This window comes from Alligator mississippiensis, chromosome 8, assembly GCF_030867095.1.
Source record: "Alligator mississippiensis isolate rAllMis1 chromosome 8, rAllMis1, whole genome shotgun sequence".
NCBI classification, from domain to species: Eukaryota; Metazoa; Chordata; order Crocodylia; family Alligatoridae; genus Alligator; species Alligator mississippiensis.
The window spans coordinates 58856219-58928307 of NC_081831.1; the positions used below are offsets into that span (position 1 = coordinate 58856219).

General features: G+C 42.2%; 1 protein-coding gene across 1 annotated transcript; it reads left to right on the plus strand.

Moving 5' to 3' along the window:
• The first annotated feature begins 30147 nt into the window (after positions 1-30147).
• CHMP1B (charged multivesicular body protein 1B) lies at positions 30148-46699 on the plus strand. Its single transcript, XM_006271478.4, has 8 exons — positions 30148-30301; positions 38631-38728; positions 39741-39887; positions 41551-41619; positions 41703-41810; positions 43469-43512; positions 44217-44289; positions 44790-46699. The coding sequence occupies exons 1-8, from the start codon at positions 30286-30288 to the stop codon at positions 44832-44834; spliced, it is 600 nt and encodes a 199-aa protein (XP_006271540.2). The 5' UTR covers positions 30148-30285; the 3' UTR covers positions 44835-46699.
• Positions 46700-72089: the final 25390 nt, after the last annotated feature.

Genomic DNA, 72089 nt, shown 5'->3' on the forward strand with positions numbered 1-72089 from the left:
CTTGGGTAACCCAACATGAGTTGCAATCATTGCAGGTTTCTCCTCCGTGCCTCCTCCTCCCCACAACCTTTTCCCACGGGATTCAGTTTTAAGATCCAATTTAGGAATTCCCTCACTGGAGTTTTTGACATGTTGCCCATGTGGCACAGAACCATGGCAATGGGCCTCTATCTTCATAGTTCCTTGTTAGCCATATGCCATTCTTCTTTGTGTTAAGTCCACAGATGCATTTAAGTGGAGATATCAGGCTATTTGGTTCATGAGGGTGGAACCAGGATGGTTGGTCAGAGGCAGCATCTGGTCTCTTTTTTTTCTGTCCAGTTTTTTTTCCTCCATAGCAGCTAACAGATATAATTGCTATTCCACTCTTGCTTTTCTGAGGAAAACTCCAACCATTTCAAATTGGACTAAAAATGGTTTCATTATTTGGTCCTCTGCAATGTCCCAGGATTGGATTAGTCCTCTGGGAAGCTTTTCTCCTTTAATTCCTTCCTCTCTGGTGTTTCTGTACTAGTTGGTATCCCCTGAAGGCTTCAGAGAGAATGCTAGTCTGAGGAAGCCAAAGACACAAGGAAAGGAGTCTATGTTTTTCTTCATCTCCCTTCTCAAGTATCCCATGGGCAACCTCAGCTAACTGCATGGGCAACACACAGCTTCTCCATTGCAGCTGGTCCAGGGTGAGTAGCAGAACTGGAGAGTTTGGCTCTTATAGGCTGTTCCTAATTATAATTGTCCATCATCCCATGCTGGTGGGGAGTGAATCCATAGAAATTTTTTCACTAACGATTTTAAAAACTCATCATGAAGAAATTAACTTGGAAGAACAGGCCATTTAGACCAAGGGTTTAGGCAGTAATGTGTAAATAGTCTTCAAATATGGCATTTTGTATGCATGAGTACAGAAGGTGGACAGTCCAGTGAACTGCTGTCACCTCTCTGGCTGCCTATGCACATGCTTGGAGGAGGGGGAGTGTGTGTTAATTTGAGTGTTCCTGGACAGCTCTAATTAGAATGGCTCACCATCACATCTATTAAGCCTCCATTCATTTCAAGATGGCTGTGGGACGCTTCATTTAAAGCTCAGTCAATGAGGTTTAGTTAAAGCTCCCCTGTGGCCATTTTGAAACATGGTGGGGCTTAATACACATGGTGGTAAGGTGAGGCTGGAGCCTTCTGATTAGAACATGGAACAGACTCATCGAGTCTGCTCTGACATGTTCGAATTGGAACACGAACGAGCACATCTATAGGCAGCCAAGTCTAGAGGCCACTTTTAAACAAGACTAACTGCAGGTAGTTCAGCTCAAGAAGTTTACAGCTAATTGTGGCCTCTAGCCATTTTCTGTATAAATCTATTGCATCTTCATTGCTTTCTACTATTAGCAATTTTCAGATATAACTGCATCTGTTTCAGAGGCCATCTGCTATTATGAATATTGCAACAACTAGTAGAGCAAAGTAAGTAGTGGGCAAAGATTGAAATCTTTTGCGCCAGAGTTCCCTATTAGAATAGACTGAGGAAGCTAAACTGGCTTGGATAATTCAAATGCCCAACATAATTCAGTTTTATGTAGCCAACTGTTTTTGCCTATGAGAGACTAAAAATGTGATGATACACAGATACCCAGTATTCCCTGATGTTTGTGTCATTTAAATTTCTTTCTGTTGTTTATTGACATCCAGCACAACTTGAGGCCTCATTGCTTTTATTCAGCAGCTGGCAGGGAAACTGTGCTTCTTAATCATCATAATGCTTTCCATACTTTCCCCCTTTAGTCTTCAGTGTACATAATCTTATTTCATCAAGTCCACAGTTTTGAATCTATTCACTGTTTTTTTTTTCTCAGTCATTTTCCTCAATGCATCATGCATGGCTGATGTTAAGAATGACTAATTGTATTGATTTATTATTGTGATTTAAAACTGATCCTCTTTGCCAATGTCTATTAAATGCACATGTCATGAACTAGTATGTGTCCTCCTGTCTTGATCATGCAATTCTTATGTGCTTAGGGACCACCACTGAATACAGTGGAATTGCTCTTGGAGCCAATATAGGTCCCATCAGTAGGAAATAGTGCATATGTCTGAATTGTTTGTTGTGCACCTGGCAATGAATTAGGTATTTGCTTTTTAAGCTTATTTTAGACATGTACCATTTTATAGCTAGAGTCAGTATCTTAGGGTTTTACTTTTAATTCTTCCCCCGACTCAGTGTGTGGCCTTTGACACCTCATTTAACTGAACAGTAACTTTTAGGTATCTCTTATAGAAATAAGGATAATAACCCCTTTGAGTGCTTTAAAATGTCTAGATGAAGGTACCATATGAGCCCTAATGCTTTGCAATGCTCTGTTTTTCAGTAATCATTTTTCCATAAATAAAAAATCAATTAATATTATATGAACATTATATCAGGTGAGAGCTAGTGAGTGGGGTAAACAGGAAATGGAAGGAAGAGAACAGAGAAAAGGGGATGAGGAATGGGAATGGGAGACTGAAGCATACAGGGAAAGAAAAGAAAGAAAATGACATCAAAAGAGAGCAAGCATAGGCAGGTTGGGGATGGCAGACAAATTGGAGAAAGGAGGGGAGAACATGCCCTCAACAAGATGGAAAACCCCCATCCTGCCAGAAATGATGGTTTCCATTAGTCACTCTGAGAAGGTGCTGCCAAGAACAAAAGGCTAATGTGATAGCCAAGGTCTAGATCAGCTGATCTGAACAATGAATGGCTTTCTTTTCATACCACTTATTTTATGTAAAGAATGGAAAAGGAAGGTGTTTGACATCATTTGCTTTTCAGATCTCTTTAAAGCATGGATCACTAGACTTCCTGCTAGGTATGTGATTCATATCCAGTGCTTTACTTTCCCATCTTTATATTCAGGGCATTTCTAAACACTGATTGATAGCTTAAAGGTGAGGTGATCACTTCCTTAGAACAGAATAAGGACATGTCCAGCAAGTGGCTAATTAGTTGTGCACTGAAGTTGTCACAAAGTTATTACTTGTGCAGCTGAATGAAAGGTGGAGCTCTCATACCATAACATTTAGTATTTTGTTATTTTATTTTCACATCTCAGTGCTTTACATAAAATTGGGCTTGTTTAATCCATTAACGTTTTCAATTTCACTACCTTATTTCATTTCCTGAAAACCATCAACCTCTGAAAGCACATGGGTTAAAATGGCAGATCTGGATAAGCCTCTTCATTTTTAGGAAACTGAATTGTTCTAATATAATTTTTCAGAGTTACACTATAAAAATTTCTTCACTCTCTCTTTTGTGTTCATTCTCATAGATGACCTTGACTGTCAGTTTTGTTTCACAGAACTCAGTGGATCACAACCTGTTACTCCCAATTCAATAAAATGTGAAGCAAAATAAATTGCTGTTGCTGCAGACATGAGAAGGGGTTACTGTGGAAAGAAAAAAGGGGACATTTTAGAGAAAAATAAATTGCATATTTTGAGAGGTGGACCATATAATCTTTGTAAAAGAGCAAAGCAAAGGTTGAGGGTAAACCACAGAAGTAGAAAGTGGTGGAGAAGTTGATGCTGTAAAATGTGTTATGAGCATATTGAGAATCAGGAAACAAGATTAGTAGCATCTTGGAGATAGGGATATGTGTAAAAGTGACTGTACAGCTGCTGGGAAGAAAGAGGATGTTGCAAATTCATAGATTCATAGATTCATAGATGTTAGGGTCAGAAGGGACCTCAATAGATCATCGAGTCCGACCCCCTGCATAAGCAGGAAAGAGTGCTGGGTCTAGATGACCCCAGCTAGATACTCATCTAACCTCCTCTTGAAGACCCCCAGGGTAGGGGAGAGCACCACCTCCCTTGGGAGCCCGTTCCAGACCTTGGCCACTCGAACTGTGAAGAAGTTCTTCCTAATGTCCAGTCTAAATCTGCTCTCTGCTAGCTTGTGGCCATTATTTCTTGTAACCCCTGGGGGCGCCTTGGTGAATAAATCCTCACCAATTCCCTTCTGTGCCCCCGTGATGAACTTATAGGCAGCCACAAGGTCGCCTCTCAACCTTCTCTTGCGGAGGCTGCAAAGGTCCAGTTTCTCTAGTCTCTCCTCGGAGGGCTCGGTCTGCAGGCCCTTAACCATACGAGTGGCCCTTCTCTGGACCCTCTCCAGGTTATCCGCAACCCTCTTGAATTGCGGCGCCCAGAATTTCACGCAGTACTCCAACTGCGTGTCTCTAGTGGGTTATGGAATAGAGAAAATCCCACACAATTTACTGATTCGTTTTGATGCACTGGCTGGGGGAGTAGTTAACTGATTGCACGATTTCACAATGATTACATACTTAATTTATACAACACAATTTTATTTTAAAACTCTTTGCTAAGTATATAACACTGCTTAGCTTTAAGAAACACCACAAACATTAAAAACACAATAATTACATATATCAGAAACAATGCTCCGAATGCACTTCCTTCCCAAACAATACTATAAGAATTAGTGTTACAAAAACAACTACAATTACAACTAAAAGTTAAATTTGAATCAATACTATTATTTTCATAATATACTTACAATCCTAGAATTCCAAGAAGCCAAATACCAAAATATGGTTTCATTCCTCAGTAGTACGATTTAATGGGTTGGCCTCAGTAGTACGGTTCAATGAAATGGGCTCAGCAATACAATTCAATAGGCTGGCCTCAGCAGTGATAGGACTAAGTCCCCTTCCTTCAGTCCCTTTCAGGTGCTTCGCGGCTTCAGCGTGAACTAAGAGATTCGTGTTCACGGAGAGGGTAGTTTCAGGTGATCAGTTTGAACCGGGCTATACTTGCGATTTTTCCTTCGTTCTACAAGTATAGTCACCTCCAAATTGGGACAGCAAGTTACCGTTTTTATTGAGCGAGTTGCCATCAGCGGGCTCCTCCTACTCAATATATCATTGCTCCCAAATTTGGGCTCGGATCTTACTCAACAGATTCTTTTACCTTTGTTGAGCATTTTAAATTACCTTTGGGAAACTTCCATATCACTGCAGATGCCCTTTTCTTACCAACCTGGTCAAAAGGCCTCAGGGTTTGATCTCTTGGAATTCAGGATATTTGCTCTCTTTGTAAAAGATTTCTAAAAGATGAAATTTAAATTAAGACTTTAAGCGAAGTCAGGAACTTTTGCACGTAGTCCCAAAACAATGAACGAGATAAGGAGATAAATCTTATCTTCTTCCTGAAACTGGCTAATGGGCAACCTTTACAAACATTCAAACTATTTCATTCAATATGACACTGCGGTCTGACCAGCGCCCGATAGAGGGGAAGTATCACCTCCTTGGACCTATTCGTCATGCATCTACTGATGCACGATAAAGTGCCATTGGCTTTTTTGATGGCTTCATCACACTGCCGGCTCATGTTCATCTTGGAGTCCACTAGGACTCCAAGATCCCTTTCCACTTCCATGCCACCCAGCAGGTCATTCCCTAGGCTGTAGGTGTGCTGGACATTTCTCCTCCCTAGGTGCAGCACTTTGCATTTCTCCTTGTTGAACTGCATTCTGTTGTTTTCTGCCCACTTGTCCAACCTGTCCAGGTCTGCTAGCAGCTGTTCCCTGCCCTCCAGCATGTCCACCTCTCCCCATAGCTTTGTGTCATCTGCAAACTTGGACAGAGTACATTTCACTCCCTTGTCCAAGTCACTGATGAAGACATTAAAGAGTATCAGTCCAAGGACCGAGCCCTGCGGGACCCCACTGCCCACACCCTTCCAGGTCGAAACCGACCCATCCACCACGACTCTCTGGGTGCAACCCTCTAGCCAATTCGCCACCCACCGGACTGTGTAGTCATCCAAGTCACAGTCTCTTAACTTGTTCACCAGTATGGGGTGGGATACCGTATCGAAGGCCTTCCTGAAGTCTAAGTATACGACATCCACCCCTCCTCCTGTGTCCAGGTGTTTCGTAACCTGGTCATAAAAAGAAACTAGATTGGTCAGGCATGATCTGCCTGCCACGAACCCGTGCTGATTTCCCCTCAGCATAATTTGCCCTGCCGGGCTCTCACAAATGTGAGCCTTGATAATTTTTTCAAAGACTTTGCCAAGAATGGAGGTGAGACTGACAGGTCTATAGTTGCCCGGGTCCTCCTTCCTCCCCTTTTTGAAAATGGGGACCACGCTGGCCCTTTTCCAGTCCTCCGGGACTTGGCCCGTGTGCCACGAGCTTTCAAATATTCCCACCAGTGGCTCTGCAATGATGTCGGCCAGTGCCTTCAGCACCCTCAGATGGAGCTCATCCGGGCCTGCCGACTTAAAGGCATCCAGTTCTTCCAAATGACTCTGCACCATCTCAGGGTCTACGCATGGAAGTCTGGCGCCTTGCTGCTGCCTCTACAACCCCAGTGAGAGACTTGTCGTGCCCCTCGCTTAGGAACACTGAGGCAAAGAACTCGTTGAGGAGTTCAGCTTTGTCCCCCCTGTCCGTCACCAATTGTTTCTGCCCATTTAGCAGGGGTCCTATTCCTCCCTGCATGCTTATTTGCTGGTTATAATCTATGGCAGGCGTTTTCAACCTTTTTTAGTAAATGTACTCCTGATGGCCAGAAGTTTTTAGTAAGTGTACCCCTGGAAGCTGGGGGTGGGGGAGGGGGGAGTGCACAGCCAGACATGGAGCCAGGCCTGGTACACTTACTAAAAAAGGAGCAGAGTGTCAGCAGCGTGGGGTGGTGAGAAGCGGCATCGCTCCATGTCTGGCTGGCCAAACGGTGCCTGTGTGGCCCACAGAGGGGCACCACTGCCCTCACTCGGCCCTGCTTCTGGGAGGTGGCAGCGCTCCATCCCCAGCCACCCACACATACCCCCTAGGGCCTCCCAGGTACCGCCAGGGGTACACGAACCCCCAGTTTTCAACTCCTGCTCTATGGCGTGTTACTCAAAGTAAATAGGGCACTGGTATTTTTTTTTTTATATATTATTTTGGAAAAAAGAATAACACACTTCCAAGAAGTTAGGGCATTCCAAATGCCTTCTCAGAAGGAGAATGCAAAGCCTGCAGGAAGCATGGAACAGTGCCTGAGAGGAATGAATTGCCCCATTCATCTTGGTGAAGGATTTACTCATTTGCCACATAATGATGATTTCAGGATCAATGCTGTATGTATTTGACCCCTCACATAAGAGAGATGGAGGGTCACAGATCCGCACAATTTATTCATTTTGATCAGTGGTGGCATGTAGCAGGTGCACGTGCACCCCCTAAGAGCGCTGGTGCACCCCCTGTCAGCCAGCATTCCTGGGTGGGGGGGGCAGGTGAGAGTGCTGGTGCCCCCCTGAGAGCACCAGCTGGGGAGTGGGGGCTCTCCCAGAAGTGTCAGCAGTGTGCCCAAAAGTGCCAGCAGTGTGCTGCTGCCATTTGCGGGTCAGCAGGATTGGCCATGGGAACGCCCCCCCCCCTCCCCCGGTCGGTGGGATTGGCCATGAGGGACCATCCCCTGGACAATGACTGGCCACTGAGGGGGCAAGTGCCCACCCCTGACTCAGTCGCCTATGATTTTGATACTACAAGTGAACAGCATTTAGGAGACAGCTCTGATGAAAAGGGAATATAACAGAGTAAATGGGTTTGCTAAAGCCCCACTGAGGTGAAGCCAAACTCAAAAAGTCCAGAAGAGTCAAGGGCAGCCACATTTATGTCTTGAATATGTAATGTAAGGTGCATCATGTGTTACATTTCAGATATATTTGGTGGGTGAAAGAGCAACACCTCCCTCTCACCCCCAGTTCCAAAAGCTCATTTCGTCAATACTGGATTTATCCAGATTTGTGAAGAGGGAAGAGATACTACCCATATCGGTCTCTTCAAGGACTCAGGACCACATGGAGAGACCATGTAAAGAGCCTTCCATCACATGCAACATACCCAAGAACCCATCACAACTGCATTCCTTGGCACTCGGGATACCTCAAAGAAAAAGTAGACTTGACAGGAAGGAGGAAAAGTTGTGAGTCATCTTTGCATCATTTTGCAGAGAAGGTTGGCTGCACCAAAAGAGCAGGTTACACCTGGGCTAGGGACAGAAGTTGCACATAAACCAGTTTAAGTGATCAGAACCTGGTTAAACCTGTAACAGAACATAAATTCAGTGCACATAAACCAGTTTCAATATGGCTGACACTTGTTTAAGATAAACCTGGTTGAATGTAGTATCAGACTTAACTGATTTGGGTCAAGCCAGTTTATGAAACTTCTGTGCCAGACCCCTTGCTGGTTCAAGTTAAATCAGAGCCCCCCCAACACTCCAGTATGCTTTCCAGCTGTGGACTGGGCTGGGCTCTGCTGTCTGCTCCAAAGAGCAGAGGAATGGCTCCTCCCTTATGCTCTCTAGCTGAAGCAAAGAGGGCTGGCTGACAAGGGGGTGGGGGGCAAGCCCAGCTGGGAATACAGCCTAGTCTATGGCGGGGAGGGGTTGCCCTGCCCCCAGGGAGAGGGGCTAAACACCCCTTCCCCTGCTCAAACTTACTGCTGGCTGCAACTGTGAACTACAAATCCCAGAAGCACCTGGAAGCAGGAAAAGGAAGTGATGAGCAACCCTGCAGTGTCCTGCTGCTGTAATTCTGGTCTGCAAATCCCAGAGACCTCAGGGGCAGAAGGAAGAGGAAGTGAACACAGCCAGAAAACCATGCTCTAGCACCCCCCAGCTTCTGGCATGAGCCACTGCAGGCATATGACTGCATTTCCTGAATCAAAGGTAAATGTCTGTTCACTTCTGTTTCAATTTAATATGTGTATCTTAGACTAACCTGCAAAGACTGAATCGATTCAGCCTCGGGCTTTTTGACTGTCTGTACCTAGCCCTACAGGACGGTTCTGCTGCATAATCATTGTATGCCCTGCATCTCTTGGTCCTCCCATAGTCTCTTCAAGCTCCCCCTTAGGTAAGGCAATTTCATGCTGTTTAGCAGCTACTGTAGTAGCGCATGTAGATTTATGGGTTCCAGATCTTTTATTAAATCTCTAATCTAACTGAAAGATGAACAAATTATACCCATTACAGAATCTAAGGGGAAGATTCTAATCTTGGTTACAGTGTGGTGTTACTTCAGTGATATCAATGGTTACATGATTGGAATGACTTAATGTTTTTCACATATGACTACATACATGTCAGGAGGCTTGTAGATCAAAATCCATCCCACTCTACTGTTAAGTATACATAAGATCATGTAACTGTGGATTTTCAGAGTTGTGGAGCCAATATCTGAAGAGGTGTAAACTGGTATAACGTGACTTGAAAAGTTTATTCTTATAATCATAAAATAGTTTATTACACCTTGGCTAGGGACAGAAGTTACACACAAACTGGGTTAAGTGATCAGAAACTGGTTTAAACCTATAACAGAACATAAATTCAGTGTACATAAACCAGTTTCAAAATGGCCGAAACTGGTCTGAGATAAACTTGGTTGAATATAGTATCAGACTTAACTGATTGAGGTCAAACTGGTTTATGGAACTTCTGTCCCAGACTCTTTCCTGGTTTAAGTTAAATCAGAGCCCCGCAGCATGCTCTGCAGCCCTGGGCTGGGCTAGGCTGTCTGTTCCAGCCAAGCAGGGTTGGCCCCATCCTTCTCCCTAGCCGGAGCGCTATCACTGCTCTGGCTGGCTGAGAAGCGGGTGCATGTGCAAAACCCTGCTCTGGAGTGCAGCCAGGTCTGCCTGGCAGGGAGGCAGCAGCCCTTGCCAGGAATCCCCAGCTCCCCCCCCCCCACCCCCTTGTTGTTCCAGTGGCAGTAGCGGGAGCATGGCCAGACCTCAGTAGCCTGAGAGAAAGGTGGGGTTTAACCCCCCTATTGCAGGGGAGGGGGGGCAGTGCATGCACCAACAGGCTCTGCTTGTGCACCCAGGGCCACAGTACCCAGATGCCAGTAGCTTGAGGGGGGGGGGGGTCTTAATCCCCCACTGCAGGCAGAAGTGGCACCCTCAAGCAGGGCCTACACCACAGCACCTGGGCCAAGTCACTTGGAGGGGTGGTGAGTGGTGTCCAATGCTGAGGTGGCGGGGAAGGGGCGTGCGGGGGGGAGATGTAACCTGGCTGCAGCTGCGGAGGGGGATGGGGGGGGAGACAGGAATCAATCATGGAGCCCAACTCATCACTTCCTTTTGCTGCAGCAGTGTAGCCGAGGCTGGGACAGCCCTAGGGGGCAGTGGTCACCGCCTGCTGCCTCCCACCTCCAGCCCTGTGTGGGTTCTGCAGTTTGCAGGGAGACTGCACCTGGAGCACAGCTCCCAGACCCCCTCCCTCTCCCAGTGGTGGCAGCAAAATGAACCATTGTGGTGGGTGGAGATGAGGCACCTGTCACCTACCACCTGCTTGTGGCAGCGCTGAGCACTCGGGACAAGCTACTGGGGGCCAGTTGCTGCACATGTCCCGGGTCATGGGGCCGGGCTGAACCAGGCTGCAGCAGTCCATCACCTCCCACTGCTGCTGCTCATGCCCCTGGCCCATGGCAGCTTGCCCTGAGCACTTAGTGCTGCCACAAGCAGGCAGTAGGTGATAGGTGTCTCACCTCTGCCCATTGCAATGATTTGCTCCACCGCCTCCACCAGGAGAGGAAGGGGGATAGGGAGCCATGCTCCAGAAGCAGTCTACCTGCAAACCGCAGCCCCCATGTGGGGCTGGATGTGGGATGCAGCAGGCACTGCCTGCTGCCCCAGCCTGGGCTGTACTGCTACAGTAGGAAGCAGTGCTAAGTCGGGCTCTGTGATTATCCCCGGCTCTCCCCTTCCCCCTCCATCTGCACCTGCAGCTAGGTCACATCCCCCCTTCCCTGCCCCCTCCCAGGGGCCAGACCCACCCTCAGGATCGGGCACCACTTGCTGCTCCTCCAAGGGACTTAGCCCAGGTACTGCAGACCAGGCCCTGCCTGAGGGGATCTTCAGCGTGGGATAGAGCCAGTGCCATGTCAGTGCCTGCACCACTCCCCGCTTTCCCTCAGGCTACCGGCATCTAGCCGCCACGGCCCTGGGTACATGAGCAGAGCCCATCAGTGCTTGTGCCGCCTCCCTGCAATGAGGGGATTAAACTTCACTCCTTCCCCTCAGGCTACTGGGGTCCGACTATGCTCCTGCTCTTGCCACTGGAGCAGCAAGCAAGTGAGCAGGGAGGAGGGGGATGAGGATCCCTGGAAGGGACTGCTTCCCCCTTCCCCCTCCAGGCATATCCAGGCTGGGGTCCCTGCAGGCCAGGATGGGGATTTAAACCCATCCCCAGTCATACTTAGACCTTCCAGGGCCTGGCTACACCCCCACCCCCCAACCTCAGCACAGCTTCCCTGCAGCTCAGGGCTCGCTCTAGCACCCCCTGGCTTCTAGCCTGAGCCAGTGTAGGCATTTGCCTGCATTTCAGGAATCAAAAATGAATGTCTATTCACTTGCAAATCAGTTCAATCTAGACGGGTTAAACTAACCTGCAAAGATTACATCAACTCCGATTCAGGCTTTTTGAATGTCTGTCCCTAGCCATACAGACATGTAAAAAGATGTAAGTATATATTAAAAGAGCTTCAATTTTATTATCCTAATAAAAGTCTAACTATATATAATCTTTATATATAGGGGGTATTATACGTATATGTGTGGATGTGCATGTGTTTATAAAATGATATACAATGGGGCTTCCCAAACTGTGGTACACGTACCCCTGGGGGTACGCAAGGCATCTCTGCAGAGTACGCAGGAGAAATTGTGTAATGGTGGATTTAATTGTCATTATAATAATTGGCATGTAAGGTGTTAAAATATGTTGGTAGGGGTACATGGGCAACTGGTAGATTTGGAAGGGGATACATAATAAGAAAAAGTTTGGGAACCTCTGATATGCAAGATATATACCAGTTCCCTGGGCCATGAGGGTTGTTGCCTTACCTTATTGATATCTCTTAGCAGTCCTCTTAATGGCTCTGATGGTATAAACATTAAAAATTTGTATTTCCAGCCCCAGCAGGGACCATTTCCTCCAGGTCACTGGGGACCACTGGTGAGCACCACCTACTTTTAGAATTTGCTGATTTTTTTTTTCACAGAAGCCCATGAAGCTGAGAGCACAAATGAAAAAAGATAACATTCTAAACTTCATTCCCTCACATATTAGAATTTTTCCTAGTACAGTAATGATGCTTCCTTCTTAATCATCTTATGAGTGATGGGGTTCTATTGTAAACAGTCCAGTAATCCATAATGTCTTCTTTTCAGCTTAATCTGCTTACAAGTGATGGCACTTTGTAGGGAATAAGCCATGTTGTATATGTAGAAGCATATAAATGACACACAAGAGTGTGGAAATCATTCAAAGTGTTTAACTGTAAAAATGAAAAATGTAATACACCATAATTGGATTTAAAGGAATTGGTAATTAAGGGCCCGATCCAGCTCCCATTTAAGTCAATGAGAGTCTCCTTACCTCCATGGTAGTTGGTCCATGCCCTAAAAGAGTATCTACATCATAAAGTGAATACAAAGCAGTAAAGTCCCATAAACTAAAGCCAATCCATTAAATTTTTCTGTGATGCAACCACAGTGTTGCCTTGGCAACAACTGTGACTCACTGGGAATATGTCATTTCAAATATTTTCCTCCTGGCATTTAAAGGGATCCTGCAAACAAGCTTTTCAAATGGGAACACGGGACAATAAAAACATGAGGCCAAATTCTCCCTTGACTCTTAGCCTGGTAGAACTAGGAAACAGTAATTTAGAACTTGTTTCCTATAAGTAGTTTTCAGAGGTATCATAGGATATGATTGGTTTTAATGCTGATTTCTCATATCTTTCAACTAATAACACCCTATGCTTTATTGTATGTGTACAATGAGGATCACATATTAAAGCCTTTAATTAGCATTTTCTACACTGATATCATAGTGCTAAAGTCCATGTTCAACGAATTAGCAGTTTCTATTTATATTACCTTGTTTTGTAACTCTTCAGAAGTGACCTCACATGGATCAAATCGTATACAGAATCATACCAGAACCCACTAAAATTGTACCAGAATCCATGGAATTGTATTTCATGCCCACTGAAAACCCTGTCTTTAAAGACATGTGCACAAGTATGTTTTTGTGGGTGAGAAAGGAAGACAAAAGATGATGGTCACTGTTGTGACTTTTATAGAAAAAGTATGCTATAAAGCAGTGGTTCTCAACCCTTCTAGACTCAAGTCACCCTTTGTTAGACTCAAAACACCCCTTGGAAAATGACAGCTCTTAGCATTCACTAGTTTGTTGATTACAGAAAAGTAATAGAGGATGTTTTATCTGTTGCAAAGAACTCAGGAAGATCACAGCAGGTCAGAATGTTGTTAACACTGTGAATTCCTATTTGAAATTTCTGGGTTATGTGGTTGATAATCATTGCCCTAAAGTCTGCAGCCTCATGAGCCAGTGTGCAAGATGTTTCCTGTACTACTTATTGGGTGAGACATGACTCCAGGTTTCTAAAGCTGAATGAGCTTATTAAGAGACTAGTTGCAGAGATGCTGCAACTGCCACCACCATTCAAGCCATATACTGGTAGACTGACTTCCTCATGCCTTCTTCCAAACTCTTTCCTCCTGATACTTCAGCTACTCTCGCCAAGTTCCATGCAGATCACACACCATGATCATCACGGGCAATCCCTTGCAGTCTAGGATCCCTTGCAGTCTTCCACGAGGTGCAGGCAGAAGTGACAATTTTTTTGCCTGACCCGGCCACAGCAGTTTATAGCTGTTACCACACACAAGTGCACAGCTGAAAACAGCTTCCAAAATGGCTGATTGGGTGAAAATCTGACCCCTCATTGCCTGAGGTATCAGATAAAGGTGTTACAAAATGTAGCCTCTTTTGTAACTTGTGTCTGCAGAGCTCTCAGCCTGTCCCTGTTTTCAGAATGGGAGGGGGGAAAGGGAGCAGAGGGAGTTCAGTCTGAGGTTTTATCAGCCCTCTCTGGAGGATGGGGAAGGTGTATTGCAGCCCTCCTGAAGTGGTGGGGGGGCTCCAATTCACCCAACCCACTCCTCAGCACCACCTGGGGAGCCCCAAGAAATGAGCTGCCTCTGCTGCGTTTCTGCCCCACCCCTTCAAAAAACAGCAAGCACTGGCAGAGAGCCTGGCCATTGCTATGGGAACCTGGCTGCAGGCTCCCAGCCCACAACTAGAGTCCCCTCTGCTCTGGAACCAATAGTGAACTTCTGTTTGGTCTGGGGTAATGTTGTAATTCAGAATGCTTTGCAAAAATCATTCTGAGTTACACCTGGCAGCTGCACTCCTGTCTGCACCCCATGATTGTCTTTCTTATCTGCAGGTCTGAAGATGGCTGACAAGACCCATCTGGGATTGAGAAACTGTTGCAGCTCAGGCACGTGTTTTCTTGTGGCATGAGTGGCTCTAGTACTTGGTTCAGTCCAAGATGCACTGTTTCTGCTGCTCCCACTTTTCTGTCTCCTGTTGTTGTAAGGTTTCAAAGTACTGACATCCTTGTAGCAGACTCTTCCACCATTTGGCATGATCCTGGGTGATAGTCAGCCACAAGCTGATGTTGATGTTACATCTCTTCAAATTTTATACTATACAACCATACAAGTAGTTGTATGCAGGTTTGTTGCTACTGGGTGCATCTACACGAGATATTTCCTGAGGAGTAGACTAATTTAGCTCCACAGTAAATGTCACACATCTACACATGTGCCCCTATTTGGCTGGAGTAAACTAATTAAGTGCAGCAGGATAGTACTTATAAACAACATTGACTCTAGGAGAGTTTTTTTACTCCACAGCTGTGCACGTGTAGATGCTGACCTGGTTGGGGCACAAGGGTTTCAGTGTGGGGGCTGCCTGCCAGCTAGTCCTGCACTGGAGCACCTTTGTGCCACAGCCAGCCCCTCTGCAGCATATTGAGCCAGGGGAAGAAGCCCCAGGCTGGCAGGCTGACTGTTGGGGCCCCCCTGCCAGCTGGAGCTGCTCCAACCTGGTTCAATGTGCTGTAGTCTTGGGTGCATGTTCAAACGTGTGCATTAATTCATAAGAACTTCATAAGATTTGTAAGAACTTTATATTAATTCAGAGGCAGGCAAAATACAGCCTGTGAGCTGGATCCAGCCTACCAGGCCATTCTATCTGGCCTGCAGGGCCCCTTCAAAAACTAATTACTGGCCCATGCCTGTCCATCTGAAAGCCAGTGGGAGGTGTGGGCTTTCACAGATGGTGTGCTATCGGACCAGGTGGGCTCTGTGCCATAACCTCTATCAGGTTCCCAGCACTCTATCTGGGAATCCCATGTGGAGGAACCAAGTGTAACGGGGGTGACTGGACAGCTGGTGAGTGGGGAGAGGAACTCCTGCCTGCAGTTCCAGGAGCTGCATGTGGCAGCAGGGATCCTGCCCAGCCTGATGGCATGCGTGGGTGTGTGTGTATGTGTGTGGGGGGGTGGAGGGAGTGTGGGCGAGAGTGAGTAGAAAGGAGTTGTGGGGGGGGTGGACCACCTACCACCCCCATGGCATACAGCCTCTGCCACCTTCGGCAGCAGCAGGCAGTGGGCCCTTGGGGTGCTCATGGCCCATGGCAGGCAGAGCCCCCCCGGTGGTATGTGGCTCTGGCTGAGTGCCAGAGGCTGCTAGTCTGGCCTGCTGGCACATGCCTTCGAACCAGGCTGGTTCCGTGCTGCCACATGGGGCTCCTGGCACTGCAGCTGGGATCTATGCACCATCGGGCCAAGCCCGGCCAGCTCCATGACTCCAGGTGGAGCTTCCAGTGTGAAGCTGAACATGGAGGCACAGAGCTAACCCAGCCCAGCGGTGTAGACTCCTGGCTGCAGTGTCAGGAGCCCATTGCGGTATCACAGAGCCCACCCAGCCCAATGGTGTGAGGACTGGGAGCTGCAGGGAGTCATGTGCCATCGGGCTGGGTTAGCTCCATAACACCACATGCAGCTTCCCACTGGAGAGCTGGAAGCACAGAGCTGGCCCACCCCATTGGCATGCAGCTCCTGCCTGCAGTGCTGCAAGCCTTATATGCTGGCAAGGAACCAGCCTGGTCTGGTTCAAAGGCATGCACCAGTGGGCCGGACTGGCTTTGTGCCACCACATGCAGCTCCCGGGACTCAGCTGGAGCTGTACACTGCCAGGAGGCTCTGCCTGCCATGGGCCATTAGCACCCCAAGGGACTGCTGCCTGCTGCTGCTGCTTCCACCAGCAGTAAGAGCTGTGCACCATGTGGGGGAGAGGGCATGTGGCTGGGCGCGCCACCACCCCCACACCCATTCACACCCTCCTCACAAACCCCACACCCATCCCCACACACTCCCACAAACCATACAACGTAAACCCCCTACCACACACCCCACACCCATCCACAAAACCCACACCCCCCACAGATCCCCCATCACAAACCCTACACCCCCCCACAAACTACACATCCAGCCACACACACCCCCTCCCACACCCTTTTACAAACCTCTTACAAACCTTACACCCCCTGACAAATCCCACACACACACCTACACCCCCACACCCACCCAAAAACCCCACACCTTCATATACCCCACAAACTCCACACACCCCCACACTCTCACACCCACACTCCCTATAGACTTGTCCAAAAACCACACACCCCCACACTGCCCCATGAACCCCACACCCACTCACGCATACACCCAAAGCCCCCATCATCCCTTCACAACCCCCCCTCTACATTGCCCAGGACGATCACCCACAACCCCATACACAATATACAAGCATAAGAATTTATTCTGAGCTATTATGAAATCACCTCTATATACAGTATGCAAACACACAAATCAGAACAAAAATATTTTTGAAGTAAAATTTTAAAATATTATAGTAGATGTTTGATTTTTAGTATATATGATTTGTGGGGGGGGGGGGAGGGGTTCCAGTTCCAAGATGGCAACTCTCCCCACCCCCCAAAAAAGTACTTCCAGGGGCAAGGGGAGGGACTTCAAGTGCCAGGCGTTAGGGGGTGGGACTTCTGGTCCCAAGATGGCGATCAGGGTAGGGCACCTGTCAAGTGGTGGAGCTACCCTTGTGGTCCTCGACAGCTCACTGAAAGTCATTAAATGGCCTTTGTGCCAAAATAAAATACCTGCCCCTGCAGTAATTGCGTGTTTTGGGTGATAGGGTTTAGTTCTCTTTTTCTTTTGCACTACTCTAAGAAATCACTTCTTATTTCTTTCAGAGTGAGGTAATTACCTTCTAGGTTCCTCAGTAATGTTGCTGTCATCTTTATAGTTAGTTCTAAATTGACAGACTTTAGTGATTATAGTCTGAAAAAATGTTACAGTTTCTAGCAGCAAATAAAGTCTGGCCCTGATCTTGCAAACCCTTAATCATAAGGCAAACCCTTACTCAAAGGAGCAGTTCCACAAGGTTCAAAGAAATTAATTGACTGCTATGTAAGAAAAGTTTGTAGTATCATACCCTCTGCTAATATTCAGTTCTCAACCAAGTATTTTAATAACTGCTACATCTCTGTAGACTTTGTTTTAAACCAGAAACAATAATTCTCTCTTCATTATAGTAATTGTATTATTCTCTGAAATAGTGATAGTGAGAATTACCTGTCAACATGGATCTGATCTGGATAATTATACATAATTTGTATCTTTCCTATCTCTATGAAGCATTACCCTTCCCCTGAAAATGTGCTTTATATGCATCTCTCTTACCAAATATAAAACTGTACAGTCATTAGTCAACTGTGTTTTACTTCAGCCACACACAAGTATTTCAAAGCCTGAGCTCTCTATAGCTAAGGTTCATCCATCTTAATCATTATTAGTTCAGCAACCCTTGAGACACAAGCTAGAGTAATTACTGCTACTAACTTTGCTGAAAGCTGCCTCATGCTACAGTACAGCTGATTTGTTACAAATACTCCTACTTTATTACCACATCTAAAAGCTGTTTGTACCTGGATTTTACTCAGGAGAGGGGAAGTTAAAGAGGAAGCTGTCACACTTCAGATATAGAATGGGGTTTTCAAAAGTACTTGAGTTAGGTGCTTGCCCCTCTTCCAAAAAGGGGTAAATCCTGACTTTGCTTATTTCATCTTTTGTAAGTGCCTATTATCTCCTGAGTGCACATGGAGAGGTTGAATTCAATAAACAAAGTTATTGTGATTCCTCTTAAACCAAGATTAATTTTGCATGTCAAAGTCTTTACTATCACTTAGAGGAATAACTATGTATGTGTGGTGGGCTCGCTGCTTTTGCCCAGCAAGCCTGGTTTAGAGAAGGACACTTTGGATTGGTGGAACACTTCTACCAATCAGGTAACAGCTAGGAGGGGCTTGCCCTGCCCCTGCTCAGAGGAGGGGTGAGGAGCTCCTGGACCTGATTGAAGACTGTGCTTTGCAGGTCTGGCAGACTTCAGGGGTGGGGCCTCTGATGTACATAAAAGCCCAGCATGCTCAGCACGCTGGGCAGATGCAGCGAGGGACTTAAGAAGAGTGGAGCAAGAAAAGCTGGGGAGCTCTTCTCTAGTGGATAAAAGGCCCAAGGCTCCTGAAGCTGCTACTGAAGGAGCAGCCTTCAGAGCAGTGCGAGACCACTCCGGCTGTGGATGGCACCTGGAGACGGTGCATGGAGACCTGGCCCTGGGAGCAGTGTGAGACTGCTCAGGCCCATCACAGTGCTCAGTTCAGTGCATGGAGTCCAGGCTTTGGGATTCGCAAGTGGCTGTTCGAGCCTGCAACCCTGACAGGTGGCTGGGTGTCACAGTGCACATTTTGGCACACAAAGCTAGGGCTCTGGGAGCCGTGAGCAGTGGCTCAAGCCTGCAACCCCAGAGGGCCGGCGGGTCCCACAGTATGTAGGGCGGTGCATGGGCCCGTGCCTTGGGAGCTGCAGCAGGGAGACTCAGGCCTGTAACTCTGGCAGACGGCCAGGCAGGGAGGTACGCAAGCGGAGCATAAGAGAGCAGAGCCTGGGAGCAGCGGAGGCTGCTCAAGTTAGCTATCCAGCGTGAAGCCAGATAGCCGGAGCCAGAAGGGCCCAGCTTTTGCTAAAAGAGCCCTCAGTGCCAAAGCCAGGGCATGAGGAAATAGCAGTGCTGCAGCATGAGGCCCAGCACCCAGAAGCCAGCAGCAGCGGCAGCACAACAGTCAAGAGGAGGCGAGTCCTCGGTGCCCAGAGCAGGGCACAGGGTGGGAGAAGCCTGGTGGTGTGGGAAGACCTGAAGACACACTTCAGCAGTGGCATGGAGGAGACCCATCGAGCTGCACCCTGACCACCGCTACCCGAGGGAGCACGAGTCACTGGGCCCTTGGGTCTCACTGGGGAAGGTCATTTGGGGTAGGCAACCCAGAGAAAGACTGGGTGAGCAGTCCCCCGCCCTGGCAAGGGCCTAAGGGGAAGAGCCCGTGGTGCTTCCTGGACACCCCCCCCCACCGCCATGGGACCAATTGGGAGGACTATCTCTCACCATGGGTATTAAGGAATAGATATTATTAAGAATGTTTTTGTCTGAGTTTTTTATATTTTGTAATTGAGAGGTTGTATTGTATTGATGTTGTTGCAATTATTTGGTTGTGATGGGTAAATAGTGTTATCATAGAGCAAAGTAATTTATGATTTTATTTTGTGGGTATATTGTTTTTTCTGTTGTGGTTGGCAGGGATTTTCCCACAGTATTATTTAGGGTCTGACCTTGGTTATTGGTTAATGTTCGCCGTGTAAATATATGTATATGATATTTAGTTTTATGTTTATTGTAATTCAATAAACTGTAAATAGTTAAGAGAATTGGCATGGAGTTGACTCTATAGAGGAAAGAGGGACCCACGCTCAAATCACCGGTGTCCCTCTCACAGCACTGTTGCCTGCCTCATCTATCCCTTTCAATTGAGGATGGGCACACCCTTGGGTGTTCCTGGGTTATATATGGTTAGGACCAAAGTATAAATTCTTGATGTTGTGTAGTCATGTGATTTCATGGCTGATGGCTTTCCTTAGTGGATTATAAATCAGTAGCATTTTTCTAACATTCTTGTTGACTATAGGAACTGGAATCCACTTGATATCTAAGGAAAGCAGCCAGTACAAGATTATGACATGCTGAGGTCCTAACTATGTCCAGTTTAAGAGGCACTATACGATAAAAATAATCTACTACTTGTCATATTAGAATGAAAATGTCCATATTTAAAGAGTCAGTTTCCCTTATCTCTGTTTATGTCCTTTATTTACCAACTGATTATTATAAAACTTGATATTGAGTCAGGTTTCTTTTCTTATTTAGAGGCCCCTCATATTGTGAGGCCTAAATTGTATCTTAAGTATCTTAAGCCTAAATCCGGCAATGCAAGCAGTTGGGTTTAAGCCTATTGTCTTTTGGGCTTTGCCACCTTGACTGCTTACAGCTGCACCTCCAGAAATGTGATATATCTCATCCAATGCACCAAATGCCCTGATGGAAAATACATAGGAGAGACCAAACAACAACTGCGCACCAGAATGAATGCACACTGGAAATTTATCAAAGACAGAAATACCCAATTACCGGTGGGGGCACATTTCTCACAAGAAAACCACTCTCTCTCCAATCTCTCAGTCCTGATCCTCAAAGGAAACTTACACAACACTTCCCAGAGACGAGCCTATGAGCTCCACTTCATCAACTTCCTGGATACTAAAAATCATGGACTAAATATAGACATTGGATTTATGACACATTATAACCTGCCTGACATCTGACTCCCCAGGTATCTCTCCACTTTCATCCCCCTTCTCTCTCTTCCCCCCTCCCCAGCCTGTCTCTCACCCATTGACTCCTCAATCTACATTTTCACTGACTACCTGTCTTGTATGCATACCAGCCCAGCCACTGGCTTCTTTACTTTTCATTCCATCCAGGAAGAGCACACACCAACTGCTGAAACTTCCTTAGCCGGATGAAGGGTTTTTGAACCCGAAAGCTTGCTTAATAACTATTTTCCAACTATTTGGGTTGGTCTAATAAAAGATATCAGATTCACCTGTGGAATCAGAAAAAATATATGCCTTAAACTTTGATTATTTTAGTTATAAGATGACATAACCGCTTTGTGTAGAATTGCTGGCTCGGTACAGTAGAACAGATAAGGGCAAGTGTTTGTTCTTTGTAACTCTTCTGCAAATGCTTCGCTCACCGCGGCCTTGAAGGTAGAAAAAAAAAAAAAAGTATGTACAAAGTAGATTTCCAGGTGCAAGAAGGAGGTTTGTGAACTAACCCTATCTCCCCCATAATTCCCACCCTGATAACAACAAAGAAATAATGAAGTAATATTATAGCCGCTTTTCATGCTAATTTCACTATATGATCACGTGAGTTGTAAGCGACTGTTAAAAAGTATATAAGCCTCCTGATTTTGCTCTTGGGGGGGGGACCCCTTCCAAGTGCTTGGGAAATCCATGTCACTTTGGAACTCCCCCTACAGCTGTAGTTTCTTTTGAATAAAAGCTTCTGCTGACCTGACCCAAAAGTACTCTGTGTGTGTTTCCACGACACACCCAAGGAACCTTGTCTCCAATAAACATATTTATCCTGAGTTTGAAACCTGGTCTTCTTGTCCACTATTTAGAAAGGAAATTCTCCTCTTCATGCATTTAGGTTGGGGTTTTTTGCGGGGTTTTTTGTAAGTAGATGGCTATAGTTAAGATATTTCATTCTCAGTATAAGAGAAGATCAAGACAATGGAGGAGGGATTTATATCTGAGAATGTACTTGCTGTCTTTTTTCTAATACAAGCAAAAAGCTGACTAATAAAAGCAGCCAAAATGAGTCAGTTCTTAGACCGGCAAGAATGTTCTTAAGGTCTTAGCAGAATAAATCTAGTTAAGTTTATGACGGGCCAGAAAGATTTGTTAAAATAAAAAATGCCAGAGCCTTCATTTCAATTAACCTACGTAAGTGTTGAATCAAGTCCTTAGTCTTTCCAGATGAGGACACTACTAAAGAGAAAATTGCTTGATTCATAAGAATAGTCATACTGAGCCAGGCCAAAGGTCTAGCTAGCACAGTAACTTGTCTCTGTGGCAAGCTGCCGTTGCTTAAGAGGAAGAGTATAAGATTGGGTCCAAATCTGCCCCTTGCCCCACATTATTTTTATACTTTTAACTAATCTTACTGACCTATGAGAACCATATGCATATTTATCCTGATGTAAGTGGAGTTCTATCAATATCAATAGCAGTGGTGAATCAGGGCTTTAGGGGAGGAAGCAACAGAATGCAGTATGTTAACAATATGGCAATTAAGCTCATGACAGTTCTCAACTGTGCAGTGCAAGGACTGATGCATTCTACTGCTAGAGATCTCGTTCTTCCTCATTTTCTTGTATTGCTTGAATGAGAATCACACTCATTTAAAAGTTAGACATGCAAACATCGGATTTCTTTCCTGCTCCCTTCTTGCCTCCTATCTTGTTTTTTCAACTAGTGTCTTTGGAGTCTAACCTCTCTTTCTGTTTGCCTTCCTCCTTCCCATCTCCAACATACCACTTTATTACAGTCCCTGGCAGTGGAATAATTTACCAAGTGAGTTAAATTCATCATCTTGCATTCTCTGTACCAAGACTGGTTGTCTTAGTTATTCAGTCACAAAATAATGACCTTAATATGGTCAGTTACATAGCAGGAAAAATCCTTTTCGCTGCAAGGATTGCTGTGTGAAGTTTTATGACTGGTATTATGAAAAAAGTGCACCTAAATGGTCATAGTGGTCTCTTTATCTTTAAGAACTTAGGTACTACTATTCTCCTACTCAATCTCCTGTTCTCTTCTGTGTGTCTCCTTTTCTGCCTCCTACTCTTCCATGGTATTCACATGCTGGCCCTTTGGTAAAGTAGGCCCCTTTCCTGCTGTATTCTTCTCCTCTTACAATCTTCATTTTCCTACTATGTTCCTATACCTCTTATTACTTTTCTGATTCCTACATTCACCTCTTTTTCCCAGTCCTCTCTTTTATCTCTTACAAACAGTGGTGCTCAATCCATGAACTGATCCTGCACTGGATTAGGCCTGCAGACCAACCCCACATGCAGAATCCAGTCCCTGGACCAGCCCTGTGTCACTCATCTGGCAAGTGGGGCCAGAAGGTTGAGTACCACTGCCTAAAAGTGGTTCTTTCACACACCACCAGAAAATGCTCTTAGGGTACTTGCCTCTAAATTCTAAATATTACCTTGAAAATCCCCCAGTGTTTAGGCTCTGATTCCATATTTTGAGCACAGGATTCCTCTTGTAAAGGATAGGGACTGAAGTCATTGCGATCCCTCATAAGTAACTTGCTAAACTGGTATCTTAATTTCCTTAATCTTTCCTTTTGTTCTCAGAACACTATGTAGTTTTGTTAGTATTTATTACTATCATTTGTTTCTCATAGCACCCACAATGTGCAGCTGCTACACAAAGACAAAAAGCCATCATAAAACAAATTGTATTAGATTGTCAATAAAAACTGAAAATGAAAGGGGGACAGAAAGAAATAACTGAATTTAGTTCAGTCCTTTAACATAATCCGAAGTAGAAACGCCAGCATGTACTAAAATATTGTAGCAATTTTTAAAAGAATATTTTTGGTCGAAAGCTGTAACTTCAGAAGAATTTGAGTTCTAAGGTATTAGGGTAACTCAGGAAGAGGACTCAAGCAAGAACTGTTTTGTTGGAAGAATTATCATTTACCAAAGTAGGCTTTCAGGATTTTACAAATTAGCATCTGCCATGACTTGGAAGTGAGCATAGGACCTCTTATTTGCTCTTTCCAAGTCAAGCAACTGAATCAAAGTTTTACAAATGTTAGCAGAAAATCTTTTCCTTAGCTATTCTCAAAGAAGCAATCAAACCTGTAGACCTTTTCAACTGTTTTGATGAGTATGATAGAAATACAGTTTTGCATTAGATGCCATATACCTACGGCCATTTACAAAACAGACTTGGTGTTATGTCTGTACAGCAGGGGTCTTCATCTGAATAATCACGAGTCAAACCAAACCTTACACATGTGAATAGTCCCATTAGCTCTAAGTCAATGACAGTACTTCTTTTCTGTACCAGGAAAGTTCACAGGAATTCTCCTGGTGACTTCAATGAGTTCTGGCTCAGACCCCATATGCCTAAAATTAAGACTGCAATAGTTTACAGGAGCTGGGCCTAAGTGTGTACCTTATCTCCCCTTCTCAGTGCAATAAGATACTGAAACTCAGTGAATCCACTTGTTTCCTGCACACTGGTCCAGCTTTGGCAGGAGCCATGTAAAGTACTCCCACACATAATAGCCAATGTTCCAAGGACCGGGGCAGGGGAAGAGGCACAAGAGATTTGGGTTTAACTCCCTTTGGGCAGAGAAGGGAATTAAAGACAGGGGTCCATTACTTAAGCAAATAGACTATTACATAATGGCATGTACCACTCCTACCAAAGAATGAGCTCCACTTCAGGGCTGTGGATCCCGTGGAGATAGAGATGCCTCCTCTGAACCCCTAAGTTCAATATCAGAGGTAAGGGAGCCGAGTTGAAAGATTTGCCTCTGGTTTAATTCTTAATAGACAGCTATATGCTAAGTGTGCTGACATTAGACAGTCTCCTGTCTGGCATGCTGGCTGCTTTTGGCCCCTTTTAGCGTCGCCAAACAGTTCTGTTGCTAGATATAGCTGCTTGGGGAGGTGAAGGGTGCAGTTCTTAGTGAAACAATTCTGTCCAAGTGATTAACAACAATCTAGCAACTTGCCCTGAAAGTAATTTTTTCTCTTCAGTGAAAGAAACTGCCAAATTGTGTGGTCACAGCATCAATATGTAACAGCTGTCATTATACTTTTGATTGCTCTTTCTTATTTAGTTCATTGTAAATATTACAATTAATGGCAGTTTAAAATGTATTTCCTTTATTCTTCTCTTATTGCTACTGCCTTTAAGTCATGCAGTTAGTAGAAAACCAGCGACACTAATACTAGATTTTGCAGTAACAATAATCACTGTTCAGTGATTTAACTACCCTCTGTGGCAGTAGGTCACAAAAAGAGCATCCCTTGCCCATTAAAGCGATCCCACTACATGTTACTGAATCTGCACAGTAGTTGTTTACTATTGTTATGATTCCCAAAGTAAAAAGCAGGATTTGTGTTTTGGGTTCGGGGGGGGGGGGGGGGTTGGAAGCATTAAACTCAGGATCAGCAAGTCTTATGTCTTAAAAATAATGCATGACTTATATTCCTAACTGCACTACCTTCAAAATAAACCATTTCTAATCAATAGCTTTTATAGTATTTGCCTGTTCATGTTTTATAAGTTTTGCCGTGGTCATAAAAGATGTACTAAACAGATGTTACTTACTCATTATGCAATTTACTGACAGAAATATTATTTGGTGGCCTTGGGGGGCCCACTTCACAACATCTAGTGACCTTTTGAGGTTTGGTGAATTTCTTGCTTTCAGGAGTTGGCAATACTAATCCCCTTCTGAGGTACTTGCCTCTTCTCTATACCATACCGAATGTAAGGTGCAGATGGAAGTTATGTTTGTCGTATCATCAGCCCCTTGAAAGCACTCTACAGTCATGCCCTTACAGAAGTACACAGCTGCAGAGTGCTTTAAAAGGGCCCAATCCCACAACAATTTGAACCTCCATTACATGAGGGTTCAGATGAAGGTATTCCAAAGTGAAGCACTTTTAACAACTTGTGTCCACGTCACGTACGCTGGGAGCAGAGCTGGACTGATGCAGCCCAGCCCTGCTCTTGGTGCTGTTTTCAGAATGGGGAGGCGGAAGGGAGTGGAAAGAGTTCTGTCTGGGGTTTTTTCAGCCAGTGCTGCAGGGTGGGGTGGGCGGATTGGAGCCCCCACAAGGTGGGGGCTCCAATCCACCCACCCTCTAGCACCGTCTGGAAAAAAAAAAAACAAAAAAACCCCAGACCAAGCTTCCTCTGCTCCCTCCCCCATTCCCATTCTGAAGATAGAGCCAGGGCTGGGAGAGAGAAAGGATGGGACTAGGGGAGAAGGGCTGCAGACTCACAGCTGCTTCAAATTCCAGCTGGATCCCTCAACCCCTAGGACCCAACAGTAAATGTCGGTTGCATCTGGCAGATCACTGTAACTCATGGTGCTTCCTGTGAAGTCCATGAGTTACAGCGGGGAGCTGCACTTCTGTCTGCACCCATACTGTTCTGGAGTCCACTCTACAACCCAAAAACCAAGAAGTTAGATGATGTGATGCCCAAAATTCTCTATCACCTCTAGGCCTAAAAAGTTTCTGTTCTGGGAGTCTTTGCAGGTCTACATAGTTGTCAGTCATGTAGTGTGTTTGGAAGGCTCTTCATGTATTAAAAATGAGCAAGTAAAGTGCAATGAATAATTTATTGAAGCACTGTCCACAAACAGCTATGTTTTGCAAAGAGAGCCTTGATCCTACAAGCTGGTCCATGCAAAACATTTCAGCTGCACAGCTACAGCTGTGTAGCTATGGGAATCTGTCTTTACTGAGCAGCTTCCCAGACAAGAACCTTTTCCAATTTATTTGTCATACAATTTCAGTTGACAGTTCTTAGTCTGTAGATAGTTCACAAGCACCTGGCTGCAGATAGTTCAGTGTTGGTTAGTTTGTATTCAATGTATAGAGCTCACACAGTAATTTTTTATTTTTTGACCATAGCTCTAAAAATGAAGTTCACCTTAGAGGCTATTTTCCACTATATTCAAATCACACAGAACATTACAAAAATGATGTTTGTTCAAATGTGACAACTCCATGACTACAGAAAATAATTACATTACATGGTTTTTATTTCATAACATAGTGGAACTGAGTTTGGCTTTAGTATCATTTATACAATAACTTATACCTCTATGGTTAATTTAAATCAGTTACATAAAACCATGTTTCTCTGCACTTTGCATTTTAATTACATTTTATATTTTTTCTGTCAACCAGCAGTATACCAAAAAAGTGGCAGATATGTGCATTGGTTAAGTTTTCAACATTTTCCCTTGGTTTATCAGGATTTGCTGTTACGTTCCTGTCAAATTTAAATTGCATTACCACTAAAAAAGCATTAAAATATATTACATTTCCCTTCCTCAAATGAAACCATGACATCATGTCCTGAAATAATACTGAAGAAGGTAGCTAATACAATTTTAGGAAAAAATAAATACAATATAGGAAATGGCAATAAAACAAAATATAGCACTATCTTTGTCTGTCGTATACAGTGCTTCTTCTATGTTCATGTTAAAATGACTGTACTCAGAGTTTCATCTAAAATTGCCATATCAAGAAGTCCATTATTTTTGTAGGCCCTAGTTCAGTAAGGAATGTAAACACCTGCTTAAGTTTCAGTTTGTAAGTGATCGCATAAGTTTTTAATAGGACACAACGTACTGTACTAAAAATGAAGTATGTACTCAAGTGCTTTGCTTTTTAGGATCTTCAATAAACTAAAAATATAGTTTAACTGTGTATGAATCTCCCAAACTATTTTTATCCTATGCTCAGCAATGATTTCCATGTTCTTTTGACACAGGCAGTCCCAGTATCACATTTATATTAAGATAGTAAAAATCTGAGCATTTTCAAGGAAAAAGTCAAACTTTTTTAACATTGCCCTTCCAAGATGTTCTGAATTGAAATTTGGCTTAGAGGCTTTTGTCTAGAAATTAGTATGTCTAATTTAGTTATGTTAGACTGATGTTGTAGCCAGGATGCTCCAGGACCTATATGAGAGGCAAGGATTCCTTAGGGTGATATCCAGTGATCCAGGTTTTCCATTTCCCACAGAAAAATGGAAAAAAACCCGCAGATTATCCCTTTTAACCTAGAAAAAACATGGATTGTTCATTTTAACAAAGCAACATGTGAATTGTCCATTTTTGCAAAGAGCTCTCTGTAGGCTGGTGGAGTTCCAGCCTGAAAGGGGATGGGGGAGTGGGAGGAGGGCAGTCAGGCTGGAGGCATTGGTGGCAGCCACTCCAACATTCACCGTAACCCCTCCAACCCCCTCTCCCAGCACCACCGCTGCCTGCCCCGAGTACAGCCCAGCTCAGCCCCCCCACACTGGGAAGAGCCCGGCCCCAGCCTGCCCTCACCCCATGCACAGATCCTGGGCACATGGCCCCATGCCCTCCAGGAACAGGGGCTGGGGTGAGTGAGTTCTGCCTGTGCCGCACTCCCTCCCTCACTGCTGGGGCCTCGATCTCCCCCCCCCCCCCCCCCAAAAAAAATTATTTTTTCTCCCTCCACCTCCACCTGGGACAGTGCATGGAGCTTGGGGCCCACAGCTGGAATGCACAGCCACAGGGCTGTGGTGCAGGCAGGGGTGGAGCTGGCTTCCCACCACTGTGGTTGGAAAATTTTTGTGGCCAGGGAGCAGTAGCCATTAATACTGCCTCTCCCCTGCTGCCCAAATCCCAAGTTGTTTGCAGCTGGATCAGGGCTTGCCCAAACCTCCTCCCCCCTGCCCTGATTTAAGACTGAGTTAAGCCCCTTTTCCCCTCCAAGGCCAGGGTGGGGCCAGACTGCACCAGTCCCCTCCACAAGGCCAGATGGGCCCCAGAGCAATCTCCTCAGGCACTAAATCAGGACTACCAGCTGAGTCTGGCCTGTGGACAGACTGGGCACTGCCCATCCAGCCCGCGGGAGGAAAAGGTTGAACACCACAATGCTCTAAGTCAGCTGTTCTCACCCCTTTAAAGACACAAGGCTCCCCTCCAAAAACGTCAAATGTCTTCTGACTACAAGAAAATAATAGAGCAGTTCTTCTGTTGCAGAGAGTTCAGGGAGACCACAGCCGAGCAGAATGCATTGGACACTAGAGATTCCTGCTTGCAATCTCTGGGTTTATGTGGTGAATCATGTTCAGGGATCCTGGTTTTCCCTGATTTAAAAAAAAAAAAAAATCCCCAATCTTTGGGTGCAAAGAAGTAACCCAAAACCCACATTTTTTCCATGGTTAAAATGAAACACCACTATATATAGATATATATAGTATATCTATATATTAGTGGTGTTTCATTTTCATCATGGAAAAATCTCTTTTAATCTGAAAATTACGGATTTCTTTTTATTAGAGAAAACCAGGATCCCTGATCATGTCATATGCCCCGTGGCGCTGACACTGTGCAGCACCCTTGAAAAGATCTCAGGCCACCCAACTGAGAAATGGCTCTGAGTCAGAGGGCCCTGACCTTGGCTAGAAACCAGCTCTGGAGTTGTTACATATTTTCAAGCACTATGTTGCCTGTTGGCTGTTTTTATAGCTGGACAGCCATTTTTATGGTGTGAACATTACTTTGCAGGTCTGGCCAGTCTATATTAATTGTGCCCTTCATTGCATAATATAGGTAGTGTGTGCCAGGGGCCAAAAAGAACTACCTTGAAGCGGTTAAACTCCCACAAGGAGGGAGCCCGGCCCCTCTAACTCCTTATCTCCCAGGTGCTTGGGGCCTGCTCTGGGTTTCCCTCCTTCGGGGAAGGGGGCCCTGCGGCTGTGTCTGCAGAGTTGCCAGGTCTTAAATATGAAATTATCGTATTGAAAGCTCAAAATGATCATATTTGCTGGAAAACTATCTTAGACTGAAAAAGTATGCAAATAGGTATGCAAATAAGTCTTATTATTTACTTTATATTGCTCACTGCAACTCCGCAGCAAGTGAGAGCTGGGTCTCAAAGTGGAAGCATCTCTCTATCTTGAGGCAAGCAGCCCTAAACCAGCCCAAAATAGACTCTGAGAATGATTTGGGTCTTGCACGTACTGTATCAATTAGCTGCCTCGAAAGTTATGGTATGTTTCAGAATGCCATCTAGAACTCTTGGTTCCAACACGGCACCTTTTATTAGCCCAAGATAATAACCAAGAGTTCTAGATTTCTGCATTCCCTTTTGTCTCAGACCGACACGGCTACCACGTACATCCCTAGTCTACTTTAAACGCTTTTGCTATTTTTGACCGTACACCCTATAAGGGATGAAATTATCGTATATATACGGTAATCATCGTACATCCGGCAACACTGCGGCGGCGCGCGCACGGGCGCCACCCCAGGACCGGGCCGGGCCGGGCCGAACCAACCCCACCCCACCCCACCCCTGCATGTCCGCCCCTTGCAGTCACCGTCACCGTCACGTGACCGGCACCCGGGTCCCCGCCCCCTGTGCGGGGTTTTGCTCCGGCCACGGCGGAAGTACTCGGCGCGTGACAGAAGCCGGAAGCCAAACAGTCCCCAGAGCAGGGGCCGCGTCCAGCCGGAACGTCTCCTCAGCGCCCGCCCGAGGCGGTGCTGCCGCCATGTCCGCCATGGAGAGTATCCTCTGGGCCGGGCCGGGCTGGACTGGGGGGGCTCCCGCGCCTGGCCGGGCCGGGCCGGGCCGCCTGCCGCCGCGCCGCTCGTCTATCCCGGAGCCGCGCCTTCCGGCCCTCAGCGGCCCCGCGGTGCCGGGCGACACAGGCTGCCGCGGCGGGGGGAGACGGGGCGGCACTAGTGCGGCCTCTGGGGGAAAGCGCCTAAGGCCTTTGCCCAGCCCCGGTGCTTAGATACGGCGGGAGGCAGAGCGGCTTTAGGGCGTCGCTTCCCGTGTCTGGTGTCCCCAGCAAGGAGGGGTGTCGCCTCCCTGGGGAGTGGCTCGGCCTGTTGGGCTAGTGCTGCAGACTAGAAATGCCGGTTGGTTTGGAGGGCTGTGGAGGGAGGCGTTTGGGGAAGGGTGGGGGGGAGGAGCATGAAAGCCCTGGGAGGCAAGGACTGATGTCTAATGACTTATCGAGTCCAAGGTTGAGCGCGTCATTGAGGAAGTGCAAAGCAAAGCAGGTGTGTCAGGCTGTTGTTTAGAGTAATGGACGTAAAAAGTTTACATCACTTTGTATATGGTGGCTCTGATGGCTGGTCTGAGCTCAGCCTGAGTGGGCACCTGAAAGGGTAAAGATGCTGAGACTCCCTATCCTTAAGCAGGAGCAAGTTTAATGTCTCCTTCATTAACTGGATTGACTGACTGGCAGTGAGGTGGTGTCCTCATTTTAGACCACAGAAGGAAACAAAGGGGACGGGGAGAAGCAGCTATCTTAAAATATTAGGAGGAACAGAATGTTAGGTCTGAGGCTGGTTGCCTCATTAAGGTAAATTATCTGCCTACAGACTTGGCAGTGTCAGCAGAGCTGGGGGAATAATTCCTCACTTCTGGAATAATTTTAATTATTTAGATTTAGGCAAGCACTTCAGTCTAATAATTTTCAAAATGAAATGTTTTTCTTTAGGGACCAGCAAAAGATTTTCAGAAAAATGGAATTAGTTCTGTTAATTATGTTTTGCTGTATATGGACAAGTAATGGGACAGATTTTTAATGCTTTCTGTTTGGATTTTTCCTTAATTATCAGGAATATAAAGTGTAGCTTTTCCTCATTGTGTTAGGTAATCACTGAGAGACCTAAGGATATTGATTTTGAGCTATAAGGTCTGCATTGATAGGTGCATTTAAAAAGCCTGTTTAAAAAGATGTCAACAAAAATTAAATTGTGGATGGAGGGAGAGCAGTAGCTGTAATAGACCTTGACTTCAGTAAGGCTTTTGGCACTGTTTCCCACAATAGTGTCATTATTAAGCTAAGAAAATAGAGACTAAATGAAAGTACTGTAAATTGGATCCATAACTGGCTCATTGTCATCAGTGGCTCAGTGTCTGATTGGGAGGAGGTATCAAGTGGGGTCCCCAGGGCTCTGTCCTGGTCTGGTATTGTTTAACATCTCCACTGAAGTTTGGATACATGCCCAGCAAATTTGTGGATGACACTAAGTTGGGTGGAGTTATGGACGCTAAGGCCAGGTTCCAGAATGACCTGGAGAAATTGGAGAAATGATCTGCAGTCAATCAGTTAAATTTAAAAAAAAAAGACAAGTGCAAAGTCCTGCACTTGGGAATAATTACATGCGGTAAGACAAACAGAAGAATGATTAGCTATGATGCAATGCTCCAGATAAAGACCTGGGGGTTACAGTAGACCAGGGATGATAAACTTATCCGGCCCTGTGGGCTGGATGAGTGGTGCAGGCACAGTCTGTAGGCCAGACCAGGCCCCCACACAGTTTGCAGGCTGGTTCAGTACGGCTGTTGCATGTAGGCATGTCCTGGAGTGGCCCTGTGGGCTGCATGCAGCATGTGCTGGCTCCAGCCCTGTGCAGTATGGATCCAGACCGGCCCTGCACACTGGATCTGGCATGTTGGGCTAGTCTAAGGGCCTGATCCAACCCAGCCCTGGATGCTGTGTGTAGAGCCAGTCTGGCGCAGCTACCACATGCAGCATGCACCCTGGACTGGCCCCATGCACCTTGCACAGTGCATGCACTGGCTTCAGCCCCTATGCCACATGCAGCTTGTGCCAGATGGTGTCTGTGTGCACCATGCAGTACATGGTGCCAGAAGCAGCTCGTAATGCATATGACGTGTGGGGCTGATTCAGGACCCAAAGGTAGCACTGTAGGCCAGATGATAGGGCTGTGTGGGCCATGTCTTTTAGACCATACATAGAATGCAAGTCAACAGTGTTCTTGAGGCAAAAAAAAGCCAGTGGCATATGAAACCGTATGAACAGGAATGTCTCTTATAAATCAAAGGAAGTGATTGTTCCATTCCATTCAGCACTGGTTAAGCCTCACTTGGAGTACTGTCTAGTTTTGTGCTCACAGTTCAAGAAAGATGTGGATGTATTGGAGAGGGTCCAGGGAAAGAAGCAAAAATGATTGAAGTCCTGGGAAGCATGATGTGGGAGGAGAGGTTGAAAGAACTAGGATTGTAGGATCTGGAGAGGAGAGGATTGAGGGGGGATTAGCTATCAATCTTTAAACACCTGAAGGGTGATTATTAAGAGGGTGGAGATGTACTGAACCCCACAACCAGAGAAAAGTCTTAGGAGCAGTGGCTTCAAACTGCGGCAGAGGAAATTTAAGTTGAAGACTAGGAGGAACTTTCTGACTATGAGGGTTGTCAAGCATTGGAGCAGATTGCCTAGAGAAGTTGTGGCATCCCCACCCCTAAAAAATTTCCAGAGCAGGTTAGACAGACGCTTGGCTGGGGTAGTTTAGTCTGGGCTGATCCTGCCTTGAGCGGGGAGCTGGACTTAGATGATCTCTTGAGGTCCTTTCTAACCCTACATTCCTATGAACATCTGAAACATTAATATGAAAAAAACCCAATACTTTTTTTGTGGACAAATATTTTGGGCTGCCTTCACACATTAAAGAGATAATCCTTTTTTAATCTTTGAGGTTAATTGGATTTATGATTTAATCTTTATTCCCATGATACTCAAATACAGTGGATAAGTGTGGATACGTATGCACATTGAATGAATTTGCAGGTTTCCTTATTGAGGGGTCCCGGTTTGTAACACAACAAACTGATAATCTAATTGGATTTATTGTCTTGAGCTAAAAAACCCTACAAGAACATATTAAAACAGACTGCTTTGTAAGCAGGGATCCAGGTTTTCTGTTTCCCTTGGAAAAATGTAAATAAACCCAGATATTCCCTTTTAATTGATTAAAACATGGATTTTTTTTTTTCATTTTAGTGGAGAAACGCATGTTTTTTCCACTTCTGCAAAGAGTTCTCTACAGACTGGTAGAGTTCCAGCCTGCAAGAGGCTGGGGGGAGCAGGAGGAGGGTGATCAGGCAGGGGCCACCATGTGCATGTATATGCACATGGATGCCAGGCAGCCTGGAGAGCAGCTCCTGCAAGAAAGTCTGGTCTGAGGGTATGGCAGGACACCTTTGGTGCCTGCCACTTTAAGAGCAGAAAACAAGCAGCAGCCAGGTGCCTGATGAGGACAGCCATTTTGGATCCAGGGATATAAGCTGGGCTGCAGTTTGCTGCAGGAGTAAGGAGGTAACAGGCTGAGAGGCTGCTGTGGCCATAGGAGGTAAGGGCAGGGGCTATGGGGTGGAGGGGACCCCTTGTCCTGGGTAAGACCTAAAAATGCACCCTGCCAGGAAAGGGTGGTCTAGTGGGGCTCCTAGTGACATGGGAGCCCCTAGGAAATGCCAGGCCAGTTACCTCCCCAGTGAAAGGTGGGTTGGGGCACCATATAACCCCATGAACACAGTGGCCCCATGAGTGGGTGAGTGAGGAGGCCCAGTGGGGCATAGTGGCCTGGCAAGGAGCCAAGAGGGGACTACAGTTGTAGAATCACTCAGTCAATGCTCAGGTGAGGGTAGCGGGAGACACTCAGCAGATTGCACCAGGGCTGACAGAGGTGAGGAAAGCTAAGTCTGAAGCTGGGTGAGACCAGGCAGAATAAGCATGGCCCCTAGAGAGGGCAGTATGAAAGAGGCTGGGTGAGAGCCAGTGGAGTAAATAGGACCATGGTAAGAGAGGGGTGGCATGTGAGTGGCCCTTTGGGGCTGTAGAGAAGAGCTACAACTGTGTGCTCAGTTTGCTCCGGCCATAGGCCGGAAAAGTAACACCAGAATAACATCTGCAAGTCATGGCACCCATGGAGGGGAAGTCGGAGTGCGTATTAGGCCCTTGTCAGTAGGGCAAGTAATGGGTAGCCTCCTGCCTTAGTAACAACTCTCATATTTTTCCATCAAGGCATGGCAGGAAAGCAAAGCAAGCAGTTACCCCAGGAGCAGGGCGGCCGGCAGAGACCTGATGAGGCCACCCTATTACAGAGGGAAAGAGGATTGAGGTCCTCAGGGAGAGAGGGAGGGAATTGGGCAGGGCTGGGGCTGCTGCTCAGCTGGGTGGAGCTTGGGACCCAGGGCCTGGGAGGGGAGCAGGATAGAGCTGCAGGTGGCTCATCCAGGGCATGTTGGGGTGGGGCTGGCTCCCTACTCCTTTGCGCACTCCTGGGTGGTGGGTAGAGGGGTACATGCCCCCTAGACTTGTGCATGGTGAGGAGGTGGGCTGTCTGCTGCGGGCTCAGGTCTCCCCAGCCTGCTGTCTTCTCTCTGGGGCCTCCGCAGCCCAGCAGATTGGATCTGGCGTGGCAGGACAGAGTGGGGCTGGGCAGGGAAGCCCCACACTGATCTGGCAAAGCTTCCCCTGCCTGCCTAGTAGCAGCAGGGGCACTGGTGCACAGTTGTACCCCTCGCTGCTGCCAGATGGACAGGGGCCACCTCTCCAGGACAGCATGTAGCTTGTGGCAGCAAGGAGCTTCCCCACCCAGCCCCACTCTGCCTTGCTGCACTGTGTCTCACCTGCTGGGCTGCAGAGCCCCTGTGGGAAGTGCAGCAGGGCAGGGAGCTTGAGCTGGCAGCCTGTACCCATCCACAGGGGAGGGTGACTTGGGCTCTGTGCTCTGCTCCCCGCTCAGGCCACAGCAGCCACCACCTCCCGTGGGTGGCAGCCAGGGCTTGGGCGCTGCTGTAGGGGACAGAGGCTGCAGACCCAGGTTCCTGGCCCTGTAGCCCTGGCAGCTGGTGGGCCCCCTCTGACAGGGCTTGGGGGTGGGGATGGAGGGATGAGGGGGGCATCAGGGCTGGGGGGCTATGGGTGGGGAGTGAGGGGCCTGGAGCTGCATCCTGTTGAGTAAAGGGGGCAGGGGGAGCTCTGGGTTTTATCATGGAAAAAATCAAAATCAAATATTAAAATGTATAGGTATTTAGAATGTATTTTGTTATAGTGATTGAGGCACTGGTAATCTTCCAAATTACTTTAAAGTTGTAAATATATCAATAAAACATTGTTTTCAGTTTATCTCTATATATATATATAGTGGCATTTCACTTTAATCACAGATTTTGTGGGTTTTATCAATAAATTTGTGGGTTTTTTGATCGGAGAAGACCCAGATCCCTGTTTATAAGCGTCTTCGACATCAGGCCTAGTTTATGTAAACCCACAGGGAGACAGTCAAGTCAAGATCTAGCAAGACTTGTACTTTCTAATATGGAATTAAAACAAAATAGTATGAAACCAAAATTTGTATTGACAAGGATAGGGAGGTCCTAGGTTATAAAGACAAAAGTGCCTAAAATTCCAGGAGATTTGTACATCCATTTGGTGTTCTAGAGTTAAATTTTAGATGATTATTTTGTAGGAACCCATGGTTTGGCTGTATAAACAAAAGAAGGTCAGATTAGATTGTCATACTGGTCTGTTCTGGCCTTAATTCTGTAAAGGATAAACATAAGGGAAGCAGTTATTTGGTTATTTAAAGGAGCTAAACAATTGACAGTATATTGTATCTTGCTGTGAAGTTGTTACCATACTGCCAGCATACCTCACATATTCAGATAAATCTGGTTAACTACTGCTAGATAGGCTACTGCTTCCTTCATTTCACGGGCAGTGAACAGATTTGCTCAAGGATATACAGAACATTTAAAGCCGAAGAACAAGCTGAGTCTAGCTAACCTAATTCCCAGACCAGTTCTATAATCACAAGATCATCCTTTTACTTGCCTATGTATCCCTGCAAGTCATTAACAAAAACTAATTAGTATGTGTATGGCACATTGTTCACTGGTCTTCCCGAGACACCTGGATTGGCACAATATGTATTTCTCAGGACTGTGGGCATTCCACAACTGAACTTTCGAATTGAAGTTGTTCTAAGTTATTACTCAAATGGTTGTTTTATGCACAAGCTACAGTGTGCAATTTACTATAGTAGGTTTTTTTTCCTAATGACTTGTGTGGCTTTCTGTTTATTACAGCAATATGGATTTAAAAAAATACACATTTTTAAAAAAGCTTAGTGTTCTGTACTTCACAGTGATACAAGGAGCTCTTCTAAAATTTGAATTTTTTCCTTTAAAAAGTGCATTTTGGTGTTTTCCCCTCTGTCTGGTATTATGTATTTTATGTAGTGTTAATAATTTATGTAGAGTGTTTCTAATATGAATTTTTGATTGTACAATTTGAACGTTTTAGAATATAATCTTTGGATTTATTTTCACCATTAGCTTGAGTTTAGTACATGTGCAGTGGTTTAACTGGAGTGAGTGACTGCACTGTGAAAACACATCAGGCAGTGATTGGATTAGCAGCTGAGTTGTTGCAATTTGAGCTGCTGCATCACCCCTGTATTACTAGCTGAGTGCCAGCAGCACTCAAGCGTCAGCCCACCCACTCTCGCAGGCCAGCTAGCTTGAGCTTGAAATACCTCTTACCTCCTGTTAAAGACTTGTATAGGGACAGATATTGTGTTAGGGGTAAAACTAGAGTTAAAGCTTAAGCCAACAAAGATGAGCCCTTAGAAATACCAGCTATATGTTTTGGAAAAATATTTCATCATTGTAAAGGTGACTGTTTGGAAGAGGTTTAATGTGCATGATCAAAATATTCAGTTGTATAGCAGAAGGCTTCTTGAGGTCACAGTAAATAGTTTTTATAACAGTATCAATAGTAGGAATATGGCCATGATCTTAAGGCCTTGTACACCAAATTTACACTCCTAGTAAAAATGAGAAATCAAATGTTTATCATTTACCTTATTGGAATAGTATTGCATTGGTGTACATTCTGTTTATTAATGTAAACACTTACATATCATTGGCTACTGTCCCAAATTACAGGTGGATATAAATTCGGGTGAAAATTATATAGAAGTTATTCCTAAAATTGCAGCAAATAATCCATTGTCTCCTAAATAGATCTGTATAAATATTTCTTTACTCTACTTATGTGTAATAGATTTAATTGCTTTCCTAAAGGACTAAATTCTGTCTTGTAATTACTTGGTGATCCATATTTTCCAGTCTTGTAATTTTATTATATGTCTGAATAAAAATCATTCTGGTTATTACAAACATTGCTAAGTAAATACTGTTCTAATTATTTTTTAAATGAGGGTGATGTAAAATGCTTTGAGATCTAGTGATAAGTACTTCATGAAAGCTAGGTATTTGATTAGCAGAGTTTAAGAATAACGCTATTTCGTTAAATAATTTGTGGCAAAATGTACATGTCATCTGATTTATAACACCTTGTCATCTCATTTACTATATATATTACCACATACAGTAAATAAGATTTCTCTTCTACCTCTTCCTGTTCCTGATGGAAGAGCATATATGATGAGCCCCTAATCTTACAGGTACATTGTTATTCCAATTTGCCATAACTTGAACCTGCACATTCTGTTTGTCTGTGTTGGTTCATGTCACCATAATCATTATTTGAGCTGGAGAGACCATGTACTTAGGATGGATTTTAAAATGAAAACTCTGTACTTGCATGCGTACTAGAGTTAGAATTTTAATAATCTGCTCCCATTGAGTTTGGTAGTGATTCTCTATTTAAGCTAAACATTTTTTGTTGTTGGCTTTTTAATACCAAGCATCATATGAATTCTAGAGATCAGTGTTCTTTACTCGTTTTAACTAATCTGAAGTTAGTTGTGTCTTTCTCTAAATTAAGACATTTTGTGCTCTGAGTTGGTTTCAGAAAACATTTGTCTAAAACACGGTTTTAACCTGGAGCTCAGAAAATGACTTACACTACTTAAAGATTGAAATATAGTAAACTAGCTGAGATGCCATGATGTGCAAATTAAAGATGCAGCCCTACCAATATTACAATTTATAGAATGTGTTTTATAAAGAAAATACAAAATATATAGTGGGATACCAAATCCTGCAAGGAAACATGTTAATTTTTCAAACTTTGAGCGTTTTGATGATCCTTAACTTGTACTGTAGAACACCTCTTTAACCTGAAGTTTGCTGCAAAAGAACTTAGCAGGAATTCAAAAAAGTGTGACAAAGAAGAAAAGGCTGAAAAGGCTAAAATAAAGAAGGTTAGTAATGAAGTTTTTACATTTTTTTTGCTAGGAAAATATTTCATACTAGCCTGGCAAACTCGCCCTGGGATCTGAAAGTCAAATTGGGTTCCTTCTGACCAATCTGCCATAAGGTTTGATGTTGACAGTTTCTGAGCACCTTCTGTTTAGAATACCATATTTACCTGAATCCAAAGTAACTTTGAATTTAAGATAAACCCTTAGTAATTAGTTTCTCTACATGAAGAATTTATATATTTGTTTATAATTTTCCACGTATAGAATCCAATTACGGGGGTGGGAGCGTGCATTTTAAATTCATCCTCTTTACCACTGTAGCAAGACAAGTGGCAGCAGGGGTTCAAGCAGGGGGAGGGGGGGTGCTCTTTTTGAATATGCTTTTTGGCAAATTAGAAATATTAAAAACATTTAGGTTTATTTAAGAGCTTTATTTAGGGTTTTTTAAATAATGGGATTGGTATTTCTGGATAAAAGGGTGGTCAATGTTGTGTCATTCACATGGTGGAAAAGTCTCTCTGAAGGGGAAGGTCTTGCAGTGTTTGCTAAAATTGTGGCTCCTTGGTACTAGTTTTTGCTTTTTCAGTGTGGGTCATAGTGGATATCGTTGACTATAGAATTTGGTCATCCATTATGAAAAATCCCATCAACAGGAACAAGGAGTGGTGGTCTCAAGATACAGCGAAGGACATTTAAGTTGGATATTAGGAAAAACTTTCTCACTAGGAGGGTAGTAAAACACTGAAACAGATTACCCAGAGAGGTTGTGGAATCTCCATACTTGGAGGTTTTTAAGACCCAGCTACACAAAGCCTTGGCTGGAATGGTCTACTTTGAGCAAGGGGCTGGACTAGATGACCTCTTGAGGTCTCTTGCAAAATTAATTTTCTATGATTCTGTTCTAACTGATGCATCAGAAGGAATAGCACTGTTTTGAAAGGCTTAATACCACTGGGTTATTATTGTTAATGAAGATTAGCAATAGTTGAAATGCTTTAGTTTGTTTAAACAGGCAATCCAGAAGGGTAATACGGAAGTTGCAAGAATACATGCAGAAAATGCAATCCGACAGAAGAATCAGTCAATCAACTTCTTGCGCATGAGTGCCAGAGTAGATGCGGTAGCAGCAAGAGTACAAACTGCAGTAACAATGGGCAAGGTAAGCATGTTTTTAGACATAAACACTGAAGTAACCAAGGCCCTTACTTGTCAGTAGCCTTCCCTAATTCAGTATTTTACAGATGAAGTCCCAGGCTTATTAGGAATACTTGGCATAAAGTTCCACAGTAAAGCAAACGTTGTAGAAGGCTGTAAGTTGTCAGCATTGCAGTGAATGGTTAGCCATCATGTTTGTGCCATCACTGACTTTGCGTGCTTCTTTTAGTACCGTTATGATACAGCATCTTGTGTAGACACAGTTAAATTTGTTAGTCTAGTTGGTTGGAAGGCAGGGTAGATTTAAACCTTGTAAATTAAATCAGATATGCTCCTATGTGACAACCAACATATCACACGGTTCATTTACTTTAATCTAGTGTTCTCTATGCCACAAGATTCTTTTAAACATATTGTTCCCTTCCCCTTTCAAAATTAGTGTTGGCAAGCCAGTCAGTTGACCTGTCAGTTGACTATATTTTTTTAACCAGTCAAAGATGATAGCAATCTTACAAAAAAAAACAACCCCAAAACCTACTTTTTTGTGGGTTGTAACATATGATTTTTAAATTAATTTTGACACATTTCTTAATGGAAATTTTGTGCTTTTTCTGTATATTATTTGGATCTGTAGGCAATTTCTTACAGTTTTTTACCAATATTTGATTGGTCAGTTGACCAAACTTTGACTGGTCAAATAGATGCATAAGGGCATGTCCTGGGGGTTTCTGATGCCAAAAGGTATTGAGAAAGTGTTTCTGGTTTGATCCAAACAAATGGAAAAACAGTTAACAGAGAAGTAAATAAATTATATGGCTTTTATGGCCCTGGTTTACAGTGACCTGCCAAATGACTAAAAAGACTCTTCAGGATACTTTGGCAAACTTATTACTGAAGTTATGTTGTTATTAGAACTAACTTTGGTCTGTACTTGGAAGAAAGACCTCCAAAAGAATCAGAAGATTGAGGAACTTGATTAATAAGAGGCTCTTGTCCTTCTCAGCACTAAATTGCTGTCCTCCACTGTGTTACAAAACTAGGCTGTCTTTTAAAGTAGAGAAATGTTGTCAATAAAGATGAAATAGTGGAGAGGAGCAACATTACTTTTGGTGTACATCTTAGAAAAACATTTTAGAAATGCCCAAGATAAACATTCTGTTAAACCTAAGTTCCCCAGGCATTTTCTGTCATACCATTTATTTGTTCTTGCCATTGTGTCATGTTCTTGTGCACTGTAAAATTCTCCAGATGTGATTATACTTCAGGAGTAGTTTTCAAGAATTTCAAGCTTGTACTCGTTATGCTCATGAATAAAGGCTGTTATAGTAACACAGGATTAATAATCCAAAGGCCTGAAAAGTTGCATTAAAATTACTTTTCTAAAACTTATTGGGGTTCTCTGTAAACTAGTGTGTTTGGTGCACCCATAAAATACCAGCTGCATGCATAATTTTAATTTTTAGTTGCATCATTTCAGTCCAGAGCACTTATTTAAAGTTAGAAAGAAAGCTTCCAAAAAGCAGGCATTAACCCCCAAAAATGATAAAGTAGTGCAAATTCATCAACTATGGTGCTGTAGAAGGTCTTAAGAAGTGGAAGGATTCAAGCATAAGTATTGATTACTTGTATTTTGTGAATGTTGTAATATGTTTGACTTTCCTTTTTAGGTAACAAAGTCAATGGCAGGTGTAGTTAAATCTATGGATGCCACACTGAGGAGCATGAACCTGGAAAAGGTAAACAAATTTAACCATTCAGGATTGAAATAAATTCTCAGGTTGGTCTGTACTGTTGCTCTGACAGCACTATTTATCTGCAGATATCTGCCTTAATGGACAAATTTGAGCACCAGTTTGAAACATTAGATGTTCAGACGCAACAGATGGAAGATACGATGAGCAACACTACTACGCTAACAACGCCACAAGTAAGAATAACTGATTTCTCAGTAAATATTGCCTGCAACTAAATTGTACATAAGTGCTTTCATTTTAACATTCATACTTTCTGCCTTTATAAGTCTCCAAGAGGAGTTGGCACATTTTCCTTTTTTTGATCTGGTATTTTTTTGTTTACTTTGTGAAGAACAAAATATTTAAGCTGCTACATCCCCAAATAAAAATGGAACATTACAAATACCATATCACAATATGATTGCACTTCTGTGCAAAATTAAGTTTATTTTCTACCTAAGAGGATTTTTACAATCTTTGCTTTCTCCTTAGCCTAAAGACGAGCGTGTGAGCCAAAAAGCTTACATAAGAAGAATTTTTTTGGCTATTTTTTTAGTCTGTCTAATACAAGGTATCACCTCTGAACTAAAGTTTTTTAGAGTTTTGTATGTCTTTGTCTCAGACCAAAATGGCTACAAAATAGATCCCTGATATCATGATACATGCTTGCAATTACTTCAGTTCTAGTTCTTTGATTGCAGGCCTTCCTTTGGCCTGTACAGAATTTTGACTAGTTTTCTAAGCTTTCTTCATTAGAATACATTTCATCATTAGACCTCATAAATACAGATTTCCCTTGCTTTATGTGGGTTCTGTATGTGTGAATTTACTCTTATGCCGATGACCCTTTTTATACCAAATTCATTATGCAACGTAAATTCACTTTTATGTGATTAGTGTGGTGGAAGCCTGCAGTCACCTGCTTTGTGCAGTGCATTGTGGGAGTGACATGCCCCAAAATGTAGTCTCCTGTGTAGATCTGTGCTTCTCGCTCATTGTCTGCGACATGTGTTTCTGTAGTTGCCATCCCCATTATGGCTTCTAAGCATCCCACTAGCTTATCTCCTACCCTTCTCTCTGGTCCATCAACGAAACCTTCACCGCCCTCTCTTCACACCAGCTAAACATTTATCACCACCCTGTGCTTGTGTATACTGTCTGCTGCTGGTGAGTACAAAAATTGTCTTGTAAAAGTAGTAGAAATGGGTCTGGGAGTCAGTACAGTCGAGGTCTTGGAACGTATCCCTATTTGTTACATTGTAAAGTCGGTTCCCTTTATGTGAATTCGAGTTATGCGCCATTTTCCAGGAGTGCATGTAAAGCATAAAGCAAGGGAAACCTGTACGTTGAAGTATTTTGCTGACCTTCTGAAGTTAAGGTAGCAATTAGTTGCTGTCAAACACAAGCGTTATATGGCCATTTGTGGTTAGACAATCACCAGTTGATAATGTAGTTCAAAAGCAAACTGTATTTTCTAAGAAAGATATAGTTATAACTGAATAAAATTGAGGGTTGTTCTCTTCTAAGGGAGAGAAGGTGTTCAGAACCATGACCGTAATAGTTAAATGCTGACTATTGGTTATACTTATATACTTATGCGAGTTAAGTGTTTTGTGTGCAAGTAGGATTAGACCTAATCATGTTGGAAATATTGCAGTTCAGTAATTGAAGTTCAAGAGCGTTTGGATGGTATAGCATGAGATGCTGTGTATTCTGAATTCATGTAGCTCCTCCTGGTGGTGAAATACAAAAAGTGTTCAAAATTTGCTTACCTTTCCCTCTAAAGCAGTTTTTTATTAAGGTTAACAGTAGTAATAACAGCAGACTCATTCAGTTTTGATTCCTATTCTAGAACCAAGTGGATATGCTTCTACAGGAAATGGCAGATGAAGCAGGGTGAGTTAAGTTCTTAAAGAGTGAATATTTGCAACTAAAGACAATTGCATCTGATCTTGGCATTTAATTTTGAATAAAACTAATGTTTGCAGTAAGACGATATAAATCAAGCCGCTTTTAAAGGGCACTGTTCAGAACTAGATCATGCTGGCTGGCTGCATTAAATACATTTGGATTGCGTGTCAAGTATGTGCAAGGACATGCACATACACTTGCTGTGTTAATAAAGCATGAGTTAACGGTATTGCTCTGTCACTCTGCTTATGTGAATACACTGCCCCATAAACAAAAATAATAAATTAAAAACCTTGTGTTTGACTGTACTTTTGAGAAAGAATCAGACTGCTTCTGCTCCTGGGGCAAGACAGCTACTTTTGACAAGTCCTGTATTAAAACTTTGTAGATTTTTTTTTTTTTTTTCATACCTGTTTTCTCACTAGTCTAATCCCAACTATCTGAAAGCATCAGTTACTAGTCTTTATTATGATAGACACATTGTTCTCCTGATGATGGTCCTAATTTCCTGAGGAAGATTGCCTAATATATTGGAGCATAATTTGGGGGTGGGGGGCCCGGAGGAGGGATAACCATGGTGGTTCTCCACTGTGTGAGATACCTAAGTCATGAGCCATTTGTCACTTTAAATTGCATCCTGTGTAACTTTAATAATATATGTAATCATTTTCTTTTCTATTTTTAACTAGTCTTGATCTGAACATGGAACTCCCTCAGGGGCAGACAGGTTCTGTTGGCACAAGCGTGGCTTCAGCAGAACAGGTAAATATTGCTTTCTGGTATCTTCTATATCAGTGTGATGCAGGAGTACTGCCTCATTTGATATTTCTTCACTTAACAAATTTAATTTATTCTGACAAAGCAGTTTTCTTGGAGGCATGAGATTTTTTTTTTAGTGTTAAGTCTGTCAGTTTTGCTTTTTAACTCATAGACTGTTCAGTAAGACTCTGTTCCATGCCCCTCCACGTTTCCAAGTGATTAATGGATGTTCTTTGATGACCTACTAAAGTTAATGCGAGTTAGCTTCTGCAGATACAAAGGTGATGGGTCTGTTAACTTGGGTCTAGTGAGGATGGTGCACAGTGATGCTCAGTTGTAATGGGCTTCAGTTTAAGCTAGTCTTCCAGGAATACAAATCCTTCTCTCACTCTGTCTTGAATGTTAGTTCTTATAGTGTTCATGGGGTAAATTTATGCAATTCTTTGCAAGCACCTGTTTAAAGCAGATACATAGTGAAGTCAATTTTATCTTGGTTTCTGCAGGATGAGTTATCGCAGAGACTGGCCCGCCTACGTGATCAAGTTTAAGTTAAAGAACGAAAGCTGCGGTTCTCTGCATTCTGTCTATAACTTAACCCATCACTACAATAGGAACATTTCATACAGTCTGTCCTGGATGTTTAAATATTTGTACTGTAATATATTTCACTTCTGGCTTGCTATCCTTTCTAAAATACATTAAGTAATTCAGAAGTATCATGCTACTTAATGTGTTCTCTGTACAGTACATTTTGAGGTTGGGAGTATATTTTTGCAAATTCTTTTCACAGAAACGTTGAAATTCTAAGTCAGCTAATTTTGGCTTGTTCTTGTTGAAACAAAAACAGACCGCCATTAATATGTAATATTTTAATTATGGGGTGGATTTTTTTAAATTCTGAAGAATACAGTTGGAGAATCTTGTGTGCACTTCAGATGGTTGTTGCAGTTCACTTCCTTATGCAGCAGAAGTCATGGAACACAGAGATGGACAGTGTTGTCTATGTCTTAAAATGCCTATTAAAACAGATTGTTAGACTTGAGTACATTTTTTGGTGTGCTAAAAATGCAGTAACTGTGCTACAGCTTAATGATCTCAGTTCAAAAACTGGCTACCAAAAGTAATCTTCAGATAAATCTGAATTTGTATGGCATCATCACTCCAGTTGAGGAGGAATAAAATATATTTTTATTCTAAACATCTGTTGATCCCATTAGATATTGTAGCCATTTACTTTTCTGGAGTACCTTCTGGAGAAGTTGCAATATTCAGGTTTCATCTTGCTCTCTTCCTCCAGTCTTCTGTGGTCTGGGTCACAACATGGCCTTCAAGCTAAGACATTCACATGCTCACTCCTTCCAAGGTACCTTTCAGGTGGAACGCTTAACAGTCTTTTTTGCTTTTGGGATATAGTTCAGCAGTCTCTTTCCCCTTCAGAGGTTGATAGGGAAATAAAGGCCCATCAACTCATGGGTTTTAACTGAGGCCCTTACATTAAGAAATCAAAGCCAGCATTTCTTCCACCCCTTGCTGCTTCCTACCTCAAGCCTTCCTTAAGACCCTTTCTCTCTCAAAGGCCGCCTTTGTGTCGCTGCATTTGCCACCTAAGCCTTCTAAGCTATAAACTCTCTTCCCCAAGTTTACAGGCCCTAGAGCCCTCTCCCCATCAGATGCACTCTGTATGGGAACAACCTACCTGCACTGAATTGTTGGCCTGCCTTTTTCTCTTAAATCTAGTCCCCATTCCCCTACCTGAAACGGGGGAACAGGATAGGTTCCTGATTTAATCTGATTTGAACAGGATGGGTCAGTCCCAATCGTTGATATTAAAGGGGCATATTGACCTACTCTTTCTCACTCTAGGTGAGCAAAATGACTATATATTATATTGAATAAATGCCTGTTGAACTCTCTTCCATATGTTTTGCAAAAACAAGGGTTATATTCTGCATATGCATTAATAATGTAGTTTGTAATGTTTTTGTTTAGATGAAACAGGGTAAGTTGTCCAAACTTTACTTGCACTTACATTTGCTTTAAATAGAGTACTACCGTTGTCATCATCACATTTCCAAGGTCTCCACGCAGTATTTAAGAAAATATTTATGGAAATGTGTAGTCAAAGCTATTTGTGACATCCTCTGATAAACAATGATGTATCAAAACCCTTCTACTTTTAAATTAAAAATCTCTGCACTTTGGTTCCTAATTATAATATTGCCTCTTGTTATAGTGCCACATCTTCATTGCAGCAGAGATAGTGATTTTTTTTTTTAAATAGTTTTTAGCTGACATGTTTCAGCTGTCACACAGCTGTGGTATTTCTCATGCAGAAGGAATATTTGGGGAAAACTGCCATAATCCTGATTTTGCTGTAAATATTTAATAAATAAAAAAAATACCGGTTCTCTAATCAGTTAGTGAACTTGTTTGATTAACAAAAGCATTCCAGGTAGGTGAGCATTCAGTGTTCCAACATGATGTTCTTTACCCTCAATGATTATATTTCAGTGAATACCGTACATCTCAAAACATGTTATACAATAAACTGCTCTAATTCAGAAGCAACAGCCTTGGATCTGCAATGATGGAAGAGTTTGCTGACTTTGAGGTAGTTGGACACATGCTATTTTCTTACGCATGTTAAGAGTCCTCTAGGATATGGACAAACACATGTACTGGTATTAAAAAGGGAGAAGGAACTGCTGCATCAGAATGTGCAGCAACTGTTAAACTTATCTGCACATCATCCTGTAGCCATATAAGTGAGCTAAATTGCCTCAGCAGGATTGAGAAAGCAGGATTGAAGTGGAAGCAATTTTGTTATACTTGAAACTACAGGCTCATGCACACATAGCAATTAAAATCTTAATAGCTGCTATAGATTTCCCCTCTCCTTTTAAATCCACTGAAAGTAGATGTTTGTCCATATTCCTAGTTACCCAAGTATAGTGAATGGATTTTTTGGTAAGGTCATATGAATTACCTTCTACATTTCAAGTGTTTTACCCATCTAATGACTTCTGATTTATTTTGTTTTTGATAAAGTATTAATATATTGCAAATATCAATTGTGAACACCTTTTTAAATACTGTAATTGGGGAAAAAAATATTTTTAATTTCAATTAATTTTTAATATTGCTTGTTGCTACTTATCTAAAAACAAGCTGTTTTAAAATTATCTTCAAGCCAGACTGAATGAGGAGTGACTCTCTCGCATTTCTAGTATTATATGCAGTTCTGTTAAGCATGTAAACATCTATCTTTTTGTATGGCATAGGAAGTAAAAAGAATTGGGTGGTTGGATAACTGTAATATAGACTTCTATCTCCCAGCTCTGTTGTGACCAAACACCATTATTTGGCTGTTCAGGGTTTTGTTTTCCCCATATGTAAAATGAGTGCAGTTTTTTTTTTTTTTTTTTAAATTGCACCTTCCATATATTTAGCACTGATTAGGGTGTTAAGTTTTTAATGGGCAGCCTCCAAACAGGCAAGGATTGAGTACATAGTAATCCCTTCAGAAAAAGGTTTCTGGCCAGACATAAGTGCTGCATTTTATGCAGCAACCTGTAGTCTATCCACTACCAAGCTGAATGGAGGGTGTAAGTTTCTGAAGCTGTTGATTTTTCCCCCCCCCCCCCCCCTCCAGATTTTATCACCATGAAGTTCATATGAGGAAATTGAAGATGTGTGGATTTTCTGAGTTTGTGTTTGTAATATACCCCCTTTTACTAATTTCTTGCCAAATAAGATCACTTAACTGTAAAATGGGTTCAAGGCAGAATGTCAGTAGCTGTCTGGTCACTGATTCTTGATCTATCCTGTGACTAATTATTTTACTAAAAAATATGTCCTGAAGGTATTGTAAAACTTTGGGCAGAAAAAAGTTTACGTTGCATATAAAAACGATCCATCAGACTTTGCTGTCTACTTCTCATTGTTTTCCTTTAAAGCTGCACTGGTAATAAATACAAGTATCTTTGAATGTATCTTGGTGCCCACAGGTGCATAATACAAAATGTTTTAGGAAAGATGAGAGACTAAGGGCTAAACCAGTAACTTCAGGGTGACTCATCCATTATTTAATCTGACACTTGGCTTCTTCAAGGATAGGTTTGAATCACTGGTATTAGCCGGCTCTCCAACCTGCTGTGTCAGCAATATTATTTTATTATTAAATCCCTTTAGTCTTCTGCTGCTTTAAAATGTTTCCTGGCTGCTTGGCCCTTCTGAAGACAGCCAGGAGGCAAGCAATAATCCTCTGAAACCTTTAAGTTGCTATTTTAGCATGTGGTATTTTGCCTTGTAACGTTTTGCTTTCTGTTTCTCTTCAGAAATGGATGAAGGGCAGAAACAAGGTTTCAGTTTGCTTACAGTGAGATGGGAAGTCCCAAGAGGAAGATTGAGAGAAACAGGGTTGTGTGCCTACCCTCCCTAAACTAGCCACTAGGGCCCCTAGAAGGGTGATTGAGAGAGCCTGGGGAGCCATGTAGAGCTAGCCAATAAGAAACCTTAGCAAAGAGATCTTTGCAGTGCAATATAAAGGTGCTGATTGGATTTAGGTATCTATTCAGTGGTGTGGCTGCTGGAGTGGGCATATTCTGGATTGCTGTTTACAAGTTAGGATATGTGTGCACATATCCCTGGCATGTTCCTAGGGCATGCCAGAAACCCATTGCGGATTTATCTTTAGGTGCTTAAACTCCACCCAGAATCTGTTAACTAGTTTACCAATCTCATAACCTCTGGGGGAGTGAGGGAAGTAAGAAGAATACTTTGCCCATCTAATGGGATAACATTTTTAGATGTGTAGATTGAGATTTATATTTACTTGTATTTACACTCTTAAAAAGAAATGAAAACTCATTCATCCCATTGAGTTTCACTTCCATGTTAAATGAAAAAAGGTTTTAGGTAATTTGGCTGAAGTATGCTTTTTTCTTTTCTCTCAAAAATGTAAAAACATATACACTGCATTGTGTTCAGAACCTTCTCATAAGACTAAGGAGATTGTTTGCTGTTGATTTCTCTTTTGTATTAAACAATTGATGTGTGGCTACAGGAGTGTAGCTTTTATTTTAGCTCTCTTTGGTTGTTGCTTATGCACCAGCAGAGGGAGCTTAAGGCTTTGTTTTTGCCTGGGTCCTACACAAATGATTTTTTTTAAATAAATAAATAAATAAATACAAGCAAAGACAAATGCAGTGCAGTGCATGGCTTACCATCTTAAGCTGTTTGTGGATTCTGGGACCTAAATCCTTTGATAGTATCAAAGGTAAATCATTTCCATTTTTCAGTGTTCTGATTCTTCCATTAAGCACCACAAAATAATGCAAAATACATGCTGAAAATATGCTGCATAATGCTTTAAATAATGTGCATTAATGTGTTCCTACTTTATACAAAATGCATTTTCCTTTGTTATTTTAATATATTCATAACTAGGGGGGTTAATTTGTGCTTCATGTCTATACTTACCTGTTTAAAAATGCTTCATCTGCGATTAGGTGAAACTTTCCTAAGCATCTCCTACTTAGGTATTTTGGTTGCCTTGTGAGCATTCTTTTATCTTGTGACATGATTACTTTAATCTAATCAGTGTTTCACATGTAAGGAAGCAAGTATTTGTTTATGACTCAAGTAATATCCTGATAAACATCAATGCCTCCTGGATTGAAAGTGTTTCCCATGTTATTTATTTTGTTTTAGAACAAGTTGGAAATGGAATATACCAATTTACCCAAATGTAAGGATCCTCTGAGTTGACACCCTGTATTTGTTTTTTCTAGTGTTGCCATATCTTACATGCAGATGTTTAATTTGAAATCCATGGAGGATACTGCCCAGTACTTTTTTTTTTTTGGTCAACTAATGTTTTTTCAATAAAACCACAAAAAGGGTCAATGGCCTTACTTGTATCGGAAGCAGCTCTCTTCATTACCATTCAAATAAAGGAAAAAACCTATCTGAACAATCTGCAACTCATTTCAAGTGCCAATTGAGCCCCTTTGACTTGGAGAAAGATGCGGTAACTGAATCTAACAGGCTTTAGCTTGACCTTTACTGCTCTGTATTAAGAAAGTCATGCTGAATCAGCAATGATGTACAGTTAAAGATAGGCAGTCAATTGGACTTAAAATCCTATGTCTCTCCAGTACTTTTGGAAATGTTACCTAATATTTTTACTAAAGTGTTGGGCTTATTTTTATGGTTGGGATCATTCTTTTCTGATGAAGAGCATGGGGTCAGTCCATTTAGAAGCCTTTACATTAGATCAAAGTATTTTCTGATTTTTGATTTAAAAAAAAAAATGGTCTTCTGTTTGGAGGCCTCATTGTATGTTGGTAAGGATAATCTAAAACTTGTTAACTATTTTATGTAAATAATCATTTTATAGAATCCTAAAGCAAATTCAAGCTGCGTAAAGGAACTGCTAGGTTCATAATACTTGAATGGATATCAGTGGTCGCTACTACTTCGTTTAAAATGTTTGTTCTTTAAAATCAGTTTGTATTAGGACAAATCAGTATTGTGATATTAATAAAGCACTCAAATGAACTTCCTTTCCAAAGTTTACCTGACGGGGGGAGTTTTTTGGATTTTTTTTTTTTTTAAGGTTGGTTTTGTTTAAAAAGCTTAGGGTTGAGAATGGAGTCATCTGTCTAGGTATTTGCTTGGCCTTTATCTGCCAAATGTCATAGTTATGGAATGTCTCATCTATTGCTGCAGGACAGGTTAGCTGGGGAATGATTAAGTGCTGTTACTACGATCAGTGATGTCCTACAAATCACAAATCATCAATATAGTCCCAAGAGTTGATTTGAGGCTCATGGGAAAATCATACGTTTCCATCGTTGGTGTTGTAAATTAGTTCCGGTCTACAAGAGAATGCTGTAACTAATTGATATGACCTGGAAGTTGATAAAGTTCATAACAGTAAAGTTAACCTTTCCTCCAATAACTTGACAAATCTAATCTCTTTTAAAATCCCATATAGACTATGTACCCTGCTCACTTCTTTGTGATGGACATTTGTTTCTGCATAGAAGTGATAATGCTTTTCCAGATTTTTATTGATATGTGCAGCAGGTGCCTTAATTTATTAATGCCAGAAGAAAGGAAAACTATTCCATAACAGCAGGTTAGATCTCTGGCAGAAACCATATATTAGAGTTATTGCTTATGAGGCTGTATTGCTTATGATCACTATTTCTGATAGTTGATCATCAGTCTACTTAACACAAAATGGCATTTATAAATGTATCCCAAAGATAAATATCTGGTATGTCTATGAAGATAGAAGTGCGCTACATTGCTATTGTAAAGAAAAAGGAACTCTTGTGTGTTCAAGAACAAAAGCTTCTTAGCAAAATATTTCAAAGGCATACTACTCAACCAAGACTGGTACTGGTTTCACATGGATTTCATTCCTTTGTTCAGTGTGCTTGAAAAGGGGTACAGTTAAAATAAAAAGCAAATTCAGTTTGGTCATGCAGAACCTCCCAGGTTTTCCTTTAAACTCCTCACTAGTTGACTTAGAGTGCAGTAAGTAGGCTGTGGTTACAGTATTATTGCTAAATAGTTTGGCTTTTGATTTATGCCATGTATAATTTCCAAGTAGTAAACACAAAGCTCCTGACATTTTGGTGATCACTGACTAATGTTTCCCTCTTGGCAAGGAGAGCTGGATATTTTAATTTTACTTGGTGAAGAGTACAAATAAACTATACTCCTTTCCTGTAAGATAAGCCATGAAAATGGGTCCATACCCATCTAGACAGTGCCTACCTGAACCTTCAGGACCTGGCCTTAAATGCTACATTTGGTCTATAAATGTTTTAGTTAACTATTTTTGAGGGGGCTTTTTGATGGGTTTTTTCTAGTCCTGTGACTGGTATGTTTCTTTGTCTCCCACTTTCAGTCTTCCGTATCTCAAGATTTTCTCCCCTTCCTAGCTTCCTTTCTTTCTCATCTTTTTTTCATCCTTTCTTCTGCCTCTGAACACAACAGCTCAGTACTGTATCACCTGCTCTTCTTTTTCTTCTGATGTGCAGAATATCTCATGTAAAGGAACCAGCAAGTAGATTACCTAGCCATGTGTGGGGTAATGAACACAGCAGTCTGAGGTTACAACACAGACTAGGAGGTAGGACTAATTCTGTTCCTAGCACATTTAATTTTGCTTCTAGATCTCTTCCAGGCTTTTACGTAGGTTTGCTCTTAGAGGGCCTCGCTGAAGGCACTTCAGGATAATGTTAAGTGAGGATCCAATAATCCAGTCCAAGAGTATAAAAATAGTCTACATACATTAGTCTCATGAGTTCATATTTAGGCTCCACTCTTCCAAATCATTCAATATGAACAAAATTCTAGGTAGTCCTGGTGGATTCAGGGGTCTTACCCTGTCAAACAGCATCATGTAACCACAGCCTATAAAAGGAAGCTGGGGTGCTCAAGTCCTCTGTGCCTGAATTAGATGCAAGACCTCAAGCTACTTAAAAAACAAAACAAAACAAAAATCTTGACTTTAAGAAGGTAGTTACTCAGCAAGTCATTTCACAGCCCTTTGCTAAAGCAGCCTATCCCTAACCTGCAGTACCACTGTCACTCAGGGGTTTCTTGTGAGCGAAGACTGTCTGAGGCAGTCTGATCACGAGTATAAAATCTCCAGTTGCATGAACCAAACTCTCCCAATTCCTATTTGCTTGTCCCAGAGGGATGTAAACCAAGTTCTTCAAAGGTGAAAGGTAGGAAGGTGTGTTTCTTGTTTACCTGAGGTTTTCAGATGTTGTTTCTTCCTGTATTAAGCAAGCACACTGTTTTTGTCCTGTGTCATACATACTATGGAATCACTAATGATGCATTTAATTACTACCAAACCATATGTGACATGACTGATACAAACAGACATGAAGTGTCAAAACATGATTTGTTAGTTGGAAAAAATTCAGAGAGACATTTAATTATTTTTCCTTTCTTCAACAAAAACATCATTTTCTGAGTGTTTGATGTCCAACAGGTTCACTGCTGGGAGACATTTGTATTTGGTGGCCTTAGAGCAACTTTAGAGGCAAATCTGTATAAAACCAGATTTTTTTTATCATGTCAGGAGAGAATTTAAAAAAAACCAACAACACTTGGGTGTTGTTTTGGGGTTTTTTTTTTTAAAGTTTGGAATTTATAGGTAAAGTTAATTCAACTGTCATAACACTTCCTTATTTTTATGTTTTTGTGAAGCTTCACTTGATGCAAATGTCTATATTTTGACATTTTACTACATGCTGTAGAAAGAATTTAAACATATTTACCAGCATCGTTGTAAACTGTTGTATATACTAGTTAGCTACAGTAAATAATGTGGTCACATGTTATCCGAGGACTGACTCGCAGACAGCATACGATGGAGATGAGGGGGCACAACAGCTGGTAAACGTATTTAACAGTTAATAGTTAGTCACACTTCTGCAGTTTTAATTGAATTACCTTTGACAGTGAACAGCAAACCTAGTGGGTGATCTACTAAATTAAACTGATGAATGGGTTCCTTAAAATCAATTAGCATATAAGGCTATGAGCATGAACACATCCTGTTGCTCTGCAGGGACCTGAGCAGGATTAGAATGACAGCAACAAATGTGAGACAAAGTGAAAGCATACATCTCCTACTGTTGCTGACCTCTGCTACCAAACATGAAAGAAAAACAGGAGTCTAACAGGAGCTGAAAGAATCTGACAGTAAATCACTGGAGCACTGTTTTGCAGAGCTGATATAGGATGCTTCCAAACTGCTTGATTAATGCTGGGCAGTATATTAAAAGGGAGACACAGCCAAGTAGGAAGGTAGTCATGAAGTACCAGACCTGTATCAGTAAGGCTAGGAACTGTAAGAAATAACATCTGGGGTTGGTTGGGGTGAGGGGCAGTGTTTTTCTTTATAGAGAGGACCAGGGAGTGAATAACCACTGGAAACTTATTTATTTTCTGTTGATGTGCTACAACAATAGGGGTCCATCTAGATCCAGAGAAAAAGTGTTCATTCTCTTTGGATGGTGGTTTGTTGTTTGAAAAAAATCAATGCCCCCCCCAAACAAGGGTGGGGGTGGCTCTGACCTCTGCCTCATGGCAACATGATTCCATTCACCACTGGCTGAAGAATGTAATGAGATACAGATGCTACAATTAAATATCCAAAAATGGTTAAAGAACTTTGGAGGTTGTGACAAACTGACAGAACTCAGGAAATGCAAAGTAAGGGGTTTTATTCTATCAGAAGGGGGAGGGAAACGATCAGAAGAGCAGCCACACCTTAGTTCCACTTTTCTGTGCATTATAAATAGCAGATTACTTTTAATTAGGACTGTGTTAATAATTTATTTGATTGGTTTGGTTACTGAATGGTTTGAATTTAGAATGGGCCAGTTTAGATGAAAAAAACAAAGCTGTTTTGTTCTGTATTGAACAAAAAGTTCCATTTTACCCAAACAGAAGTGTTTGCATTTTTGTGTGTGTGTGTGTTTAAAAAAAAAATCAAACAAAAAAACAAAACCCCCAACAACACAAGAATTGGAGGTCAAGACTCTCAAAGCAGGCTGGTGATGATTGTGCTTGTACTACCATTTTTCCAACAGCCAACTGACTGAGGCATTCACCAAGGGCATGAGACCCAGGGTCCTTTCCCTCCTTTGTCTGGAGAGGATTTAGAAAACACATCTCACACCTTCCAGGAAAATGCCTGACCCATGAACCAGTGGGATATTCTGGAAGGGATCTTCCTCACTACCATGAAATGCTTAATATTCACTGAGCAGGATTGGGAGTAAGTGTTTTCTATTATGGTGATTAGGGCAGTGGAAGATAAGACTTCATGCTTCCTCAGTCAGTTGTGGGAATTGAACTTGCTCTCTCCAAGCTGCCTGAATTCTCCATCCACCAGACTGCTGAAAAAAAGGGCAGCAGCACTTCTTTTGTGAGCCTACCCCTATTACCCAATACCATTTACAGCCCAAAAGGTATTTTGACCTGAATTTTGGTGAATCTACTTTCAGTGCACTTCCTTGTGTGGAACAGTGAATTCATTCCTAAGTAGTATCATTGCAGTCAATGGAACCACTTGAGAGCTGGTACTGCTAAATTCAAATTGGGGTGTCAGAAACTAGCCATTTGTTGTTGTTATATGTAGCTTTCTCTTAATTTTTACCATTTCATCCTTTTTACCAAATCAGATTATAAATGTGTAGCACAGGTGTTGTTTATCTAGCAAGCTGAGAGAAATTTGTCAGTCTTTAAAGGATGTCACCCCTTCACGACAGGTGTTAAAAGCACTTACGGTGAAGTTGTAAGTTGACTAGGTGGGATGTAAGCAGACCTGTTTGAAATTATCATTGAAACTTGCTTTAAATAAAAAAAACTAGATTTTTATTTAATTTTTGTTCCATGTCTGCTTTCCTTGAACGTTTTCAAGTTTTTTCAGCAGCTACCTGAAAACTAAACATTTTCAGCTGACATTGTTTTCAGTTTGCAGTAGATTATTTTCATGAGACTGTTTCAGTTTTGGGGGCTGTCAGGTTGGATTCCTGCAGGTTATTTAACCATCTTGTAGAATTTTTGAAAAGAAATCTAATTCTCTGTTAACTTTTGGTGGCTTAAAAATAAGCAATGGAAAAATTGTCACTTTCTATTAAAATCTATAGGACTTCCAGGTGAGAGTGCACTGCATTACTAGGATCTGATCCTGCATATATACATAAAACTTACTCAGTTAAGGTGGTACTGATCACATGAGTAAAGTTACCAATAGGGTTTGTACAGTTAGACCCTACATTTTCATCCATTTTAAACTGTCAATTTATCTAGCAGATAGATCATCTCTATTGCCTAGTAAGCTTTGTCTTTCTCTTTTTCTGAAGTGATTAGACTTTTCCATTTATTGAATAATTTCATGTACATACAGTCACTGCATCAATTATAGTAACACATGTAATAATCTCCATAACATGGAACAGAGTTCCAGTGTAAGGACATACAACAGGACACAGTCTGACAGGTTATCAAATGCTTTCTTGAAGTATTACAGTGTTGATTCTGTGTAATTTGTTGGTGATAAATAGGTTAGTTCAGTTGATACATAGGTCTTTGGCCAAATGGTACTGTTGCCTTAAACCTACACCTACAGGTCCTGTAGTCTTTTTCAAAGGTCCTGGGAGAGCCTTTAACTTTGTTATCTTTTCCAGGGTTAAAGAAGCAGCACCACCATTCATTCATTTCTCAGGTTGAGCATAGCCTTACAAGAATGGCACATTTTTGCTATTGAAAATCCAACACCACAGGGTCTACTTAGCAGGAGATAATATGGATAAGTCATTAACACATCAGTGCCTGAAGGCCATTTTGGATATTTGAATACATATCCAGAAGACATTTTGCTGCAGAAGACATTTTAGGTTTCCTCACTAGGATTCCTTAGTCACAGATGCCAGCAAGAGACAAATGTTTCTCTCCCAATTCTAATTTACCTCTTATTTAAGATTTTCCATTGAGTTCTGTCTTCCAGAGTGTGTCTCTGGGTGCATCTATGCATGCATTAATGCACTTTTCCTAATGTGCATTAAATTTAGGACCTCTGATGTGAGGTACTAAATAAATGTGCATTGGGCTGTCCTGAGGTGCAGTACTGACAGTGTGCATTCATAAAGGGATGCTTAATGCATAGTAGCCTATTTGACTGTGCGTTAGTCTTACTGCGTATTAGTGTCATGTGAAAAATGTGCAATTAAATAGGCTACTACACATTAAAGCACATATGTAGATGTGCTGTCTAACTAGAAACTAACCTTGGCAAATACTGTATTTCTCTACTATCCAGAACTGGATATATTTTCTGTGTTGTATAAAAAAGCCTAGCACTTCTGAATGTTAAGGTTACCTCTAACAGGCTCAGCTACACCAGTAAGAATAGTGTACACAGGAAATACATGCCAGGAAGATGGAGAATGTCAGAAGATGTGACTAGTAAATGCTTTGTGTATTGTGCAGCCCTCAGGCCTCCACATGAAGGCCTAATTCCTTTACTTATTGTCATGGGTCATTTTTCCACTTCCCTCCACTATCTGAGTTCTGCTTTACTGTCACTTTCCAGAGAGGTAGTGTTCAGTCCTTAGCATCAGTCTAGTCCATAAAGGCTATTCAGTTTCCTTTGGTTTACACATGGTCTGCCTGGTCTGGTCTTTGAGCAATAAAAACTTAACCTAACTGTCAAACCAGTATTAGCTAGGCTATCTGCTTAGCTGCCTCCCTGCCCCTCTCGTACCTGCCACTGTAGCATGAAGGGAAGGAATGATTGGGTACTGGCTAATTTCCTGACTAACTCTTCTCTTGCTAGATGAGGCTTACAGACCCCACAACACTCACATTCATGCACTCTGAAGAATGAAGAACTCTTACTTCTTTCAGCCACACTACCCAAGATGCAACTGAAACCAGACTCTCACCGAGCTGCCAGAGTGTGTTAACATGGGTGAGCATCAAAAAAATTCAATGTCTCACAGAATCCAGCAAGGTGTTTCCCTATAAATTCTGTTCTTGTCTCTTCCTAGACAATGTTTCTCATACAGAGAACCTGTATAACTTTTACCACTTTTGAATTCCACATTAAACAGCAAATTGTCATTATCCCTACAAGAAATGGATCTCAGGTTTGCTACTATTTCAGGATGGTCTGATACTGGTTGTGGGCAGTGCCTGTAAGTGCCTTAGTTAAATATAGCGAAGACATATTTTGTGCTCCAGAAGATTGAGGCAAATCTTGCAAATTGCCTTTTGTGGTGCAAACCTCTGAAAGTTAAGAGCTGCAACATTACATGGTCATTAATGGTATCACTTCACTTTGCCCTACATCTGGGGAATTCCTGATTTAAACAGACATCTCTTTCTTTGTTTTATTATTTGGGAGCCCTCCAGCTTGCTAATGCCAGGTCCTGCTAAGGTAACCCAGAAGCCCAGACATTATAGCTTAACTGAACTGCTTGCCCTCTTTCTGGGCATGAACATTGTTTATTTGAAAAATCTGACTTGTCCAATCAGATTGCTGGTACAGAATTATTTGCAAATTGGTTTTAGTTTAGATCCATTTCTCCCTCTCAATCCAGCCCCTGCGCAAGGCTGAAAAGAAGAGAGGTGTCGACAAGGCTTGTCTATACAAGGCTGCTTCTGCTGTCTGGATATCTGCCAGCTTGGTGGACTTTGCTTCAACTGCTGTGTCAGCAGGATGCAAACTACACCCTGAAAAGGCACTGCTACTGGGTGGCAGCAAGAGCTTTCTTTTGGTCCAAGAGCTGGTGCCATTCTGTTGGCAGAAATGGGTCCCCACCTTCCCTGAAGGAAGCTCTAAGTATGGGTAAACTCACTGTCTTCTCCCAGCTTTCCTGGTAGAACTGAGGGATGTAACATGGGAAGGGGCCTCCTGGGCCATGAAGTCCTGTCCCCTGCATTTTCTGGCTAATATGTGATGCAAAGCAGGCAGGATTTGAAACCAGAACCACCCAGGCACACGCCCCTACCATAAAACTATCAGGATGGCACAGTATTCAGTGCTGAGGGCGAAACTATGTAATACAGACTAGACTTGAGTCTCCTATTGCAATCATTTCTTTTTTTTTGAGTTAATAGTGCCATTGGGTTTGGGGAGTTGTGGTGGCACTCACCATACCTTTAAGAATGGTTTCCTGCCATTTTTGAGAGCCAGCTGGAGCACAGTAATCAGAAAGTTAGGGTGGGTGGGGAGGTTGAAATGGTGCATTTACAGCAGTGTGTTCAGCAGGAACTGGTATTTATTTGCTTGTACATTTTCAAACTAAGCATAAACACATCACTGGGCCTCACTTTTCAGGCACAAACTGGAAAATAGGGAAAAAAAATCAGAATAGTTGCAGGCAGATCAGGCAAAGGGATAAGCCCTTGCTATAACTCAAACCTGCCACAGTTAGAACCTGTTCTTTGTGACTAAACCCATCAGGCCAGCGTATCACTGCGGGCAATTAGTGGAAATGTAATGATGTCAACAGAACTGGGCCAGTTAACAGAAGCTACATTTCCGAGAGGATTACAAGCTAGAAGACTGCTCACTGGACAAAGCACAGGAGAACAACTTGGAAGAAGAGATTAGGAAAGATGAAGAGAAAAAATAACTAAGGTTAGCTAGCAATATTGGGTTCATAGACAGCACTTAGGCAAAAGGTTTATGGTCAGTTCCCTCGATACGATTAAGCAATGTTATGTAGTGGTTAGGGTTGCAAATTGCTAGTCAGGACTCTTGCATTCTCGTCATAGTCTCTTACCCTCTCTATCATCTGGTTTCCCTACATTTAGAATGAATACAATAATCCTTGCTGTACCTCCCAAGACCTTCAGATGCCTAATTAACGTTGTATAAAGCACTTCAAGAGTGGTGGATGAACTGTGTTAAATTAGCACAAAATATCATTATGAACTAAAAAGGCTGCACTGCACACACACAGGAAGGACCTTCACATTTTGAAATGGTTTTCAGTGAGCTTAGAAACATGTGTTGGATCAACTAGACCCCCAGAGATAAAAGCATAGGTGATGATTACCACACCACTAGTCATTCAACACTAATGCTGTCTCCATGACAGGCCTCAGGGCAGCAATTCTAATAGGCAGAGCCATAGGCATAACCGTGCATACCAGTTTGTCCTAGTCTCAACCACAGGGTGCTAGTCTCATAGGAAATAATAGAGCACAGCATTTAGAACTCTAGAAAACAACATCAAAACCCATCATAGAGGCAGAGACCTCAAAAGTAATTACTGCTTGGCTAAAATCTAGCCATGTCTTCTGAGTCTTCAAAACTAAACTGAAATCTCAGGACAGGTGCTCATTTGCAATTCCTAGCACTTCTTATATGGTGTTAGAACCATCCAGCATTGAGGGCAGGGACAGGAAAAGGCAAAAGGCAATCAAAATGTGAGGGAAGAGTGGACAGAACCAAAGTCCCTCTCAGATGAATGGCACTGGAAAAGTGTTGCATAATATCGTCTAATTTTGCTGGCTAGCTTCCATACGTGATCATTTTTATGCAGGCCCACCAAAAAACAGAGGGCCAGATTCTTGGCTGTTATACATTGGTGTAACTCCCCTAAAGGGAGGGGAGGAAACTCTCACCTGAAGTTCCAAGTAAAATACTTGCCTTTTAAGCCATTAACACAACATTATTCTACAAGAGTCATTATTTTAACTAGCTAGTAAGGAAGCTATGTATTAAAGAAACTTTCTCATGCGTTATTTCCAATAGCAATCTCCATCTTGTCATCTTTTGCTTTTTTCTTCTTTCCCCACACTTCTAGAGCACACTGCTTTCTCCAATAGCTTGCAGGCCTTCATCTCAAACTCCCAGTCCTTTCATGTCTAAGTAAATCCTTTATGTAAAAGTGAGCGTCAATGTGCTGTTGAAATCTGTGCCGCAGAATAATAGAGCATATTCTTCTCAAGTCCTATCCAAGTATTTGGGTTTAAAGAAAGGATGTATATTTGAGCAGAATATCTCAATTGGGCCCCTCAGTAAGATTTCATGTATTTTAATGCTATCTATCCTGATTTAAGGGTAGGGGAAAAAATGCTTCCAGCACAGAAAAGTGAGAAATGTGGCTTTAATTTAGACAACTAATTGCTTCCAGCTGAACCAGCCATTAAACGCAGTTGAAGAATTACAATGTAAATAGATTAATGCAGACAAAGCAACATGTGCACTATTCTGTGTCTTCTTGTTAGCTACAAAATACTTCAGCAGTGACATACTGTTAGTCTAAGACACTTGTTAGGGTCTGTGCTAATCAATTGAAATTAAGTAAACATGACTGATAAAAATGAATGTTGTGTTTGAAAATTGATGCACCAACAGAATTTACTCCAGGAGATAATTACAGATGATCAAGTAACAAAAGGAATGGCTTCAGCAGCAAAAGAAAAAAATCCAAGAGCACAGGGAAAGGTCCTTTCCTCAGCTATCTTTTCATTGCTTGTTGGCTGAGGACTGTATAAACTAGCAAGCCACCACTAGTGGGCAGATGGCACATAAATATCTCATCACTGCAAATGCTTCTTTTTCTCAGGAGCATCCAGTGACAGATTTTAAAAGTAGCTGAATAGATAAAAAATCTGAATCTTGTGCTTTGATGAGGGTATCCCTAATTTTTATCCGCCAGCATCACTCCTTTTTCTGTTGAAGAAAAGGTATAAGAATTTTGTTTTGTTGATTTGAGTATAAATTAGTAATTATAATGCCAAAAGGACCCAAACCCTATTATGTTCAAAGGGGGCACATCTACACGTGCAATTAATGTTCATGAATTTGTTGCTCCTAGGCATCTCATCTTCACATACACCCAGGACCATGGCATGTTGAGCTGGGTCAGAATAGCCCCTGCTGGCAGGGGGCCCCAGAGGTCAGCCTGGGGCTGCTCCCCCTGGCTCAACGTGCTGAGAAGGGGCTGGCGGGGGCACGAGGGTGCTTCATTGTGAGGCTAGCCAGCAGGCAGCCCCTGCACTGAAACACCCTCATGCCTCAGCCAGCCACATCAGTGTCTATATGTGCGCTGTTGTGGAGTAAAAAACTTGTATTTACAAGTACTATTCTGTTACATAGTTAATTAGTTTGCTCTAGCCCAATAAGGCACACATGTAGACATGCAATGTTTATTGTGTAGCTAATTAATCTACTGTACAATTAACATCTCATGCAGACATGCCCAGGATCATTCTTCCAAAAGAAGTAGTTAGATGCTGTGAATAAAGGCTGAAGTTTGACTAGGTTGAGACAGAAATAAAAGCTTGAAGGCATTTATATACATGCTCTCAGAGCTGCTCTAATTAAAGCCCCCACAGCATCGTGTATTCAGCATCCTATGCTTCACAATGGAGGCGAGGGTGCTCTAACTAAAGCTCATTTGACAAGCTTTAGTTAAAGCACCCCTGCAACCATTTTGAAATGTGGGGACACTGAATACAGGTGGTGCAGAGGCTGCTGGAGTGAGCTAATTAGCACACTCCAGCAGACTCGCAGCAATCTGTTCCAACACATGCTGATTAGGACATGGAGCACAGGTCCATTGTGTGTATAGGTGCCCTGAGGTTTTAGTGATGGTGCTTGGTTTATACTTGGTTAGTTTGGGATTTGCCTGCAATTGCCACTCCCTTCTAGAATAAAGGAAAATGCATTAAGAAAATAATGGAAAATTAAAGTGTTTGGATTCTGTTGGTTCCTTGTGATTGACTGGTCAGTTATTGATATGTGATTCCTAACAAATGTGCTATCTCTGTAGGGACCACTCCTTTGCAGTTAATAGAGTATCCCCCTTACTGTTCTCATAGTGCCTGAGCTGATACCTACTGACATTGTTGAGAGTCCTTCCAGTTGACTTTAACTGTTGGATCTGGCCCTTAGACAGGAAGGCACACTGCCAAAATGGTCACAAATAATGTCTGTATATGCAATTTGCCTGCCCAAAGAAACAGAGGAGATCAGGTAAGGAACATGCTTATGGGAACCACCTCACCTGTGACAAGGTGCCATAGATGCCATTAGATGGTAGCATCAGGGAGACCAAGCAGTGTCTGCAAAGTCACTAAAGAAATGTTACTGATCTCCTGTTTCCCATTATCATCAGAGTTAATCAGAGGGTTGGTGTATTGCTAAAGCCCCTCGCCTGAATTGGTGTGAAGCAACTCTTAATTTCAGGGTAGAAATTCCCCACATGGGAAACAATGCAGAGTCACACTAATGGGTGGAAGGGGACATTTTCTCTTTTTCCACCTTGCTGAGGTGGGAGCAGCAGCTATTTTGAAACATGGCTAGCTATACATGGCATCCCCATTTCAAGAGTCCTTCAACCCTGCAGAGTTAGCCTCCTGATCTAATTTGACAGTGCCTGCATGGAAGGTTTTTTGGAACATAGGCTGTCATTTGTTCTGTTTGTATGGTGCCTACCCCTGTGGAACTGGCAATTTGTTGAAGTCTCCAAGTGCCTGCCATTATGGTATCACAATCATAAATATACTAAGACATGTTTGCAAACCACATTATTGAATTTCCAAAAACACAGCAAGTAAAGTAAATATTACTTTTTCAGCAGCTATCACCTGAAGACTAGCAGATTTAAAGAAAAGTATTTCATAAAATCTTTTAAATGACAATTTTCTGAAGCATTTTAAGTATTTAAAATATTTGACTTACAGTGTGTCAGACAGTGAAGTAGGTGGCTTTACAAAATGGAAAGTAGATGGAAACATTTCAGACCATTTCTCCCTACAAGGCGCATTGACAGCAACTTTACAATAATAGAGAAACCAAGATGGTTGTCATGGTATACTATATATGAACAAATGAGGGGTCCTTTTTAATGCATAGGAGCACAATTACTTAAGGATCCCCTAAGCCAAAAGTGATTCTTACCTTCACCCTTGGTCTGACGCTTCCATCCTAGCAATGGGAATAAATAAATAGATACCCAAGCTACAGTCCATGCAAACAATCACCTTTCAGGTATGACATATATCAACCAATTTCATAGAGTTTGGCATGCTGAGCAATAAGTCATATAAGAAACAAATAATCATTCAATAATCCTGTCAAGACAGACCTCATTAACATGTAAGAACAGGTCAGGTTAGTACTTTGATGGGATCATCTAAGAAAAATCTGCTGAAAACAATGATGTTGCTGCCTTTCTGCACTAGTACTACCACTGTGCTCTTGCACAGCATTCTGGTCACTGTTCCTTAAAAATTGGTCCATAAGCCTGTGATCCAGTGAAGTAGTCCACATTACATGCATGTTTAAGCATAAGAGTCATCCCACTGCAGTTAAAGGGATGGCTCACCTGCTTAACGATACTCACATGTCAAAGGGCTTTACCAGATTTAAAAAAAAAAATCTCCTCTGCTCTACATTATGGCTCTAATGTGAGATTGTCGTCATATTTTTGTAGTCTTCCATTAGAAAGTGTAGCAAGGATTTGACCACTCCAAGTAGTTCTGAATAACTGGATGCATCTCAAATACCACTTCCCCTGCAGAAATTTCTTTGTAGTACAAAATTTGTATAAGGACTACAAGCTTTTATTATCTAGGCTGTTGCGATTTAAAGCCTAAGCTACTTTAAGAGAACCACAACCCTAGTCTGGCTAGGAAGTGTTGATAAGCTATTCTTTATAGCTGCAGGAATTTATAAACCAAAAGGCATGATTGTTTGAAGGGGAAAAACAATTTTAATTAAGTTGTGGGTGTGTTTGATGTGAAATATGTCAGTTATGACATGCTTTTAGGGCAATAGAGTTTTTTGTTGCATGTAACCATATAACTGAGTTGATTGCTCCCTAGATAACATGGGTGTTTTTCACTTATCTTATTTAATGCTTTCTTACTTATTTCCATCAAGAGCTCACATTAATGAAAAACTAGCCATATAGACCTGAAATTATTTCTGCAACATAAAAATCCAATCATAAGATTCATACTTTCACTGAAATAAAGTAGCAGATCCTGAACTCAGATGAGTTCCTCAACTATTACTAAGACTAAAATTGTCTCAGTATATATTTAGTAAGGTATAGAAAACTTACTCTCCTTTGTTCCTATCGAAATCTCTTCCTATCATCTTAAAGTCTGCTGTACCTTGCAAGAGTAATATTCAAAAAGCTTGGTTTGAAGAATGCTCCACTGTCTCTTTATTTCCAAAATAATGATAAATGACAGCTAGTAAAAATTATAGCCAAATGTCGATGTCTGCAGAACAGATGACAGTTCTGTAAGAAGTGTGTTCTCTCACTGAACGTTGATTGACGGCCAGGGTCAGAATGTGGAAAGCATTTGTTGGGCTCTGTCAGATCATAGTGAGCTGCTGACAGCTTACTCTACAGTTCACTTCCTTCTCACACTGGCAAGATTTATGCTGCAATTCTGGAGGTGCTAATTAAACTTTGCTTTCTGGTGTACACATTGAAATTGTCTTGGAAAAAAAATCCCCAAACTATAACTTATCCTATTAACCATAGAATGTACTCTGAAGGCATTATCTATGGGACGCCTGTGACTATTAAAAGAGCACTGACTAAGTTGACACTATTCAAAGGATTTAAAATAAAATTTAAATAATGGGCTGTGAGTCTGAGTTCCTGAAGTCATTACCATCTTCGCAGCAAATAACAATTCAGTTCTTCCCCACAAGCCTCTTCACTGACCAGGAGTGGGAATACAAGATGGTGTCAGCTCTATCTTTTGATTGACTGCTGACCTAGCTAAAGAATAAGAATGGAAGATGGTGCTTTTATGAATGTGCTTAAAATGCACAAGATACCTGCTTTTTGTAGAATATATATGTAACAGGGCACCCAAGGAATTCCTTATAGGTCTTCCTTCAGGTCTTCTAACAATGTGGTATCACAGCCAGGCAAGAAGGATGAAATGATCTGTAGCTTGGTGCTGCAGGGTGTTATTTAGGTGAACTATGATTTTATTTTTGATTATTTTTGCTTAATTGTTTGCAGGGAAAAAGACCCATTTTATTATTTCAGAGAATTGTTATAGTAGACTCAGGGCCTGAGTAAGTCTGGCTCCACTGCTCCACCTGATTTCAGTGGTGCCATGGCAAGTGCAGGAAATATCTGACCCCTTGTGTTTATGAATGTCTGGAACAGCCTCAAGCCCTTGCTTGTGGGCCCTGCACTGGGGAGACCATTGGTACTCTACCAGAGTCTACCACCACACACGGCTGAGACCAAAATTGTGAAACTTTGTTCACATTCGTGAAACTTTGTTCATCTATACCATGCAAGTTAATAGCAAAATCATTGAGTTTTTCTACATGGCTGACTAAAGGGTTACCCACACAACCCAGCGGTCTGGGCCTTTCCTGTGACACTGCAGTAACAGGTGCGACTGACTACCACTTATGTAGGTGTACTAGTGCAAACTTTAAACTAGTGAGCTTGTGTACTGGCAAAAGCCACAGCCATATGGAGCTCAGCACAGGCTAGTGCCTAATATTTACCTAGTCTCCCCAGGCAGCTCTTGCAGCCTGCTCTTATCTCCCTAATAGCCCGGATACTCTGATTGGTGCAAATAAGAATCTGGTCCTGTATATTTACTTTATCTAGGAGCTTGGAATCCTAAGGAGGAGTTAATGGGCCAAATTCTCCATCGGTATAGCCACTTGACTACGTAGAAAATGTGTGAGCTGCTCAGATGCTATTAGAATAGGTCCTTATAAAAATCTATAATAGACAGACAGATCTATCAGCAGCTGATCTTCTAGGTGAGGTCCTTTTTACTGCTTCCTTTTTGCCATTGTGACCATCTTGCCACCAGGAGCAACAATCAAGGAAACAATGAATATTAAAAAATGCATTGTGGGGGAGAAAAATATTTTCCTACCATTCTCCAGTTATTTTGTGCATTTAAAGAAGCCCCAAAGTTGAAACGCTTTATGTAAGAAGAATAGCTTTAAAGATGGTAATTACTACAGACATTATAATGGAAATGTTATTGGGGAGACAGAAACATGCTGTCTAGTTCATAATTCTTCTTAAATAACACCTATAAAAATATTGTGGAGGAGGAGCTTTCACTTTAGGATTTGGGGATGAATCACTGAGGCTAGTAGTAACTGAAACTCATGTTCATCATCTGAAGTGTGTAGTATGTTGATAGTCTCCATTCATACCCTGGATGACACATATTCCCATCACAGCTAAACCTCCCATACTTAATGGTGCCCTTGCTGGCAGATTTACGAATGTCCACAGATAGTGACCCATTCTCACTTCCTCTCTCTTGGGATGTATCCAGGTCAAGGCTGAAGTCCATTGGTGGGCCAATGGTAGGGAAACCTGGATGGTTGCTCCCTTTATAGTGGATAAATGAAGAGCATTGGTAGTGTCAATTAGACTTCTTTCATGAACACTAAAATTATAACAAATATACGTCTGCTTAAAAGCAGTATCAGGTATAAAACCAATAAAATCAACCAAATATTAGTATCTTAAAAGAAATCCCCTTGTAGAGTGCTGCAAAGAGAACTTTCCATGGATGGGTCAATTCTTCTCAACATACAAGTCAAAGAGGTTAGAGAATGAGAGTGCCAAGCTGAGGAGAGATGAGGATTCAAACAATGACAGCTGGTTTTCATCACTCCTCCCCTTTATGTCTGAACCTTTCTGAAGTGAAGACATCTAATCCCTGTGGTAACATCCAGTCCCATCGCTACTTCCCAAAATGGAAGGTGACCAAGCTGTGATTTTCTTTTATAACATCCTGTGGGGATTTTTTAGGCTGTAAGAAGAGTTCTTTCCGTTCCCAGAAAGAGCCTATTTCCCCACATCAGATTGGACCTCTTTGGTCCTGGCATTTGATTAGCCTCTAGTTTATAGGAATCAGAGAAGACCAAACCTTGCCAAAGGCCCCTTTTCCTGTACTGCTTAAGTTTTGTCCATTTCCAGGATTTTAATTAAAATAACTGCATAGAGTGTCTGATAACAAAAGATGCATATTGCTAAGGGAAAATGCCTTGGAGTTGTTCTCTTCTGAGATTCAAAAACAGCTTTTCCTTGCACCCCATAAAAGTTCCCCAAGCTCAAGTTAGAAAGTAACTGAAATTGTATTTGTCCCAAATGAAGATATTCTTTATATTTCTATATTAAACATTCTGAAGTAAATTGTATTTTGTATTCAATTTAGCTGTGATTCTCTTAGGCAGGATGAGTTAAATCCTACTCTCATTGAAGTCAATAGGAGTTGCACCATTCACTTCAATGGGGAAGTGAATCAGGTCAGTATTATGCTTGGATCCAATCCTGCCCATCCTCACTCCTGCCCCTCTATCTGTTCATGTCTTATATTAAGAAGGCTTAATAGTAACAGCAGATTCTACAAATCAGTGTAATACTTTATAAACAGAAGTGCTGATGTCATGTAAAGAAACACATGTCTGTGCATTAGGCCGTCAGATATCTTTTGTACATTGTGTGCACCCTGCATTCTCCATTTGTGGCAGGGGGCAGGCTGAGCACAGATGCACACAGACCCTTTCCTAACAGGAAGTTTCAGAGGAAGCGCTTTTGGGAACTGAATTGAATTCTCACTGATTTTTTTTCCACCCCCTATAATGGTTTTCCTCAAAAATGGCAAAACCTTCAGTAATTGGAGCATCACAACCTGAGAACTCAGCACGGAATATCCATCTATTATCACAACCACGTCTAGGACCAACCAGAACAGGAATTTCAGCTGATTCTCCATAGGTATTTTATTAGCTGTTTCCCTCCCTGTAGAGCTCAGTCTACCACATGTTAAGCTGTTTTTCTTTGGGTTACTTGAACCGACCCCGAAGCCTGCAATTTGACGCTGCCCTAACTGCCCCCCACAGGCTGCGTGTCAGAAGGGCACTCCTCTGGCATGTGCCTCCCCTCCCTGACACATGTTTGCCAAACTGTCACTTAACCTTTCAAACCATTAATTTGTTAGCAGATTTTCAACAGATCTCGTAGGGCAGCACATTACCACCAGGCCAGCAGCTCCAATGTGGATTCCATTTAGCAGATCCCCTCAGCCTCAAACTGTCTAAATCACATGGGTTTTTACTGGCATTTCAAGAAGTCAACAAATGAAAACTTTTAGCCTGGCCTCATCCCAGCCAAAATAGAACAGCTTCTCTGTCCAGGTGTGCTTGTCCCTAGTCATTATTCTCTACTGCAAACTACACAAAACAGAAGAACTATTTCCTTCAGGCCAGCCCTCAATAACATGCATTCAAAACAGCAGATAATGTACTTTGTGTTACTGTTTACCAGTTCATGGTTAGGGTACATTTTACCAGGTAAGTTAAATGAGGTGCAGCCAAGAAGACATATTTAAATATATACAAAAATAAACTATAATACTGATTTGATTAACTATGGATAGTATGACAAAGAAAATAGTAAAAGCAGAAGGCCAATGTATATCTTAGCTCTGGTGTGCTTTCTACATTTTGATTCGCAAAACTGATTGTTGACTTTGCCCTGTGCTGTTAGTTCCTGTATTCAGTGCTGGGTGGTATATGTTACAAATCCACATGAGCTAAATAAGCTGTGTCATTTCTACTACTTTAATCCAATGAAGGAGTCAGCCAAACGACTGATGAAGCCCTTGAGACTTCAGGTCTAAAGCGTAAGGTTATGATGATTAATGCTTAATACTATTTTATTGAAATGACAATGCCTTCAAAGATCATTTGGCCTGAGATATGACACAGAGTGGCAAGCATTTTTCAGGCTTTGGCTTCCCAGAAAATCAAGTAAATTATGTCCATCTTATGCAGGGCAGAGAAAAGAAGGCTCAGATGTACTGCCTGGCATTTGACCTAATCCTGTAAATTACTTAGCATCTTGAGCTGCTCAGCATCTGGCATAATCAGGCTGATAATGAGATCCAACTTACTCAACATGACAACATCATTAACAGAAGAATTTATTACTGTATTTATTATATTATTTCAGAGGAGGAGAGAAAGAGAAGGGATGGTATTAGAAATTAGGACAACATGGGTACTTAACTAATAAAAAAAACCATATTGGGATATTGGGAAGACGTTCTCTTGGAGAAAACTATCTGGTCTCAGTGTTATTCAATATTTTATATCTTATGAGCTCTTATGCATTGATTACTATGATAACCACCCACAGATCCCTCTCCAAAATGGTGATGTGCTTTGTTCCTTGGCTTCGGTGGGGCACTGAGAGAACTTCTGTGGCATGTGCATATTGTTTGATCACTTCCTAGACAATCCTCATGAAATGGCTTTAAAAACTTTTAGCTCATTGCCAGGAAGTTGACAAAGAATGTAATTTCATCAGCCAAAACTGGCAACACTGAGTGCCTTTAGAAAGCTAGACTACAATTACTTCAAAACCTGAGCAAGCAGCCTGGTCTTTTAAACTGAAGGACCCATTCCCAAGACTTCAGAAATTCTGGTTACTCAGCAGTTTTTGAAAAAGACAGCTTATCTAGGGGTCTACATATGGACTACTTCTATGCACCCATTTTTAGAGAGATGTTGTACATAATAAGTTCCTACTGAGAGAAAGAAATGCTAAATTTGGTTCTAGTTTTGATTACACAAATCTTGCAAAACCAAAACCGGAGGTTTGGAACTAGAGGTTATGTCCATGTCCCCACCATGAAATATCCCTTTCCCTTATTCATGCTCAACATATAGTAATGATAAAAAATTAAGCAATGTAGCCACCTACAAGGACCCTGAATACATGTCCAGAACCTCTCTCAGCCTCTCCAGTCTCTTTTACTGTGAAGAGGAACAAGTGGAAGTAGATTGAACCTGGAAAGGAGAGAAAGGGAGAAGGAACAAGCTGATAAGCTCTCCTAGAGGCATTTGCATGCATGTACTGTTCCCTGTAAAAGACTATATAAATCTCTATTGGGAGATGCTCAAAAAATTTCACTATCAAACAGAAGATATTTGCCTTATCTAACTGCTCAGTACAAAACATCATTCCTGCTGATTCACTGAAAACTGAAAGTCCAAAAACCTGGTTTAGACAGAACGAGAAACAAGCAACTTCCCCACAGTTTATAGTTAATTCTCTGCTTACAAACAAAGAAATCTCTTGTGCATGTGAGGCTCAGGTGTGGAGTATTTTGCTAAGGGTTAAACAAGTCAGGTTAATTTAATTAACATATCTATAAAAACTAACTGCTAAAATCAGCACAGTCCTGATGCTGCTCTACCTCTGTCCTGTTGTATCTGCAGTCTCTGTAGCTACTTCTTGTGCATGTTAAAAATCAACGGCAAGTGTGACCTTGAGGAATGTCCTGCAGACTTGCATCTTCTGGTGAAACTTACTTCTGTAAACCTCTGTATATCCTGAGAAAGATAGAAAATCAAGATCAGAGACAAGGGGAAAGGAGTGGCTTTGGATGAAGCATCACACTCACTGTAGCATCACATTTTTCACCTTTAGGAGAACAATAGTTTTTATTAATTCCAGTACTTTATGAATTCCCTTTTTTCTGCCTTACCCAGGGACAAACCTAGCGTGGAGCACAGGGAATAATCCAACTGCATCCTTGATGCTGGAAAGAGCAAAAGTGAGGGCTGCAGCATTCAGTTTATAGAAGACCGTTCTGATGCAGGTGGCCTATTGGCTAACTTTACTTAGACCCCATTGTCCTAGAGGCTGTCTGTCATGAAGCCTGGTGCAAGTAGAAAAACTGAGAGGAGAAACCTCTAGTGTTGCGTCATTAGAGATATGTGGGCAAGTTGTCAGCCTTTCAGTGACATATCTGATGCAGCACACTGAGCACCAGTCCTGTCTGGAGACTTGCTCCTCCATTCCTCTGAAAAAAAGTGTGTAGTAAAGATTCAGACAGATGGTTAATCTCCTCCTGCGAGTGACCTGATCTTTAGATTTATTATACCAGCATCTGCATAGTAAAGGGCAGTTGCTGTATGGATAGTCACTCATCAGTGACCTCTGCAAGGTAAATGGAACATTAGAAATGTTCTGCGGAGCCACTTCTAGGTACTTAGTTGTGCCATGGAGCACCTAACCTGTTACTTGGTTCTGCTAAGGTCCTATTACCAAGTAATCTGTAGACAGGTTGGTGACACCCATGGACAATGCAGATGGTTCAGTTTTAACCTATCCCTAAACCCAAACATATTTTCATGAGGAGAAATTAAATGGGAGGCAAAGGATGGTAATGCATAGAGATGTCCTTCCCTGTCTGCATTC

Coding starts and splice junctions, on each gene's coding strand:
- CHMP1B (XM_006271478.4), top strand. Junction 41,620..41,702: donor GGAGCATGAACCTGGAAAAG/GTAAACAAATTT, acceptor ATTTATCTGCAG/ATATCTGCCTTAATGGACAA. Junction 41,811..43,468: donor CTACGCTAACAACGCCACAA/GTAAGAATAACT, acceptor TTCCTATTCTAG/AACCAAGTGGATATGCTTCT.